Genomic DNA, 72,089 nt, shown 5'->3' with positions numbered 1-72,089 from the left:
AGCTACTTGAGAGCAGGCAGAATGAGTTAGGATTGCAGGGCAATTCAGATCATATAGTACGGTTGTATTCAGTTGAGTTCATTCTTGAGTCATATTCAATTTGTGCAGACTGTGCCAGGCAGGTAAGCAGACGCAGAGAATTAAAAGGAGCCAGAAGATTAGAACAGATTTAAGTTGAGGACAAAAAGAATAATTCACTGGGAAGCTGAGAGAATGAGTTTAAACCAGTGTGGTTTGAGCCAGAATAGCTGAGTTGAACCTGCCAGCCAGAATTCTGAAAGAACAAGAAACAATGAGTTTATTTACCCGTAAGCCCCTGAGATGATAATTATGTCTGGTGAACAAATGTAACATTTACAATTAAAGTAATCCCCATTTTAAATCACATCTTTCTAAAGAATTCCTCACAAAGAAGGTGCCATACCACTTACTTACTTTTAAAGTATAAAGATTGTAGATCACTCATGTTTCCTCACATTATCCCCAACAAAGGTCAGATAATGCTATTCCCTGAGCATTTTCCAGAACAGCCACAATTCTGATTGGAGGCAGCATCACTTTTTATCCCTGGCACTGGAAAGACCACTTTACAGACTGTATGGCTTGGATCTATATTCTGTAGATCCTAACTCTCATCCTCACTCATGAATCTACTGAGCCATCTTTCCGTCCCAATAAAATATATAAAAAGTTATATCCATAAATATTTCTTAATTTACTTGTATAACATTCTATTTGTACTGTCATCTAGTTAGCAAATATCTAAGTTTAAACAGGTGAGACTTAATTATACATAATTGCATTCCTAAAAAATAGGAATTTTAATTTTTACAGACATATGAGTTCACTTCATGATACTATTGAATTCTACATAATAAAAGCAGAATGCAAAATAATATGTGGAGCATATTATTTATTTATTTATTCATTCATTTATTTATGTTAAAAGCATTATTATCTTAAATAAAAATTATTCAAATGCGTAAGAGATTGGAGGAATAACTTTTGTTCAGATCCTTGCTAGGACACATACTTACACATTTTGTTATGAATGCTTTTGGTGTATGATAATGCATCTAGAATGAGAGAAAAAAATGATGAAACTGAAATAGACTTGCAGCCAGACAAAACTGTGCCAGGTGGAATGAGCAGAAGCACCACTGGCCAAGGGGAATCACTGCCTTTTAAAAAATGCCTCCTGATCTGCAAATCCACAGTGAGAACACTGCAATGCAACCAGGAGAAAATTACAGAACTCATCTGGATTTCACTGAGTACCAAGGTGATATAACCAGTAGTTACAAGGCTTCTCGAACAAACCAGCTCATGCCAACTCAAAGGGAGTGTAATGCTTTTACTTTTGCAGTGGTAGAAGATTCTCAGAAAGTAAATGATGTAGGAAGTGTCAGGAATAGCCTGAATATGGAATAATCTTCTCAATATTTAACGCCATGATACAATATTGTTATTTTAAAGATCAAATGGTGTAGAAAATGATTCAGCTGTTTAATGTTTGACAGTTCTATTAAACCTATTCCTTCATTATATAAAATTATTCATGGTAATGTTTTAAAACCATATCCAATTATATCAATGAATTCTGAGCAAAGACTTTTGCTACCTGAATTTATTCGCAGGGTAGATTTAAGTTGCTTTGCCTCTATTTAAAACTGGAATACTCAACCTTGCATGTTTTGGATGTAATGTCCTGTCAACTTTATATCAAAATAACTTGTAGTAAAAATTTTGCATTCTTTCTAAGCACTTTTCCTTCACATATATATCTGGACATCTGATGTAAATAGTAAATGTAATTATGTTTGATGAAATTAATATTAACATATAAATATAGAGTAGTAGGGACTTATAAAATATCCTTAAAACCAACTACTGCAAATTGTATGGTATGCTTTACTAAGTTGAATACAAGCATCACAGAGACAAAATATCCGTATCCCTCTAAAATATTAATTCATTAACAAATTAACAAGTTATTATGTTACTTTAAAACCCTGATACAAAATACTTTAAGTTGTTTAACAATAATGGCCTGTGTACCTCTGTAAATGCTAGATATTTCCTGAGATTCCAGATGGATTTGATTAATACAAAATGATCTTATTTACTGGATCTCTCCTTCCCTCTAGAGCCAATGAAGATCCAGGATTGAAGAGGCCATGTAAAGAACTTGGTGGGTCTCTGTATTCCTTGTTCTTTACTACATAAAGAAGCCTCTGTGTTGTGACCTGAGATGTGCACTACTCTACAGGTATAATGACTAAATCAGTATAAGTCAGTTTAATACTGTGTTCTTTAAGCAAAGTAGTTGGGATAGAATGCCATGTCTAACCAAGGGTTCTTGGCTCTAGTCACAATTCTAGTAACAAGGTATATCTTACCAAAAAGGCTTAAACTCTACGCAGAAGTTCCAGGATAATATGACCTGTATTTCTCAATTTCCTATGTATTGAGCATGAGGCAACTTGTTGCCAAGTTCTAGCTGGTAACCAAAAGAGATGACCAAAGCCTCTAGTTTAAGAGGTCTATGGAACTTTGATGTCCAGAGACTTCAAAAATGGTTCAACATTAGACTTTTTATTTTCAGCCTATGATATCTACCAATGACATCATCAGTCACTAAAGAGAATTTTCCTTTCAATTCTTTCTGTATTCATGCATGTTTATATTTTAGAAAGGATCTGAATTAATGTCTTTTCATATCTTTTCCAGAAAATATTTAGTGTTATTTGTACCTCCTGTATTCTTCTCTCATCCTTGTCCTATCACCTCTTTCCACTGAGTACTTCCTGCCTTTATTCCGCATTTACCCTTTATATCATATTCTTTCAGAATTCCAACACTAAAACATAATATAACTCAAATTTTTACTCTCCCATAAAAAACAAATACAAAAGCCATATCAAGTTTCAAGTTACATCCTTTTGCTTTGGCCTTTTAAACTATGTTTCATTTGTTCTTTAGTTGGACACAGCTTTCCCTGTGAGTCAGCCTTATGAACTATTTATTGATATGTTGATTATTCTATTTACTTTTATATCTTTATCAGAATTTCAACAAATAACCTCCACCCTAAACCAGAAGTCTGTCTCCAGTTTGAATAGATAAACAGATTACAGATGTTGAATGTAATTAAGGGAGTCACTTCTAAAAGGCAAGATCTCAACCAGCCAAGCTTCCATCTTGTGAAAGGAATTAAGGAAAAGCTTAGGTCCAGACATAGTGGAACATGCCTTTAGTCCCATAACTGAGGATACAGAGGCACACAATTCTCTGAGTTTAAGGCCAGCATTGTCTACATAGCAAGTTTATGGACAGCCAATCTTAGTCCGAGAAGGACATAGTGTAAACAGAAAGTTTGTGAAGATGCAATTGATCAAGGGTGTCATTTTCCAGTCCTAGAAATCAGTAGAAATTGAGGACTTCAGCTGCATGGTTCAGGCTTTTAAATAAAGGATGGAATAAAAGGTTTAAGGAATTTTCCTTCAGGACTGAAGAAAACAGCAAAGGCAAGCTGTATCACAGTGTTGTCTCTGAATCGAGACACAAAGAAGCCATGTACAAAGCTGTAAATGTGAAACTGGATTGTTTTGTATGCCGCAAGATATTGGAGATGCTGTATCCATGGAATATTGGCTGAAGAGAGATAATAAAATGGAATGGAACCAGTACAAGAGAATGAAGTGTGTTTTTGTCAACAAAACTGAAAATTCTTGGAGATCCGAAGAACATTTCAAAATCAAATATGAAAACCCTTAATCTATGAGTCTACAATGCTTTATAATTTAAGATATTAGAAACTATTTTCATTTAAATAACTAAGAACTGTTTATGTTTTCAATTCAATTTGAAAATTTTACAAGTGTAACAATGTGAAAAAATAGATTGTAGAGTGTTCAGTTGTGAGAAACATACCAACTGGATGAGCCAAATACTTTGATGAAGCCTTAGGGTCCAGTGTGAATGATGGAAAATGGGTGATCTCCTTGGCATAAAGAACAGTATATCATCATTTACATTTCTCAGCTGGTTTTAGAGTTACGTAGAGTTCATTTGATTTGATGGCTGTCTCGCTGTGGCAAAGGGTTCTGTGGTTCTATGCTAAAAATATTAATAACTGGAACAATCTACTTTCTGAAGTTTAGCTAGAGAAGTCGATCTCTAAATGAAGTTAATTGCATGTGAGTATTTAACAATTAGAATATTATTCTAAAAATAAGTTGAATTAAAAAAGGAATAGGTGACATTTCAAAGTTATCAAATTACCAGTCTTTGTTTTTAAATTCCAACACATGTGATATGTCTATCAGGTTATGCAGTTTCAAAAAAATACAAATACATCATTCTTTGTGTTGATATAGAGGGGAATTTTATCTAATTACTGAAAACACTTTACATACATTTGAAGATAAGTGTTTTATGTATTATGTGTTAATCAATAGCATTTCACAGTATATATTCAACAGATATAATTGTCATTTTGAAGGATTACTGATAAATTATCTCACCATTTTCAACCCTTTCTAAATCCTAGGTGGCTGGTTCAACTCAGCTATTTGGCTCATACTTCTTTCCAAGCTGACTGATTCAAACTGGCTTCCCTCAGCTTATGACTGTGTTGCTCTGCCTGGCCTCAAACTAACTCTAGCAATCTGTTCTAATCATCGGGCTCCTTATTCTCTGGCTCATTCTGTCTTCATCTGTTACTTCTCTCCATAAAATGTCCTGGTAAAAAGGCCTCCACTGCATGACATGAACTCATGATGGAACTGAACTATATTGCACTGCACTCACTGCACTGACCTTGGACTCGATTAAATTGGAAATGCCCCAAATCAACTGACTGAACTCACTGCTCTGCCCTCCAATCAGATCTCACTTTTAAACATCACTGCTTCCTTTGATAAACTAACCATACTTTAATTGTTTAGAAGTAAAGGTATGTGTGGAAGCATATATCTGTATTTCAGTCAAAGTGATTATAAGGGTGTCTGGTCCCTTGGCAGAGAAACTATGTTGCTGAATTCAAATACCATAGCTTAATAAAAATAAACTAAGAAAAACAAGAACAATATGTATTGTTTCCGGAGACTCTTGGCTTCCCTTGATGCTTAAGACTGCATGAGACTACGTGAGCTTTTGACAGTAGACTCAAAGGAATTAAGTATAACCCCACCCAGAGTCTCATCTCCTAGGATGAACTTTCGTAATACAGGATGGAACTATGTAAGCTGCCACAGGAGGAAAGTATTCAGTAATTTAACCCAGCTGTGACACCATGAAACACAGTAATGATCAGCAATGATCAGCATGGCAAGATAGGCCTAAGGTTTCAATAGTGGCACTCATAGCATGGTGACAAACAGCAGCTGTCTAACTGGACTTAAAGACTATTCAACAGGAGGGAAATAATGCCTAGCACTGTAAATCCAGCCAAGTACACATCACTAGTGAGGTTATAAAGAGCAGAAGATAACTTAAAATTATTTCCACTGTCTTAAGCCAGCAGAACTCTTAAATGCATATCTCTGTATCCACAGATGGATAGAGCTTTCATCCCTCATCCAAAGAAGCTTATATTTCCCAAAATGAAAGCCATTACAGAAAGCTACAATGAGTCAAAATACAGAGAGCAACTTTTAATGTTTACCAGTACAAATTAGCTCATGTACAATAGAGCTCCTACGCACTCATATTTTAGTGAATATAACAGAAAGATTGTAAAATCCAGAATCCTGGGAAGTCTGATGCAGTATTGTACCATCCAGATTTAATACAGAAGCCACAGCCATAAAATCTCAACATTACAACTGCTAAATAACACCACCATTTGATAGGTCAAAATTGATTGAGGAAATTGCAATGGGGTAGAACACCTTTTTGAAGGGCCATAGGCAAATAAAAACTGCTGGGAGGGAGAATAGTCTCCTCAAAGATATAAGCAACTGAACTGGCCTGACACAACACATTTTTCCCTAATGAAATAGTCTCTGGTCATGGATATTCAAAATTTTTAGCAGCCTTTGACACTCTAGGAGTTATACATGCAAATTGTTATAATAATGTTGAAATTAAAAAAAAATGGCACTCTGAATTACTATCCCCTTCTCTGTGTAAAATATTTTTGGTTGCTGACATACATAGCAGTTAGCCTTTTTTCAATAAAAATCACAACATCTTTAACAGAAACAGATTTACCATGAATAATCTGAACCAAGCCACTCACTGAAATGCTTCTGTTTCAGCAAATGTAAGAAGTTTGAGAATATGTCTAGCTGACGAGGTGTGCATTTTAACGTGTATAAGTAACCTAATTAAGCATTTAAGGTGTTTACATTTTCCATCCTCTCCGACCTGGTCATTTGGTTCATTTTCAGTGGCTCTGAGGTGACCAAAGTCAATGTAAACATGGAAAAAAATCATTAGGTCAGTTTATTAGGATCAAGGATGGCTCTAGATATGAAAGAAAACAAATGTCTTAGGCTATTGGAAGAGTCTTCAGATGATAGCCATTATTAAGAGAAATACAAAACCTTACAAGAGTATCTTGCAGATAAGACAGTATAAAAATATCAGCTTCGGTTGCTGTGTCCTATACCTGCTGGGAGGTAGTAGTGTGCAAAGTCAAATCATGTTACTGTAGTTGATGTTGTTGAACCTAGTGAGTCATGGAGTTTGCATTTTTCCTGTATGAAATATCATCTCATTTTAACAATACCTTTTATAACTCTAGGTTAGGGTTTCCCCAGGCCTCCATTTACTCCTTCTCTAGGATTTGATGAATCCTTAATTTGTCTTCAAATTTATTGAGTTTTATCCTAGTTTCTGAACCATTTTCCCTGTTTGATTATGATCTCATTTTTTAAATTATATGATCTTTTAAAATCTTTTAAATAGTATTTGACTTTAAAAATAATTTTAATGGTGGTGTTTAATTCATTAACTTTATGTGCAAGAATAATTACTAGTAACAAAAAGGCAACACACAGCTGGGCAGAGTGGCACACGCCTTTAATCCCAGCACTTGGGAGGCAGAGGCAGGCAGATTTCTGAGCCTGGTCTACAAAGTGAGTTTCAGGATAACCAGGGCTACTGAAAAACCAAAAAAAAAAAAAAAAAAAAAAAAAAAAAAGGCGACACGTTTCTATGGTTTTAATTATCAAAAAACACATTTAATAATCACAAAAGCAAATAGAGGTATTTTTATTACTTTTAATTATATTCTAGGTAATTTAAGCATGGGAAGATAACATCCTTTCTATGACTCTCTCAAATTAGCCACTGACCATCAGGCTCTAGAGCTTCTACTGATAGGTAGAATGTTATATTATTCCTTAAAAAAAAATACACGGTTATTTTGTCTTCCCACATTCATTGTTTCATGCTTACTTTTTTAATGTTTGCTCCACTTCTTTTTTCCTTTAGCATTATATTAATAATTTAGAGGGCATAGAGACATTTTTTATGCAATGTGTCCCCCGTGTGTCTAATAAAATTTCTCCTAGTGTTTTTTTGATGATTAAACCCTTAGAAGAGTGTTGCCTTTTGATTGTCAGTAATTATTCTTGCACATAAAGTTAATGAATTAAGTGCAGCTATTAAAAATTTTTGAAGGTTTGATCAATCTGTTCAGGGTGTGTGTGATGCAAATATCATTAGGCCTGGTCTCACTTTACTATGATTAACCCATGAATCCTGGATAAGCCACTACCATTACCATTTCAATACCAAATGCAGTGAATGATTCAGTTGTTACTACTTCAAGATTTTTCTATATTGTTTTCATCTTTCTCTAGGCATATGTAGACTGGGAACATAGTCTTATTATTCCTGTATTACAACAAACCTTACCAGCCTAACAACTTCAGTTCTATAGCTGCTTCCTCTATGAAATATCTAATAATAGGAAGTCCATTAAGAAATGACTTTAGATGGTCCATCCTTTCGTCACAGCTCCAAACTTTGTCTCTGTAACTACTTCCATGAGTGTTTTGTTCCCAATTCTAAGAAGGGGCAAAGTGTCCACACTTTGGTCTTCGTTATTCCTGAGTTTCATGCATTTAGCAAATTGTATCTTATATCTTGGGTATCCTCAGTATCTGGGCTAATATTCACTTATCAGTGAGTACATACTGTGTGAGTTCCTTTGTGATTGGGTTACCTCACTCAGGATGATGCCCGTCCATTTTCCTAGGAATTTCATAAATTCATTCTTTTTAATAGCTGAGTAGTACTGCCATATCCGGGGATCCATCCCATAATCAGCTTCCAAACGCTGACACCATTGCATACACTAGCAACATTTTGCTGAAAGAACCCAGATATAGCTGTCTCTTGTGAGATTATGCCAGGGCCTAGCAAACACAGAAGTGAATGCTCACAGTCAGCTATTGGATGGATCACAGGGCCCCCAATGGAGGAGCTAGAGAAAGTACCCAAGGAGCTAAAGGGATCTGCAACCCTATAGGTGGAACAACATTATGAACTAACCAGTACCCCCAGAGCTCTTGTCTCTAGCTGCATATGTATCAAAAGATGGCCTAGTCGGCCATTACTGGAAAGAGAGGCCCATTGGACTTGCAAACTTTATATGCCCCAGTACAGGAGAACGCCAGAGCCAAAAAGTGGGAGTGGGTGGGTAGGGGAGTTGGGGGAAGGGTATTGGGGACTTTTGGGATAGCATTGGAAATGTGAATGAGGAAAATACCTAATAAAATATTTTTAAAAATGACTGTATACTTTATATATCAATTTTATTTTTTGGCTGGAATGTACACTTCCTTTACCATTCAGTTGAATAGAGTACAACAAGTCTCCTGATTTTGTTTTCATAGTATATCTTTCTTGTTACAGTTATTTTGTTCTTGTCAGGTGTCACAGTATTCCAATATGTAACCTTGGCTCACCTGGAACACATTATGTAGACCAGGCATGCTTTAAACTCTAAAAGATATACCTGCTACTGTCTGTGGAGTGCTGAGATTAAAAGAGGATGGTATCATGCTTAGCACAAATTCACCTTAAGTATGAAGCACATACTTTCAAGATAAGGACTTGTCATACATAATACACATACCATGTTCTTCAGATAGCACACGATAATGAAGTCAACTTTTAAGTAGTTGAAGGAAAGTAACTGAAAGATAAAAGGTATCTTTTGTTAGCAATTTGAAGGGATTTGTTTCCCTCAATGTTAAGAAAATCTTTAAATATAAACATATTGAAATAAAATAAAACAAGTTATAAAAAATTTAAGATCTCTATTACTGCAGATGGCATGACCTTGAGAGCTGTTATAATTTAATTGTGGCTGTCATACAGTTCAAAGGTTTAGTCAGTATCATTTTGGCAAAAGGCATGATGAAACACAGACAGACATGTTGCTCTAGAAATTTTTGAGAGTTCTATGTCTGAATCTGTAAGCAGCAGGAAGAGTTTGAAACACACAGGACATGGTTTGAGTTTCTGATACCCCAAAGTTTCTCCCAGAGAGACATTTCCTCCATCAACGTAACACCTACTCAAACAAGGCCATATCTCATGAGAGGACCACTTGCTATGAGCCTATGTGGCACATTTTCTTTCAATCCAGTACAATGCATGAAATTGAATTTGATTGCTTTTCCTGTGTTTTCAATCTGCTACTGCTCTCTTAAGTGAACTGTTTTCAAAAGAAGCCTGCTGTTCTCCTTGCCCTTTGATGTTCCTGACATTCTTTGGATGTTTTTACAATCTGCCTATCATCTATGGATTTAATTATTGTGCATATTAGTATAGTTCTTTCCTGTCATTTGTTATTGAAGGCTGCTAAGCTTTTTGTAACTGTAGAATTAAATGCTTTATTAAAACAGATTAAAATTTTGGTCATTTCTGTTCATACATTCTCCCCTATGATTCTTGCTTCCATTTAGACTTCTAAATTATGTTTATTAAAACTCTAGCCCATTCTTTGTTCCCAAACTGTTAATGATTTTAAATTTTTACATATTGTTCTGTTTTTTACCCCCCAAATTTTTACTATGCTCTATTCAGGTTCACAAACTTAGTGGCATGTCCAATCTGCCATTAATTCTTGTTATGATCTACAGATATCTAAATGAAAATTTTAAAAATTGTGTGTCTATATACATTTTAAAGTGTATGAAATGGACCTTATTTACTGTTTTTCATGTCGGTGTGAGATATTTTAAAGTGTGCTTTATGTCTTGATATGTCTTCATTGGTGGATTTTTCTACTCATTATGGATATACTTTTTCCAAATCCTTTGTCTTTCTCTTCCTTTTTATTCTGCTAGATCCTCATGTTTTTTTTTTAATATACTTAATTGAGACTAGGAAGATATCTTAACTATTGTTTTCAACATATATAATCACAGAGTTGTATTTAGCCTAACACTGATTACTAAAATCATTTGTGAGGAAAAGAAACTTTCCTTCCATTTGACCCAATGTCTGAAAATTTGTATTGTTTTCTTATACTACAAAGACTATTATGTTCATAGCAAACTTATTCACAATAGAAAGAAACTGGAAACAACCCAGATGTCCCTCAACCAAAGAATGAATACAGAAAAATGTAATTCATTTACATGGTGGAATATTATTCAGCTTTTAAAAATGAGAATATCATGAATTTTGCAGGCAAAATAGCAAACTCAGGTATGTAACCAAAACACAAAAGGACATTGCTGATATGTACTGATTGGTAAGAAGATATTAGCCAAAATCTACCTATTACTGATAATACATCCCACAGACCCTAAGAAGTTAAACAGGAATGAAGACCCAAATGAGTTTTCCAATCTCATTTAGAAGGGGGAAAATAATATAGAGAGGCAGAGAGAGGAGGAGACCTGGGTGGCAGGGAGGAGGGAGAGAGGAAAAGTGGGGCAGGATCCGGTATGGTAGGAGACAAGTGGAGATGTACAGAGAATCATGAAATTGAACAGAGGTGTGTAGCAATGGGGGATGGAAAACTGGGTCAGGGGAGGTAGGGAAGAAGCCCAGAGGCCCAGGAGAATGAATGGAAATATGCCTTTACTGGAGGTGGGGTGGGGGAGTGGGAGGAACCTCTAGATTTCAGAAAAGAAGCAAACAGTCACATGACCCAACGTATTCAAGAACATTCTTCAGTTTCACACTCAGTTTCCTCAAATACTTCTTAATCTGACATTTAATATTTACCATCAGTAACACAAAGTTCAACATTTTGCTGACTATGAGACAGAGCTCTTTAATTTCACAATCTTCTTTTTTATTTTATTAGGTATTTATTTCATTTACATTTCCAATGCTATCCCAAAAGTCTCCCACACGCTCCCCCACCCACTCCTACTTCTTGGCCCTGGCGTTCCCCTGTACTGAGGCATAGAAAGTTTGCATGAAAAATGGGCCTCTCTTTCCACTGATGGCTAATTAGGCCATCTTCTGATACATATGCAGCTAGAGACATGAGCTCCAGGGGGTACTGGTTAGTTCATATTTTTGTTCCACCTATAGGGTTGCAGATCCCTTTAGCTCCTTGGTTACTTTCTCTAGCTCCTCCATTGGGGGCCCTGTAATCCATCCAATAGCTGGCTGTGAGCATCCACTTCTGTGTTTTCTGAGCCCTGGCATAGTCTCACAAAAGATAGCTATATCTGGGCCCTTTCAGCAAAATCTTGCTAATGTATGCAACAGTGTCAGTGTTTGGAAGCTAATTATAGGATGGATCCCCGGATATGGCAGTTTCTAGATGGTCCATCCTTTTGTCTCAGCTCCAAACTTTTTCTCTGTAACTCCTTCTATGGGTGTTTTGTTCCCAATTCTAAGAAGGGGCAAATTGTCCACACTTTGGTCTTCATTCTTCTTGAGTTTCATGTGTTTTGCAAATTGTATCTTATATCTTGGGTATTCTAAGTTTCTGGGCTAATATCCACTTATCAGTGAGTACATATTGTGTGAGTTCTTTTGTGATTGAGTTACCTCACTCAGGATGATGCCCTCCAGGTCCATCCATTTGCCTAGGAATTTCATAAATTCATTCTTTTTAATAACTGAGTAATACTCCATTGTGTAAATGTATCACATTTTCTGTATCCATTCCGCTGTTGAGGGGCATCTGGGTTCTTTCCAGCCTCTGGCTATTATAAATAAGGCTGCTATGAACATAGTGGAGCATGTGTCCTTCTTACCGGTTGGAACATCTTCTGGATATATGCCTAGGAGAGGTATTGCGGGATCCTCTGGTAGTACTATGTCCAATTTTCTGAGGAACCGCTAGACTGATTTCCAGAGTGGTTGTACAAGCTTGCAATCCCACCAAACTCTCTATCTGTGTACCTCATATGCTTAACTTTTTCCTGTCAACAGAACTCTTGTCTTCTCTACATAAATCTGTAATGTTATGTCTAGACATTTGCTCAGCTCAGCAAGCTGAAGAAATGACTGTTTCTGTCTCTCAAATTTCTACACTTGTAGTGATTCTTCATGAAGACAAAGGTTTGAGATCCTTCAATAAAAATGAATTCTGTGTGGTTTACTCCACAGAGGCTGGAAGTCTCAAAGTATAGTTGAGAATCTGGATTTATGAACAGAAGTATAACTGGCAAAAGTCTTTAGGCCAGAAATTATTCAAACTTTAAACACAGTACACAATAGACTATTGCAAAAATCCTCAGTAATATACTTGTCATTCTTTTAAACAGTGTTGGCAATAGTCTGCTTTGTTCTTTGTACTTAACCTAACTTTTGTGTGGAGAATGTTTTACTTATTACCTTAAATCATTATCAGTGATATATATTGCCGGGCCTTTGGTCATATCCCACAATGTAAGCTCTTAGTAACCACTCTAGTGCCCTGATGGCCTGCCTGCTTATAGCCATGGACTCTAACCCTCTGAATTTATAAGCAGGAAATCAAATGCTTGCTTTATACATTGCCTTGGTCATGCCTTATTGTCGCAAGAGAAAAGTTAACTAAGACAGTCTTTTAAAAACCCCTCCAGGTGGCATCCAGTGACACATTTCAACTGTGGCGTGAATGAGTTAGTGTGAGAGACATGAATCAGCTGGAACATGACATTGTCTCTTCATTTGGACTTTATAACAGGATGGCCATATGGTTGAAAAGCATAGTCTTCTGATACAACTAGGAATGTTAATTGGCAATGTCACACTCTACTGAAAGAATATCTGGTTGGCTCTTAAAGCAAAATTGACATTATCTGTTTTGTGCTCCCTGTCTCAACAGTTGAAAAATCTTAATTTTTTAAAAATATATTCTGAATGTTTCTGAGTCTTGAAGTTACTTAACTTTACATTGAACAGATTTTTCTGTTCAATTAAACATCAAATGTTTTATAATACATGCTGTTTTGAGTTTTAGAAATGGCTGTATTATCAGATCATGTACATTTCTTTCTATATAATTGCCAAAATGTATGATATGACTACAAAGGTATAGATAGATTTTTAACTTTTCAGGGAAATCAAACTTTAATTTGATTTAAACATACAACTACAAGAGGTTGTTAAACGACAATTACACAATACTATTCTTTGTCGAAGTTGATGTGTTGGTCTCTGTGGTGTCATATGCTACTTAAAACTGTGCCAATAAGTAAATTATCTCAGTCTGGTAATAGTCCAGGATAATATAAAGACTGTCAAAAGCAAGTCACTGGGGTAGGGTGGATGGGAATCTGTTTTCTTTGTTGTGAAAGTAAAACTGCTATTATGGACATTAAATTCTGTCTCTATTTTAGTCATCTTAATAGAGTCTTTTCAGGAGGTGAGGTGAATTGGCTGAAGCTATAGAAATTAACCACTGTTGGGTAGAAAGTATTATTTGATGGAAATATTGTAGTGATTGTGGACCTTTTCTAAAATGTTTTGTGAGAGTGTTTGTCTATGATATTGGATTGATCTGTAGAAGAAATAGCAGTATGTTAAAGAAGGAATGATATGGTATGAGAAGAACCAGAAAGTCTAGATATTACATATGGCATAAAATTGAAAGCATAATTGTTCAAGAATAACACTTTTTTCCTAGTCTACTGAATATACTGTCAGCAGGGACTAGAAGCTAGCACATGACAGTCAGATTCAAAGATGCAAAGGAAACAATGGTACAAACATCTGGCTTCATTAACTCAGAATATCTGAAGAAGATAAAGATTATTATTTAGTTGACCTTTGAGTTTATTTTCCATTTTTATACCTTAGAATGTTTTCTGGTAGAGCTTAAGCCTAGAAAACTCTATTGGCCTTGGAAGTCAAATACTGGATATTTTTCTTTTTCAGAAGCATGAAAGGTGGTATACTCTGTGTTGATAGCTGAATAATTGTTTATTAGCTAAATAAATAGATGGTATTTGAAATTCATATGGGTCCTATACTCTGGGCATTGTTTAGTAATTCAAAGTAAACCAGTGATAAAGATAGCTACTCTCTGGATGAACTGCTTATTAATTGTGTTAATAGAATTTAATGAAGGGATTTGGTAGTATAATATATAACATGTTTTTTAATGACACTAGTTTTATCTGAGTAATTAACATTAAAGGTATCTATCATAAGATGATGGATTATTTATCTCCGGGCTGGCCATGAATTTATAAATGGTGTTTGTGTTCTTTAAGCAGCTTAAGTTGTAATATGGCAGGTCTCTAAAGACTACAAACTCAGCAAGTAATGCAAATAAATAATAATGCACAGAGATAACCGTCCTCAGTGACCCTGACAGCTTCATTAACACTGTAAAGAATGATGACTCCGAAATGAGTCTGTTTACCATCTCTCCACCATTTGTTCCACTGTGATCATTAACACTAATATAGTGCTAAATATATTTTCATTGATACACATCTCGTTATGTATTTTGCATATTTTCAAACTGGAAAGTTTTGCTATTCAATTGCAGTTTTAGAAAATACATAACTTTTCTCTGTATAAGCATCCCATATAATTAATATTCCTATAAGTATCTTACAAAATAAAAGTCCCATAAATTAATATATGTTTCATTTTTTAAAGGTAGTAGTCATTTTAGTCATTAATAGCCATACTGCCAATACCTAGTGTCATTTTCTATTCATGAATTGTAATGCATTCAGATCAATGATATGTAAGTTCATTTGTTGCTATTGAAGACCAGCCTTAGTCTGTGGTGATTACATAGGATGCATGGGATTATTTCAATCTTCTTATATCTGTTGAGGCCTGTTTGTTTACATTGGTACTATGTCTAGAATATATTTATTTCACATTTGGCCATGTTAACTTATAGCCTCATATAATAAAAAATGCTAATCTATCACCTACAAAACACAAGAGACCCTATAATTTGCTTAAAGAGACACAAGCACGGATTTTGTTCTAGGTTGTGATGCCAATCCTAAAATAGGTAGAATTGCTATAAAATCTTCTAAATATTTCTTTTCTGCCATTAAGTTATCATTATAATAATATACTTTATAGTAGTCATGAACCAACTTTGATGGCGACATTTTATAGAGACATTTTAGAAAAGACTTTTTGAATATTGTAAGAACATAAGTTTTGAAATACTCCAACTTTTCATGATGAATAAAGGAGGTCTTATGGACCTAGTCTTCCTTAGAATCACTATATAGATATCTCTGTATATATTAGCATTCAGAACTTTTATTGCTAATGTTTCTAATCTCAGTCAAATTGATAACACTTATATTCTCATGGGCTAATGATGTTTATGCACTTGTTTAGTTATATGATTTTGTGGCTATATGGAAGAATAGTTGCAAATTTTGCTCCTATGGACAGTAATGGTAATGATATTTTCAATCTTCTTCAACAAAGATAGAGAAGAAACGTCTACTAAAGTATTTAAAGTCTATGAAAACTTGAAGAAATCAAATGTTTGATTTCTATGAAAGTTCTTTCATACAGTAAACTCAAGTAGTAAACAGGTTGGGAAAACTTGAAGATTCACAGACACTACATTTTCATGCAAACTGAATTAAGATATCGATGAAAATAAAAGAATAGGATATGTTTTTTATCATGCAAGATAATCCAACAACTGGCAATGACCAACATAATGTTATAATTCTTAGCAAATGTCATCTTCATCCTATCTCATCCCAACTCAAAATGAAACCCAATTTGCACCCACTTGGAGTGACCATGCCTATACTCTACATAATTCCCATCTATTTTCATTGAGAAATTTCAAAATATAATTCAATTATTGTATCCTTCACATACCTTCCAAGATATAGACCCTGTAAACTTTTTAGTTGCTTATTTAAAAAATCTTAGTTGTTTAAAAAATTATAAAATCCTTTCAATCATTTTAATATTTGAATAAAGTCATAGACTCAGAGAATAAGAACAAGAACTATAATCTCCTAAAATAATTTATATTCTCAAGAATTTATTTAGACACATAAAGAGACATAGGTTGAAAATCGATTCTGGGTTATGGATGGGGGAACGTTTACTTTCCATTACAGGGCTGGGAACCCTATCTAGCTCTGCAACCCCTGCAGGCTCTGTGCATGCTGCCATAGTCTCTATAAATTTATATGTGCATCTATCCTGGGCCCTGCTGTGTTTAGAAGTCCATGTTCCCTTGGAATTCTTCACTACTTCTTACTCTGTCTCATCTTCTACTCCCAAAAGAAAAATCGGTGTTCTCCAAGGAAGTCTTACTGATTATAAAAACAAACAAAACAAAAAATAAAAGCAAAAACTAAAACAAACAAACAAAACCAACCAACCAACCAAACAAACAAACAAACAAAAATTTCTTAAGGACTGGCAGGCCTGATGGCTAATGATAGATCATCAACACAAAATAATCTCAATAGCATATTTGGAGGTATTTATTTTCCTTACATGATATTTGTTTACATATCAAATATCATGTAAGGAAAAATAATTTCTGACTTTGTGTTTTATGAGAGTTCTCTGTATGCCTCTGTGTCTACATGTGTTTTTTTATATCTTTCTCTTTGGCTTTTTATGTTCTATTTGTTTTACCTATTACAGTTCTTCTTTATAAATACTTTTTCTTCAAAAAAATACTCATGTGTTTTCCAATGAGAAAGAGAAAGAAAGGGTGTGGATATTGAGTGGAGATAGAGGCGAGGAGGGTCTGCGAGGACTTGGGAGAGGATTTACCACCATCAGTATATATTAAATGAGAAAATAATTCTACTTTCAATTTTAAAACTAGAATTGAAAGGGAACATATGGACCTGAAGTGTATTTTATGTATATTTCACCTTTATAGAAACATTAAAGAATTTTAAATTTAAAATCTCATATTAATATAACTAAAGAAAGAGCTCATAACAATAGACACATACATGATTCCCCAACATGATTACACTGAACAAATATCCCCCCCCCCACTTTTTCTGTTCTTTAATTGGTATATTGACATATAGCCAAGCCTACTAGGCCTGTTGGGGAAGTTTTTGTTGGCTTTATTTCCCTTAAAATTATAATTCCATTATGATCCAGAGCTAGGCCAATCTAACAGGTTTAATTTTATGAGTACTTACATGCCAATCTGGTAAAACACAAATGATATAACAGACAGCAAGCATAGATGTGCAGTGCACACATGCATAAAGATAGGCTTTCAAAACCAAGATTTCAAATTCTATGGGGTTTTTGGTAATATCTTCTGTAATTCTCACCAGAAAATGAAAATTTGACAAAAGTATTATAGAAAGTATACACGTACACACATATCCATTATTTTACGTTTTCAGGTTTCATAGAAAGCTTTAGATTTAAGAGTATGATAATGCAGTTATTTGTGGCAATTAAACCATGGTTTTCTATTATGTATGACCATTATATAAATAAAATTCAACAATGGCCCCAAACAAATTGCAACTAGGCTCTGGACTTCAGACATTCCAATATGTACTCAATCTTTGAAATCTGAATCAGATGTTAAAGTTTAGAGAAGGTTCAGTGTGAGAACCAGCTTTTTTATGTGAAACATTTGTCCGTGTAGCTAATGTTAAATACACTTTGCTAGATTCACGAGGAGTTTCTACCAAGCCATCAAATGGCAGATGGATTCATTTGGGTGATATACATTCACCACTTGAAACATATAATTAAGATTATATTAGTGAAATGTGTCATTGGAAATCATATAGTTTCATGACTAGAACTGTTATATCATTAGAAGGATCAGTGAATATTTTGTCCTCTATATTAAAGGTTTTTGATATTATAGTTAGTGCAAGGAATCAGAGGGATAGTAGGGGTTCTGAAGGAAAGAAAAATAAATAGCAATGTTTACATTTCTGTCCCAGTCTGTACTTTGAAAAGATTTTGCCAGCATATTCTTCCTAATGCTTGAGGCCATTATTTAAAAAAATGGTTAATTTCCTATCAGTCACTCTGTGTGGCATCAATAACAATGCCAGGGAAAAGGCATTTCTACAAGATTAACACCCCCTGCTTTGAGAATAATCGTCCTCTCTGCCTCACTCAGGCTTGTAACTTCACAAGCTTTCATTCCTCATTTAGGAAGAAGAAAGTATTTCCTGGTGGTGTTCAATGTCATTTATGTGTCATATTTAATGATCACAAAAGCACATAATAATTCTCTTTCATCTCTAAGATTATACCATAGTAAAGTATCTAAAGAGCTTAATGAATTAGAAACAGTTTGAAAAATAATGAAGCTGACTTTGATTAATCACTGCTATTTATGCATTTGGAGATTATTCTTAAATCCAAAGAAATTCTCCTCATCATAAAACACACTCAAATTTCATTACCCCCCCGATGGCAGCCCCTGGAAAACATCCTATGATCCCCATGCTATCCTGTCTGTTGTAACAATAAACAGAGAACTGTAAACATATATGCAGTGACAAAGAAAGAAGAATCACTGAGATTCTCACAGAGTGAAGTAGCTGGAAAATGGAGCACAGAAACAGTGATGCAGAACATAGAAACTGGCTAGAGAGCTTCCTGATGAAAGGGTTAAATTCGGAGATTCAGATGTTTCTTTTTTTTTTCCATTTTTTATTAGGTATTTAGCTCATTTACATTTCCAATGCTATACCAAAAGTCCCCCATACCCACCCACCCCCGCTCCCCTACCCACCCACTCCCCCTTTTGGCCCTGGCGTTCCCCTGTACTGGGGCATATAAAGTTTGCATGTCCAATGGGCCTCTCTTTCCAGTGATGGCCGACTAGGCCATCTTTTGATACATATGCAGCTAGAGTCAAGAGCTCTGGGGTACTGGCTAGTTCATAATGTTGTTCCACCTATAGGGTTGCAGATCCATTTAGCTCCTTGGGTTCTTTCTCTAGCTCCTCCATTGGGAGCCCTGTGATCCATCCATTAGCTGACTGTGAGCATCCACTTCTGTGTTTGCTAGGCCCCGGCATAGTCTCACAAGAGACAGCTACATCTGGGTCCTTTCGATAAAATCTTGCTAGTGTATGCAATGGTGTCAGCGTTTGGATGCTGATTATGGAGTGGATCCTTAACAACTTGGAAGGAACAAAACAGTTCATTGTAAGACATTGTCAGTAGGCTTTGGCCTTTGGGTCCCACCCCAAAACAGCTACTAAATGCAATAAGAAATAAAATCGGACAGCTGACATCAGATTTAAGTAACTAGCAACTAGACCATAGATTTTTCCAGTTAACTTTAGTTAGCACTCATGTTTACTCGAGTTTACCAGCATGCTGATTTTTGTATTTTAGATGAAGATTATTAAAATGGATATCCTTGGTTTGTATGTTGCATCTTCTTACAAATGCATGTGATATTTATGCCTTAAACAATTCTATTGTCTTGGAGATGGAGAAACATTTCAGCTCTTAAAGGCATATGATGCTATTCCAGAGAATTTCAATTTGATTTTCAGTGCCCACAGCAGAAGGGTCCCAGTGCCTTGTAGTATAGCTCGAAAGGAATTAATGACTTTTTGACTTCAGAAGGTACACACACACACACACACACACACACACACACACACACACACACAGAGAGAGAGAGAGAGAGAGAGAGAGAGAGTCAGAGAGAGTCTTAGAGCAACATTTATTCCCCACCAGACAAGCCTCTTCTTATATATAGATGTAATTAACACAGAGGCCCACATTTGGACTGAGAGTCTTCGGAGCCTCATTGAATGTCTCTCTCTATCAAACTCCTCCTTTGAGACCTCAGGAAGCACTGTCGAAGAATAAGAAAGATAGCAAGAACTAGAGCTGATGGACGAATCCAGGGCAACAGCAACTTCCAGACATAACAGGATGCAGACACATTGAACTCACAGAAAATGTAAGAATACGTACAAGATCTGCACAGGTTCAAACCAGATTAAAAATTCTCAGCTCTAGCCAGGTGTGGTGGCAAACGCCTTTAATCCCAACACTTGGGAGGCAGAGGCAGGCAGATTTCTGAGTTAGAGGCCAGCCTGGTCTACAAAGTGAGCTCCAGGACAGCCAGGACTATACAGAGAAACCCTGTCTCGAAAACAACAACAACTACAACAACAACAACAACAAACCAAACAAACAAACAAAAATTCTCAGCTCTGTGGAGAGGAAGGAAACATGAATTCCATGCCAATCAAGAAGTTATTTGTGATTATAGATGCTATGCAACTCAAAATCAATTTCTGTCATGTTCAGGAGTAGTTGTCTAAAACAAGAGATTCCATGTGTGTTTAGTTTGGTTTTTCTTCAGTTTTATTTTATTTGTTTTTTATTTTGTTGTATTAGATATTTTGCTTGTTAGTTTTGATTTACATTATTGTTTCATCTTATTTGAGATAAAGAACATGATCTCGAATGGATAGACAAATGGGGATTGATCAAGGGTGAAGCATATCAAAATATATTAATTTAAAATATCAATAAATAATATGTGGTGTTAAAATAGAATGAACTAGACAGGAAAAATAAGAATTTTTCTTCACAAATATCTAGTTAAATACACAGAAAATATCGATATCCATCATGAAGCAGAAAAGGAGAATGTGAGTTTTTAATGGCAGTATTCTCCCCTGAGTGAGTTCCACATATTTGGATTATGGCTATTTTCCCCATTTTCATGTTTAAAATGGAATGTTTTGTTAGACTTCAAATATCAGAACATATGAAAGCAAAGCAATGATTGCAGAAGTTTTATTTTCTTCTTTACATTTATATACATACATATATACACATACACACATACATATATACACATATATGTATAAATAAATAAATATATACATATACATATATACAAGTATATACAGATGTATGTGTTTCAGAACTTGAAATATTTTGCATTATATCCTATAATATTTTTATATTTAAATATGTGTATATAAATAAATTCAGATATTATAACATTCATTAATTCACTTAGCTTAACAATTTAAATAGTTATTGGTTAAATACATAAATATTTTTGAGGTACTTAACTAGATACATGCTGGTTTCTGAATATATTTGTGATTAACTTATCTATAGATCTATATATCTATACATTTCCATATATAATATTAACTAAATATTTTGTTCACAATGCAGGTTGACAACGATTTTAGATTTTGCATATCAAGAGTCAAAATGAACAAATCAAAATTCTACTCATAAAGTAGAATCTTCATACTTAGTATAGAAGTAGTCATAAAATAATAATAAATGTGCATTGTAATACAGACTTACTATTTAGAAAAAAATTGCAGGGAGGGATAACATATGGCTTAAATAAATTTTAGAATTTTACTATCAAATAGAATGTGAATGTTCACCTCTGAATCATTCATCGATGGAATGATTTAATCACTTGTAACCTATGAGCCATAAAATACTAGATAGCATAGCCTGATGTAGCCCAAAAGCCATAGCTTTCTGAAATTAAAATTACCAGGCAATTTGAATAATTAATAAAGTTAATAGAATAATCATAGTATATTACTCATAAATATATTCTGAAACGAATATATATTTAGCTAAGTAACACAAAATAATATTTATATACTTAAGCAGCATGTAAATTGTTAAGCTAACTAAATGAATTAATGAATATTGCTATGGTATATAAATAACATAATACATTAATTTGATTCAAATACTTTTGGGTTTTTTTTTTTTTTTTGATTTTTAAGACAGGGTCTTTCTATGTAGTTCTGGCTATCTTGGAAATTGCTATATAAACTAGGCTGGTCTGCAACTCACACAGAACTACCTGTTTCTGTTTTATCCCTGTTTGCATTACAGGCGTGCAGTACCAATCCTTGCTTGGTTGTAGTACTTTTTATTAACCACATAAATGTTTCCTGGAAGCAGTTGCCACTATGTTCTAAGGACATGGTGCTGACTGTCACATGGTTTGTGGGAGAGATGGTTTCACAGTGGTAGTAAATATGAAACAGTGCTTGAGATTCTTTTTTTTTTTAATTAGATTTTTTTCATTTACATTTCAAATGCTATCCCAAAAGTCCCCTGCCCTCTTCCTCAACCCACCCACTCCTGCTTCCTGGCTCTGTCATTTTCCTGTACTGGGGCATTTGATCTTCCCAAGAACAACGGCCTTTCCTCCCAATGATGGCCCTGATATAGCTATCTCTTGGGAGGCTATGCCAGTGCCTGGCAAATAGAGAAGTGGATGCTCACAGTCATCTATTGGATGGAACACAGGGCCCCTAAAGAAGGAGCCAGAGAAAGGACCCAAGGAGCTAAAGGGGTCGGCAACCCTATAGGAGGATCTACAATACGAACTAATCAGTACCCCCCAGAGCTGTGTCTCTAGTGCTTGCGATTCTTAACTAGGTTAGCCATAGGAGATTTTCTAATGAATTGAACGTAACATAAGGGAGCAGTGGTCTATGACAAGTTCAATTTTTTTTTTTACTCCTCCTTTCACTATGTAATTTCTTTCCAATAATTATTCCAAATGCATGTGTTTTAACATGTCATATTGTTGGTTGGAATCATACTTTCTACTGTCTGAACTTCAGGATCCATTTCAAAATACACTATATACTGACATGTATAATACATGCCAACAACATTATCACAACATGTAAATTGAAGGGAGAGGAAGAATAAATAATTGTTTTAATGCAAAAATTAAAGCAAAGATGGCAAATATTTGTGATTGAATGTTATTGTGTCATGGCACCAAATTTCAATGGTGTCTATGCATCTGAAAATGATCATGGATAAATATATGTCATTAGCAACCTGAAGGGAGAAATGTTGATATTTGGAATTCATGAAATCAATGGATAAGTTATCCCATGGCAGAATTACTTTTTCTATAAGTAGCAGAAATTCTCTGGTTGGTGTTTCTGACTGAATAAAATTAAGAAAGTAAGCTAAATATGAACATTAATCACATTTTGCTTCTTGATTTCGGACACAATGAAACCAGGGTCTCAAACTTATGCTTTCAATGTTTGTCTGTTCATAATGGTGTACCTCGTTTGCTTATTTTACACATATTTTATCACTAAAAACAAGAAAATAACTAATATACTAAGTACAATTTGACATAAATGCATTAGTGGGGTGACCTATCACATAAAGACAGCATTGCAGCTCTGTGCTTTTGTTAGATTGACTGGTTAAACAGTAAACTCTTTCACTGATTGGGTATACAAACATATTAAATTGTCAGTGAAAAATTATAATCATTAATTATACAACTTAGTATGTGGCACACCTTATCAGAAACTTAGGGAAATATTTCAAAATTTAGAAACATAGAAAGAAAATAAGTGTATTCCAGCATAATTCTCTCTACAGAAGCCCCTCAATTTGCACATGAAAGAGAATCTGGTGATAGAATTTGACTGTCTTTTTTTTACACTTATTGTGTATATTGACAATTCTCAGTACTCATGCTCTTCATACCTATTTTAAAGACATTTAATAGTTCCTCCTTTTTATATATAATTTATGATTAATATATAGAAGCAAAAAGAATATTCTGACTTCTGCTTCTAATGATGTAATATTTAAATTGGACAGCATAAATGGACTCCTAATACTGTCATGCTGATAGGTCATTACATCATTCAGTTATTGAAGAAGAATCTTATTTCTTAATATGGTAATTAACATAGATATATCACAAATGTCCAATGTGCAGAGAGTAAGAGACTTTGAAATGCTTGGCCTTGAATGAGGTGTTTTTATCACACTCCTTCCCCTCTAGTCTCAGATATCTATGTAGAAGATAAAGTGGAAAGAATGCAAGACTGTCAGAGCCAGAAGTGTAGATGACTTCAAAGATGTATTTCAGAAATAACAAGCCAGATGAATATATGAAAATGATGCAGGAAACCTGCATACCTTCAAGCAAGGCAAATCCAACCTGTGGTAAAAAAGGGAGTCCCAACACTACAGGAGGAATTCGGGAGAGATATACCTTATCAAAACACATTGCATGAATTTCTTAAATACTTAATAAATATATCATAAAATATAAATTTTTTAGTGTATATAATTGTTCAAAAGTAGTTTATTACTAACACTGCATGCAATTAAAAAAAAAAGATGTACTCTAATTTTCTGAGGCAAGAGAAGGCTATTGAATGATGTGTCTCTGTAACTCCTTCCATGGGTATTTTGTTCCCTATTCTGAGGAGGAATGAAGTATCCACACTTTGGTCTTCCTTCTTTTTGATTTTCTTGTGTTTTGCAAATTGTATCTCGGGTATTCTAAGTCTCTGGTCTAATATCCACTTATCAGTGAGTGCATATATAGTGACTTCTTTTGTGATTGGGTTACGTCACTAAGGATGATATCCTCCAGATCCATCCATTTGCCTAAGAATTTCATAAATTCATTGCTTTTAATAGCTGAGTAGTACTTAATTGTGTAAATGTACCACATTTTCTGTATCCATTCCTCTGTTACGGGACATCTAGGTTCTTTCCAGTTTCTGGCTATTATAAAGAAGACTGCTATGAAAATAGTGGAGCATGTGTCCTTATTGCCAGTAGGAACATCTTCTGGGTATATGCCCAGGAGAGGTATTGATGACAGGACCCTGATATACCTGTCTCTTGTGAGGCTATGTCAGTGCCTGGCAAATAAAGAAGTGGATGCTCATAGTCATCTACTGGATGGAACACAGGGCCCCCAATGGAGGAACTAGAGAAAGTACCCAAGGAACTGAAGGGGTCTGCAACCCTATAGGTGGAACAGCAATATGAACTAACCAGTACCCCCAGAGCTCATGTCTATAGATGTATATGTAGCAGAAGATGGCATAGTTGGCCATCATTGGAAAGAGAGGCCCCTTGGTCTTGCAAACTTTATATGCCCTGGTACAGGGGAATTCCAGGGCCAAAAAGTGGGAGTGGGTGGGTAGGGGAGCAGGTATAGGGGGCTTTGGGGATAGCATTTGAAATGTAAATAAGGAAAATATCTAATAAAAATTTCGAAAAAAGCATGATGTGTATATTTGTAATAATGGGGATTAATATCAATGAATCATATATCTGTGTGTGTGTGTTTACACATCAATCATTGATTAATTTTGTAAAAGTCAATTTTTAATATCTTATTTCTGAATGGAAATAGAAGTTTCTGCATCATTGAAATACTGGTAAAGATATTCATGAATTCTTAATAAGTTTTAGATACAAGAAAAATGTTTATAGTCCCGAATCCCTTACATCTTTTCTTTTATGTAATAGACAAAATCTTACAAAAGATATACCTATGTTTGAGCACTTTCTTTGTTATACTCAAATTATGACATAAGCTAAGGTGCTCATTAAGGATGGACTAATAGAAAAAGTATTGTGTACGTACATGAAGGAACTTTATCCAGACATAAAGAAAAATGAAATCACATAAATTTCAAAAAGTGAGATGCAATTAGAGAATAACATGTTCAGTGAAATAATCTAGTCATTGACAAATAAGTATGACTTTACTCAGAATATATAGCAAAAGATAAAGGCATGAAGCTAGAAGTAACACCAGGGATTTAGGAAGAAGAGAAAATAAAAAAATAGAGGAATTATTAACTGCTAAGCAGTTAAGAGCATTGGCTATCATTTCGAAGGTTTGGGATTGAATTCCTAGCAACAATATAATACTCAGAAATGAATGTAACTCTGTTCCAAGGGATACAACAGTCTTTTCTGACCTCCAAGGCAAAAGCTATTCATATGGTGCACAAATAACACCCATGAAATACACTTATACATAAAAAATGTATTTAAAAAATCCCAAAATAGTTCTTTAATAAAATAATAATGGGGATTAATATCAATGAATCATATAATGAGTTGCAGTGTAAGTGTATTTGAAGAAGTCATGGAAACCCCTTACTTTGTACAGTTAATATACATTAAAAACAGTTTTCCTTTTTGAGGATTTATCATGTGAGAAATCTGCCAGAAATGGAGTAAGATGTGAACAGAAGTATTGTTTTCATCATGAACATAATAGAGATTTCTTTAAAAATGAATGCAGTTTTTCCCATAGCTGGATGACCATTTATGATTTTCATTATGAAGTATAAAATATTTACACAAAAGCTGAATGTGAGAAATAATATCATTAAATGATTTCTGAATCACATTAGAAAATTCACTAAAAAATCCTCCAATATAAATACTAAAAAAGAATCTTTTCCATTTTTTTGCCATGACATAAGTAGCCTTTATATTTCCCAAATTACTTTTATACTGGAAAAATATGAAAGTTACATCCTTGAAGCTTGCTCTATGAAATGTAATTTGTGCATTTATAGGCTGAGAGCATCAAGTACAGTCAAGTGAAGAAATGTTTAACATTTTCTATATATTGTCATATAAGTGCTTTCAATGAATACATGTGTGATCATTTGGGTCTTAGAAATGATTTGACCACTTAAATCTGTCATCATTACTTCATTCAACTTTACAAGGCAATATCCAATATCAAAGTTAATACAATTACATCTAGCATTGGAAAATTTCTTAAGCTATCATGAATTAAATTTTGACAGTCAGACAATGACATCTGATTTGTAACAGATAAACATGAGAATGGGCTATCACATCTTTCAAATTTTTCTATTAGATAAATCAAGACATTAAAGTATTACAGGACTTAGGTTTTAAGTGAAACACAAGCAAACTTCATTCAAAAAATCTTGAAGATATTTCATTTTTCCCCCAATGAGAACTGGTTAACTCTGGATGCATAACAACTTATCACAAATTTCACAGGTTCAATCAATATCTATTTACTCTGTCACAGTTGGGTAAATCTGAAATCCAGGTGGAACTGACTGGTTTCTCTGTTTTTATGAAGTCCAAGTCTGAAATCAAACTGTGTTCGAGATGAATTTTTATTTGGAAGCCTTTGCGTAAAATGGATATGTTCACTCCTAAGCTCAGGCAGGTTCTTGGTAGGTTTATATTTTCACTGTTTGTATGTCTTCTTTACTTGCTTGCCAGTCCTCATGCAACAGCCCTCTTGTCTCTGACATGATCCAACTCGTCCACTTCTGGTTCTTCCATGAATACAGTGATCAGGTGAAACCAGTCTCCAGACACACGTCTTTTATTTCCTTTGTACTGAACTAATGATCAAAAAGAAAATCACAAATTCAATTGGCCAATTTCTTTATGAGTTTATGTGCTTACTTTACATTTCAATCACAGATTTCCTTCCCTCCTCTCCTCTGAGTTCCTCCTTCCCACCTCATCTCTCCCCACTTCTCCTCCTTTTCTCCTCAGAGAAGTGGAGGCATGGATATAAACTGGTCTTGGCATAGCAAGGACTTGTTGTGTCTTCTCCAATTCAACATAGATAAAGCATCCCAGTTAGAGGAAAGGGGTCCAAAGACAGGCAACAGAGTCAGAGAGGAAGACCAAGCTCCACATTTGTTACCTATGCATACAGAGCCTAAGTCCATCCCATGCTTGCTGTTTAGTTGGTGGTTCAATCTCTGTAAGTCTCTAGGGGAGGGCCAACAATTTTAAAGTGACCTTCCCATTCTTAATACACATACAAGAATCCTGTAAAAGCTATGTTGTTTCACAGATCTTGCTCTCTATATCCAACTTATTCCCATCATATTTGTTATAAAAATAGAAATTTGGAGATATTTTACTTTTAAATTTTCAATGTAAAGCTTGTTGAAAGGAATTTGATGTATATTACTTATCCAAAGAAGAACAGATCAATGTATGGGAAAACAGTATGGATTGACAGACAATATGATGGTAACAACTTAAATGCATCATGTACGAAATATTTCAAAATTAGATCCGGACCAGAGGATAGGTGTCCGCCTGGCTTGGGAGGCGGCCTCAGCCTCAGCAGCAGTGGTCGCCATCTGGGTTCCTGGACTCCACGGGACCTAGGAAATTAGTCTGAACAGGTTAGAGGGTGCGCCAGAGAACCGGACAGCTTCTGGGACGGGCAGAAGCACAGAGCCGCTGAGGCAGCAGCCTGGGCGGGCCGCAGACAACCGGCCACCATCCGGACCAGAGGACAGGTGTCCGCCTGGCTCGGGAGACGGCCTCAGCCTCAGGAGCAGCGGTCACCATCTTGGTTCCAGGACTCCCTGGAACTTAGGATTTTAGTCTGCACAGGTGAGAGTCTGCACCACAGAAGCTGACAGCTTCTGGGAACTGCCAAAGCAACACAGCTTCTGAGAGAGGCCCTGTTTTGGGCCTTCTTCTTCGACCAGGAGGAGGTCCAAAAACAAGATATCTGCGCACCTTCCCTGTAAGAGAGCTTGCCAGCAGAGAGTGCTCTGAGCACTGAAACTCAGAGGAGAGAATCTGTCTCCCAGGTCTGCTGAGAGATGGTAACAGAATCACCAGAAGAACAATCTCTAAACAGAGTCAACTATAACTACTAACTCCAGAGATTACCAGATGGCGAAAGGTAAACGTAGGAATCCTACTAACAGGAACCAAGACCACTCACCATCATCAGAACCCAGCACTCCCACTTCGCCCAGTCCAGGGCACCCCAACACACCCGAAAACCTAGACCTAGATTTAAAAGCATATCTCATGATGATGGTAGAGGACATCAAGAAGGACTTTAATAAATCACTTAAAGAAATACAGGAGAACACTGCTAAAGAGTTACAAGTCCTTAAAGAAAAACAGGAAAACACAATCAAACAGGTAGAAGTCCTTACAGAAAAAGAGGAAAAAACAAACAAACAGGTGATGGAAATCAACAAAACCATACTAGACCTAAAAAGGGAAGTAGAAACAATAAAGAAAACTCAAAGTGAGGCAACACTGGAGATAGAAACCCTAGGAAAGAAATCTGGAACCATAGATTTGAGCATCAGCAACAGAATACAAGAGATGGAAGAGAGAATATCAGGTGCAGAAGATTCCATAGAGAACATCGGCACAACAATCAAAGAAAATGGAAAATGCAAAAAGGTCCTAACTCAAAATATCCAGGAAATCCAGGACACAATGAGAAGACCAAACCTACGGATAATAGGAGTGGATGAGAATGAAGATTTTCAACTCAAAGGACCAGCAAACATCTTCAACAAAATTATTGAAGAAAACTTCCCAAATATAAAGGAAGAGATACCTATGAACATACAAGAAGCCTACAGAACTCCAAATAGACTGTACCAGAAAAGAAATTCCTCCCGACACATAATAATCAGAACAACAAATGCACTAAATAAAGATAGAATACTAAAAGCGGTAAGGGAAAAAGGTCAAGTAACATACAAAGGCAAGCCTATCAGAATTACACCAGACTTTTCACCAGAGACTATGAAAGCCAGAAGAGCCTGGACAGATGTTATACAGACACTAAGAGAACACAAATTCCAGCCCAGGCTACTATACCCAGCCAAACTCTCAATTACCATAGATGGAGAAACCAAAGTATTCCACGACAAAACCAAATTCTCACATTATCTCTCCACGAATCCAGCCCTTCAAAGGTTAATAACAGAAAAAAACCAATACAAGAACGGGTACAATGCCCTAGAAAAAACAAGAAGGTAATCCCTCAACAAACCTAAAAGAAGACAGCCACAAGAACAGAATGCCAACTTTAACAACAAAAATAACAGGAAGCAACAATTACTTTTCCTTAATATCTCTTAACATCAATGGTCTCAACTCCCCAATAAAAAGACATAGACTAACAAACTGGCTACACAAACAAGACCCAACATTTTGCTGTTTACAGGAGACACATCTCAGAGAAAAAGATAGACACTACCTCAGAATAAAAGGCTGGAAAACAATTTTCCAAGCAAATGGTATGAAGAAACAAGCTGGAGTAGCCATCCTAATATCTGATAAGATTGACTTCCAACCCAAAGTCATCAAAAAAGACAAGGAGGGGCACTTTGTTCTCATCAAAGGTAAAATCCTCCAAGAGGAACTCTCAATTCTGAATATCTATGCGCCAAATACAAGGGCAGCCACATTCATTAAAGAAACTTTAGTAAAGCTCAAAGCACACATTGCACCTCACACATTAATAGTGGGAGATTTCAACACACCACTTTCACCAATGGACAGATCATGGAAACAGAAACTAAACAGGGACACACTGAAACTAACAGAAGTGATGAAACAAATGGATCTGACAGATATCTACAGAACATTTTATCCTAAAACAAAAGGATATACCTTCTTCTCAGCACCTCATGGTACCTTCTCCAAAATTGACCACATAATAGGTCACAAAACAGGCCTCAACAGATTCAAAAATATTGAAATTGTCCCATGTATCCTATCAGATCACCATGCACTAAGGCTGATCTTCAATAACAAAAAAAATAACAGAAAGCCAACACTCACGTGGAAACTGAACAACACTCTTCTCAATGATACCTTGGTCAAGGAAGGAATAAAGAAAGAAATTAAAGACTTTTTAGAGTTTAATGAAAATGAAGCCACAACGTACCCAAACCTTTGGGACACAATGAAAGCATTTCTAAGAGGGAAACTCATAGCTTTGAGTGCCTCCATGAAGAAACGGGAGAGAGCACATACTAGCAGCTTGACAACACATCTAAAAGCTCTAGAAAAAAAGGAAGCAAATTCACCCAAGAGGAGTAGACGGCAGGAAATAATCAAACTCAGGGGTGAAATGAACCAAGTGGAAACAAGAAGAACTATTCAAAGAATTAACCAAACGAGGAGTTGGTTCTTTGAGAAAATCAACAAGATAGATAAACCCTTAGCTAGACTCACTAGAGGGCACAGAGACAAAATCCTAATTAACAAAATCAGAACTGAAAAGGGAGACATAACAACAGATCCTGAAGAAATCCAAAACACCATCAGATCCTTCTACAAAAGGCTATACTCAACAAAACTGGAAAACCTGGACGAAATGGACAAATTTCTGGACAGATACCAGGTACCAAAGTTGAATCAGGATCAAGTTGACCTTTTAAACAGTCCCATATCCCCTAAAGAAATAGAAGCAGTTATAAATAGTCTCCCAGCCAAAAAAAGCCCAGGACCAGACGGGTTTAGTGCAGAGTTCTATCAGACCTTCAAAGAAGATCTAATTCCAGTTCTGCACAAACTTTTTCACAAGATAGAAGTAGAAAGTACTCTACCCAACTCATTTTATGAAGCCACTATTACTCTGATACCTAAACCACAGAAAGATCCAACAAAGATAGAGAACTTCAGACCAATTTCTCTTATGAATATCGATGCAAAAATCCTCAATAAAATTCTCGCTAACCGAATCCAAGAACATATTAAAGCAATCATCCATCCTGACCAAGTAGGTTTTATTCCAGGAATGCAGGGATGGTTTAATATACGAAAATCCATCAATGTAATCCACATATAAACAAACTCAAAGACAAAAACCACATGATCATCTCGTTGGATGCAGAAAAAGCATTTGACAAGATCCAACACCCATTCATGATAAAAGTTCTGGAAAGATCAGGAATTCAAGGCCCATACCTAAACATGATAAAAGCAATCTACAGCAAACCAGTAGCCAACATCAAAGTAAATGGAGAGAAGCTGGAAGCAATCCCACTAAAATCAGGGACTAGACAAGGCTGCCCACTTTCTCCCTACCTTTTCAACATAGTACTTGAAGTATTAGCCAGAGCAATTCGACAACAAAAGGAGATCAAGGGGATACAAATTGGAAAGGAGGAAGTCAAAATATCACTTTTTGCAGATGATATGATAGTATATATAAGTGACCCTAAAAATTCCACCAGAGAACTCCTAAACCTGATAAACAGCTTCAGTGAAGTAGCTGGATATAAAATTAACTCAAACAAGTCAATGGCCTTTCTCTACACAAAGAATAAACAGGCTGAGAAAGAAATTAGGGAAACAACACCCTTCTCAATAGTCACAAATAATATAAAATATCTTGGCGTGACTCTAACTAAGGAAGTGAAAGATCTGTATGATAAAAACTTCAAGTCTCTGAAGAAAGAAATTAAAGAAGATCTCAGAAGATGGAAAGATCTCCCATGCTCATGGATTGGCAGGATCAATATTGTAAAAATGGCTATCTTGCCAAAAGCAATCTACAGATTCAATGCAATCCCCATCAAAATTCCAACTCAATTCTTCAACGAATTAGAAGGAGCAATTTGCAAATTCATCTGGAATAACAAAAAACCTAGGATAGCAAAAACTCTTCTCAAGGATAAAAGAACCTCTGGTGGAATCACCATGCCTGACCTAAAGCTTTACTACAGAGCAATTGTGGTAAAAACTGCATGGTACTGGTATAGAGACAGACAAGTAGACCAATGGAATAGAATTGAAGACCCAGAAATGAACCCACACACCTATGGTCACTTGATCTTCGACAAGGGAGCTAAAACCATCCAGTGGAAGAAAGACAGCATTTTCAACAAATGGTGCTGGCACAACTGGTTGTTATCATGTAGAAGAATGCGAATCGATCCATACTTATCTCCTTGTACTAAGGTCAAATCTAAATGGATCAAAGAACTTCACATAAAACCAGAGACACTGAAACTTATAGAGGAGAAAGTGGGGAAAAGCCTTGAAGATATGGGCACAGGGGAAAAATTCCTGAACAGAACAGCAATGGCTTGTGCTGTAAGATCGAGAATTGACAAATGGGACCTAATGAAACTCCAAAGTTTCTGCAAGGCAAAAGACACCGTCAATAAGACAAAGAGACCACCAACAGATTGGGAAAGGATCTTTACCTATCCTAAATCAGATAGGGGACTAATATCCAACATATATAAAGAACTCAAGAAGGTGGACTTCAGAAAATCAAACAACCCCATTAAAAAATGGGGCTCAGAACTGAACAAAGAATTCTCACCTGAGGAATACCGAATGGCAGAGAAGCACCTGAAAAAATGTTCAGCATCCTTAATCATCAGGGAAATGCAAATCAAAACAACCCTGAGATTCCACCTCACACCAGTCAGAATGTCTAAGATCAAAAATTCAGGTGACAGCAGATGCTGGCGAGGATGTGGAGAAAGAGGAACACTCCTCCATTGTTGGTGGGATTGCAGGCTTGTACAACCACTCTGGAAATCCGTCTGGCGGTTCCTCAGAAAATTGGACATAGTACTACCGGAGGATCCAGCAATACCTCTCCTGGGCATATATCCAGAAGATGCCCCAACTGGTAAGAAGGACACATGCTCCACTATGTTCATAGCAGCCTTATTTATAATAGCCAGAAGCTGGAAAGAACCCAGATGCCCTTCAACAGAGGAATGGATACAGAAAATGTGGTACATCTACACAATGGAGTACTACTCAGCTATTAAAAAGAATGAATTTATGAAATTCCTAGCCAAATGGATGGACCTGGAGGGCATCATCCTGAGTGAGGTAACACATTCACAAAGGAACTCACACAATATGTACTCACTGATAAGTGGATATTAGCCCAAAACCTAGGATACCCAAGATATAAGATACAATTTCCTAAACACATGAAACTCAAGAAAAATGAAGACTGAAGTGTGGACACTATGCCCCTCCTTAGAAGTGGGAACAAAACACCCTTGGAAGGAGTTACAGAGACAAAGTTTGGAGCTGAGATGAAAGGATGGACCATGTAGAGACTGCCTTATCCAGGGATCCACCCCATAATCAGCATCCAAACGCTGACACCATTGCATACACTAGCAAGATTTTATCGAAAGGACCCAGATGTAGCTGTCTCTTGTGAGACTATGCCGGGGCCTAGCAAACACAGAAGTGGATGCCCACAGTCAGGTAATGGATGGATTACAGGGCTCCCAATGGAGGAGCTAGAGAAAGTACCCAAGGAGCTAAAGGGATCTGCAACCCTATAGGTGGATCAACATTATGAACTAACCAGTACCCCGGAGCTCTTGACTCTATCTGCATATGTATCAAAAGATGGCCTAGTCGGCCATCACTGGAAAGAGAGGCCCATTGGACACACAAACTTTATATGCCCCAGAACAGGGGAACGCCCGGGCCAAAAAGGGGGAGTGGGCGGGTAGGGGAGTGGGGGTGGGTGGGTATGGGGGACTTTTGGTATAGCATTGGAAATGTAATTGAGCTAAATACCTAATAAAAAATGGAAAGAAAAAAAAAACTGAAAAAAAAATATTTCAAAATTAAAAACTGCTCCTTAGAGGAGCATATGCTTCAGTAACAGTAAGAAATATTGTGAAATTAATTGGAGCAGTCAAGCTTTTAATTGCTTATAAAAACAATTCTAAATTGGTATAAATAAATAAATAAATAAATAAATAAATATTGTGGTATTTACAGGTAGCTTCTTTCCCCTGATGGAACTCACTGGAAAAAAAAATACATTTCTTTCCATAAGTTATATAAGCATCAGCTTTATTTTCTGATTTCAATAATACCTATACTTCTACATTAGCAAATGAGGGAAAAATCCAGTACACCTCTTGAACAAAAATTGAATGGAACTTAAATATTTTATTGGTAAAGTCCAGATTTATAAATCTAAATTACTTTGAAACACTCATTAAGAATGAAAAAAAAAAGACATGATAATTTGACATTTTTACTCAAAAGCATTTCTTCAAATATCATGGTGATTATAACAAATTCTTTGAGAACTTCAATTTATTGTGGCATAGTTACATTTGTGTAAGAACATATATAAATGTACAAGGATAGTAAATAAGCTGCAGAATCATTAATAGGTCAGAATAAAAGCTTTAAACATAAGAAAGAGTCACCTGGGTGCATCATATTTTTCTATGCTTCTTTAGCCAGTATTTTGTATGTTACTCTTAAGCAAACTATTTTGAGTATTGTTATATCATAGAGGTGCATCTGTTTAAGATAATGTAAAATGAGGGTATCTCCTAAGACTATCCAAAATGGCCAGCTACTAGGAGAACACTTCTAGGTAACAGAAGAGCAGTGGTAACCATTCAATCCCTATCCTGCCATCCTAAATCATATTTGACAAATGATCACTGGTCATTGTACAGGCAGTGTAGTGCAAAGTAGCTATAAGGTATTTTTAAACTCATTCTTTCAGATACTCAAGTGAAGGAAGGAACAAATGAGGAGAGAAGCAAGGGGGAGAGAGAGGGAGAGAGAGAGAGAGAGAGAGAGAGAGAGAGAGAGAGAGAGAGAGAGAGAGAGAGAGAGAACACCATGAATCCAAAAATTCAACTTGCTTAATTACACATTCCAATATTCTATTTGGGTACTTTGCAATTGAATTGACACCATTTAGCTTTCAAGGGAGTTAAATGAAAATGAAAGTTGGATTATCCTGTGTCCTGAACAAAGCAGAGAAAGGAGTAGATTCTCGAAAAAATGACGCTTTATCCTCTACCTTTATCTGCATGGCTTCTAGTGTCCTTACCTAAGTGAATGAAACATTTTCATGTGGTAGGGATTATTTACATCCCAGCCCAGAGTTTCTACTAGATAGTTACTTACTTATTGAGTTCCCAGATGAAAGACATACTCACACCCTTTATATTTATTAAAAAACCTTAAACAATACAAGAGCTAGGCAACTGCCTACTCTCCATGCTGTTAGAATCTATTTTCCTATTGACAATCCAAATTATTGCTTACTATTTACTATGATCCATCTGGGCTGCTCTTAACTCCAATTGGGCAGCCCTTGGGGTCATGCTCCCTTGACCATTAACACATGGAAGTTTCTCCTTCTTCCTCTGACCACAAGTCACTGACACATAAACCCTTCCTATGTCTCTTCTGCCAAGATAATGGCTGTTGGCATCTTTATTTACCAATAGAAATAACTTGGGGAGAGGGTCACTCAGAGTATACCTGGGAACTCTATTGTCAATAGGGCAACCAATCTTAGGGGTCCCAAATTAGCATTAGAATACAAGTGGCATCAGGCCAACCAACTACATTTTTGTACCCCAAAGAACAACAGATAACAATATTTACCTCAAGATTATTTCATGGCATTCAAATGGTAATGGTAAGTGATAATGTTGGACATTGGAAAACAGTAGATCCATAGATGCACATGTCTTATACATGAGTTCTAACAGAACCAACAAGAAAGTTTACTGAGGGTTTCCTATTCCCTTCCCAACAGAGAAAAAAACCTGGACCCTTGGGTCTTTCTGAGACTGAACACACATTGTCTGGACATAGGCTCCCTGTACATATGTAGGAAATGTGCAGCTCTGTCTTCATACGGGGTCCCCTACCAATTGGAGGACAGGACTGTTCCCTGTCTGAGGAATCCATTCCCCTAACAGGGCTTCCACCTCTGGCCTCAGTGGAAAAAGGAGGAGCCTATACCTGTAGAGAATTGATAGGTCAGGGTTGGGGGTTAGCCAGAGGGAGAATGCACTCTCTCAGAGGAGAAGCAAAGGGGGTATAGGGAGGACTATATGTGTGTGGGAGTGTAGTGGCAGGGAAATTAATGAAAAATAAATAAATAGAAAAGAAAAGAAAGAAAGTTGACTGGACAATGATGAGAAGACTCTAAGTATCTGGCAATGGGAACTACATTCTAAATGGGAAGTAAACACAACTTTTTCAATTTTTAAAAAAATGAGAATACAGTCCTTGCTGCTGGGGTAGACTCCTAGTTGGTCTGCTCCCATGAAGGCCACATGTCCTGATACATCCTAGAGGTCCCACTGCACTCAGAGCAGTTGGTAAGAACCCTACATCGACCCCACCCCCAGCCCCGAGTTCCAAAGGTGCTGCTGGGAGCCTAGAGCACTAGGGACCCATCACTCACCAAAACGTCCACCCTCTTGAATACTACTCCCCTTCCTTCCATCCCTTCTACCCCTTCTGCCTGGTCCTTCTTGCTGGGGCAGAGCCCTAGTTGGCCTGCTCCCGTGAAGACTCCATATCCCATTCATCCTAGAGGACCCACTGCACTCAGAGCAGTTGGTAAGAAGCACTCCCTCTCCTTCCCCCCCCCCACCCCCAGTCTTGTAGCTGCTGCTGGGAACCTGTTGGACTTGGGACACATCACCCACCAAAATCCTCACACACACACACACACCCTGAATACAACTTCCCTACCTTCCATCCCTTCCACCACTTCTGCCTGGTCCTTGCTGCTGGGGCAGAATCCTAGTTGGTCGATCTTTGTAAAAGACTCCATATCCCCATACATCCTAGGGATCCACTGTACTCAGAGCAGTTTGTCCCAACGCACTCAGAGTAGTTGAGAGTTTGCTGCTTTCAGAGCAGTTGAGGATCAGCTGTACTCAACACAGTTGGACAACAGCTTGAGTGCTTCACTGAAGAAATAGCAGTCCGAAGGCCTCCCAGGAGATCTACTGTAGCCAGGACAACATATCAGTAGCTTCTCTGGCCCTAGGAAGGTACCCCAGTTGGAAGGCCCCACACGTTATCTAATAAAAGCCTACCAGGAAACCTGAAGCAACCCAGAGACAAAAGAGGCAGACTCCATACAGTGTTTCCCAATCAGCAAACACTAAGGATATCCAGATGGTGAAAAGCAATCACAAGACCATAAACAACAGAAGCAAAAATAAGTGAATATGTGGACATCATCAGAATCTAGTTTTCCCACCACCACAAGCCCTAAATACACCAACACACCTGAAAATCAGAAATCTGTCCTAAAATTTTATCTCATGAGGAAAATAGAGTCCTTTAAGCAGGATATTGGTAACTCACTGAAAGAAATACATGAAAACACAAATAAACAATTGAAGGAATTGAGTAAAGTGATCCAAGACCTAAAAGTGGAAGTAGAACCAATAAAGAAAACACAAATAGATGCAAACCTGGAAATGGAAAAACCTAGGAAAGAGGTCAGGAATTACAGATGTAACTATTAAGGACAAAATACACGATACAGAAGAGAGAATTCCAGGTGTAGAAAATGTGGTAGAAGAGATTAGCATAAAAGTCAAAGAAAATTCAAACCATAAAAACTCCTAACACAAAGCATCCAGGAAACTCAGGACACAATGAAAAGAAAAAAAAAATCTAAGAATAATTGAAATAGAGAAGAATGAAGATTCCCAGCTCAGAGGACCTGAAAATGTCTTTAACAAAATCATAGAAGAAAAGTTTCCCAACCTAAAAAAAGAGATGGCCATAAAAGTAAAATACCTGTAAAGAACACCAAATAAATGGTACCAGAAAAGAAAATCTTCTTGTCACATAATAGTCAAAACACTAAATGCACAAAGCAAAGAAAAAGTATTAAAAGCTGCAAGGGAATAAAGTCAAGTCAGAATTACACCAGACATCTCAACAGAGACTAAAAGCCAGAAGAGCCTGGTCAGACATCATTCAGACTCTAAGAGATCATAAATGCCAGCCAAGGCTACTATACCCAGCAAAACTTTCAATCAATATAGATGGAGAAAACAAAATATTCCAGGACAAAACCAAATTCAAGCAGTGTCTGTCTACCAACCCAGCCCTACAGAGGACTCTGAAAGGAAAACTTCAACACAAGGAAGATTCTTGCACAAAAGAAAGGACAAGATATTAAGCATCTCACAACAAAGTCAAAAGCAGAGAGCCACAAGCACATAAAACCACCTGCAAAAACAAACATATAAGGAACCAACAGGTATCTCTCTTTAATATCGCTCATTATTAATGGACTCAACTCAACTAAAAAGGAAATAAGTTATCAGACTGGATACATAAACAAAATCCAGCATTTTGCTGCATACAAGAAACACATCTCAATAACAAAGACAGGCACTATCTCAGAGGAAAAGGATGGAAAAAGGTCTTCCAAGCATATGATCCCCAAAAAGAAGCAAGAGTTGCCATTCTAATATCTAATAAAATAGACTTTCAACCAAAAGTTATCAAGCGTGATGAAGAAGAACACTTCATATGCATCAAGAGGAAAATCCACTAAGAGAAAGAAACAATTCTGGATATCAATGACCCAAATGCAAGATCACCCAAATTCATAAAAGAAACTTTACTAAAACTCAAAACACACATTGAACCCCAAACAATAACAGTGAGAAATTTCAACACCTTACTCTCAACAATGGACAGGTCATTAAACCAGAAACTAAACAGAGACACAATGAAACTAAGAGGTTTAATAGATATCTACAAAACATTTCAACCTAAAAACAAAAGAATACCCCTTCTTCTCAGCATCTCATGGAACATTCTCCAAAACTGACCAAATAATGGGTCACAAAACAACCCTCAACGTATATAATAAGATTGACATAATACCATGCATCCTATAAGATCACCATTGCCTAACACTGGTTTTCAATAACAGCAAAAAATACAGAAAGCCCACATACACAGTGAAACTTTACAACTATTTACTTAATGATAATTGGTCAGGGAAGAACAAAACAAAGAAATAAAAGACTTCTTGGAATTTAATAAAAATATTGACATATCATACCCAAATTTATGGGACACAATGAAAGTAGTACTAAGAGGAAAGTTTATTGAAGTAAGTAACCTGGTAAAGAAACTGGAGAGATCTTACACTGACAACTTAACAGTACACCTTAGAGCTCTAGAACAAGAAGAAGCAAACACACCCAAGAGGAGTCAATGAAATAGTCAAACACAGGGTATAAATCAACCAAATAGAAACAAAGAAAACAATACAAAGAATCAGCAAAACTAAAAGCTGGTTCTTTGAAAGATTAAGAAAAATAGAAAAACCCATAAACAAACTAACTAAAGGAACATGAGGCAGAATCCAAATTAATAAAATCAGAAATGGAAAGGGAGACATAACAACAGAAACAGAGGAAATCCAAAAAATCATCAGCTCATACTACAAAAGCCTATACTCAACAAAATTGGAAAATGTAGAAGAAAAGCATGGTTCAAATCTAGACAGATGCCACATATCAAAGTTAAATCAAGAGCAGGTAAACTATCTAAACAGTTCCAGATGACACAGAAAATAGAAGAAGTCATTAAAAAACCTCCTACCCCCACCCCCCACCCCAAAAAAGCCCAGGATCTGGTGGATTTAGTGCAGAATTCTACCAGACTTTCAAAGAAGACCTGATACCAATTTTCCTCAAATTATTTCATAAAAGAAACAGAAGGAACACTACCTAACTCATTCTTTGAAGCTGCAATTACTCTGATACATAAACAACACAAGGACCCAACAAAAAAGAGAACTTCAGACCAATCTCACTTATGAATATCAATGCAAAAATACTCAAGAAAACTCTTCCAAACCAAATTCAAGAACACATCAAAATCATCATTCATCATGATCAAGGAGACTGCATACCAGGGATGCAAGGTTGGTTCAATATAAACAAACTCAAAGAATAAAAATCACATGATCATCTCCTTAGATGTAGAAAAAGCATTTGACAAAATACAACACCCCTTCATCTTAAAAGTATTGGAGAGATAATGAATTCAAGTTCCATACCTACGCATAATAAATCAATTTACAGCAAAACAACAGCCAATATAAAATTAAACATATTTGAAGCAATCACAATGAAATCTGGACAAGAAAAGGATACCTACTCTCCACATATCTGTTCCATATAGTACTCAAAGTGCTAGCTAGAACAATAAGACAGCAAAAAGCAATCAAGTGGATAGGAATTGGTAAAGAAGAAATAAAGGTTATCACTATTAGCAGATGATATGATAGTGTACATAAGGAATTCCCAAAGTTCTACCAGAGAGCATCTCCAGCTGATAAACAACTTCAGCAAAGTGGCTGGATATAAAATTAACTCAAATAAATCAGTAGCGTTCCTGAATACAAAGGATAAACAGGCTGAGAAAGAAATTAGGAAAACAATTCCCTTATCACAGCCACAAATAGTGTAAAATATCTTGGGATAACTCTAAGCAAACAAGGAAAGACCTGTAGGACAATAACTTCAATTCTCTCAAGAGGAAAATTGAAGATTTCTGAAAACGAAGAGATTTCCCATGCTCATTGAATGGTAGAATTGACATAGTAAAAAAGGCCATCCTACCAAAGACAATGTATAGATTCAATACAACCCCCATCAAAATTCTAACACAATTCTTCAAAGTCATGCAAAGAGCAATTCTCAAATTCATCTAGAAAAGCAAAAGACTCAGAGTAGCGAAAACAATTTTTACCAATAAAAGAATAGCAGGGAGAATCACCATCCCTGAACTGCATGGTATTGGTACAGAGACAGACATGTTGATCAATGGAATAGAACTGAAGTTCCAGAAATAAAACTACATACTTACCATCACTTGATTTTTTGACAAAAGCACCAAAAATATACAATGGCAAAAACAAAGCCTCTTCAATAAATAGTGCTGATCTAACTGGCTGTCTGTATGTAGAAGAATGAAAATAGACCCATATTTGTCACCTTCTATAAAGCACATGTCTAACTGGATCAAGGACCTCAACATAAAACCAGATACACTAAATCTAATAGAAGAGAAATTGGGAAAGAGCCTTGAACTCATTGGCACAGGGGGAAATTTCCAAAACAGAACTCCAACGGCTCATGCTCTAAGATCAAGAAATGATAGATGGGACCTCATGAATCTGGAAATCTTCTGTAAGGCAAAGGACATAGTCAATAAGACAAATCTGCATCCTACAAATTGGTAAAAGTCTTTACTAACCCCACATCTGGTAGAGGGCTAATATCCAAAAGGAGCTAGAGAAAGTACAAAAGGAGCTAAAGGTGTCTGCAACCCTATAGGTGGAACAACAATATGAACTAACCAGTAACCCTCCCCCCACCCCAGCTCATGTTTCTATCTGCATATGTATCAGAAAATAGCCTAGTCAGCTATCATTGGAAAGAGAGGCCCATCGGTCTTGCAAACTTTATATGCCTCAGTACAGGGGAACGTTAGGGCCAAGAAGTGGGAGTGGGGAGGGAGGGGAGTGGGAGGGAGGGTATGGGGGGACTTTTGGGATAGCATTGGAAATTTAAATGAAGAAAATACCTAATAAAAATATTCATTAAAAAAAAAAAGAAAATATCATCCAGAGTCCAGAGTGAGATAACTCAGATGTAAAGAGCCATGCCTGGTATGTACTCACTAAGAAGGGATATATATATATATATATATATATATATATATATACCTAAAATACTGTCCACAGAACTCAAACGACTCGATAAGTTGAAGTGCCCAAGTGAGGACACCTCAGTCCTACTTGGCAGAGAGAAGAATGCAATCATAAGTTTGGATGGAGGGATGGACCTGGGAGGGAAAGTAAATGGACTGGGGGGGGGGGAAGATGAGAGCTGGAATCTGATTTGGTATTGGATGACAGAAAATGACTGAAAACCTGAGGGCCTGCAGAAAGAATGTAAACAGGCAACCTCAGGAAATAGGAGGTTGGGGGGAATCCCCAGAATGCACCAGAGGTCTGGGAGGTGAAAGACTCCCAGGATTCAAAGGGAGGGACCTTAGATGAAATGTACAACAGTAGAGAGAGGGAACTTATAGACCCCACCACCATCAGAAAGACAAGACATCAAGTGAGGGATGTGGTTGCCATCCCACAGTCATTTCTCTGACCCATAATTGTTCCTGTCTGAAAGAATTACAGGGATGGAAATGGAGAGGGTTCTGAGGAAAAGACTGTCCATTGACAGGCCCAAAGTGGGATCCAGCTCAAGGGTAGGTCCCAAGGCCTGACACTATTACTGAGGTTATGGAGCACTCACAAAAAGGCAACTGGCATGACTGCCCTCTGGAAGACCCAACAAGCAGCTGAAAGAGTCAGATACAGATATTTTCACCCAACCAATGGACAGAATCTGCTGACCCATGCTGTTGAATTAGTGAAGGCTGAAAGAAGCTGAGAAGGGTGATCCTGAAGGAAGACCAGCAGTCTCAATTAATCTAGACCTCTGAGATATCTCAAACACTGGACCACCAAACAGACAGCATACACCAGCTGATATGAGGCCCCCAACACACACACAGTAGAGGACTTCTGGATCTGTGTTTATTCAGAGATGATTCACCTAGCCTTCAAGAGACTGGAGGCCCCAGGGAGGTAAGAGGTCAGGTGGGGTGGGGCTTGGAGGCATGCACATGGAGACATTGTGTGGTCAGGAGAAGGTGTTTGATGTGGGGCAGTTGTAAGGTGGATGGGGGATTTGGGGAATGGAATATGGAGTGTAAAAATTTAAAAAAAAATCAAAAAATGAAAATACCCATAGTGATAGAGTTTAAGTGAAAATAACACTAATGTGAAAAATGCATACTTTTTATTTACAGTTCCTCCTATGCTTCCTTTTTAAATTTTTTAAATGACTTTTTGTTTTGTTTTTACTGGTTATTTTATTTGTTTACATTTCAAAATGTTGTCCCCTTTCTAGGTTTACCCTTGGTAAACCTCCAAACCCATCTCAGCTCCTCTTTGCCTCTATGAGGGTGCTTCCCCACCCACCTATCCTCATTCCTGCCTCATCCCATTTCTCTTTGGACTTGTCCCTGAAAGGATGCTTCTGCCCCCACCAGACCTCCCTGCTCCTTGAGGCCTCAAGTGTCTAAAAAGACTATGCTTCTTGTTCCTGTTGTTGAGACAGTGCCTCTTTACATATGCAGCTCAGGTTGGCCAGCTCTAATTATGTGGCTTTTGTTACTCAAATGTTCTGGCAACTACCTCACTGGCACTCCTAAGTTTTAGAAGATGCTTCTCTGTGTACCTCTCTCTCCATCACATAAGTCTAGAAGGACATGAATCACACAAGCCACTTGCTCAGGGAAACTGAATCATGCCTATAAATTGGGGCATATATCTACAAATATGAAACATGACAGAGAATATTAGAGGACAAAGGATTGTATATTGTAGATGTTTGATGGACCTCCTTTGAGAAGCATTCTTCTCCTTTATCAGATCTAGGAAATTGCCTTAATTTCAGGTGTTCCTTTAAGTCAAAATAGTAAGTGGTTTCGCAGTCTATTATATTCCTATATGAACAGAAGTTTGCATGTTTCTCTTAATAACAAGGTGATTTAACAAAATTGCACCATTTCAATTTTTTTTTTCAGAAATAGGCGCTACAGAGTAAGAATTATTTAATGAGTAGTTTCAGCAAGTAATAAAGGTATTTGATGCATCTTAGAGTAATGACCTTGGGATGTGAAAAAGAATGTTTCTCTCATTCCCATAATGAAGCTTCTTACCCGCGTTCTCACGACCGGCCAGGAAAGACGCAACAAACCAGAATCTTCTGCGGCAAAACTTTATTGCTTACATCTTCAGGAGCAAGAGAGCAAGAGAGAGAAAAAGAACAAGAAAGCAAGAGCAAGAGAGAGAAAAAGCAAGAACAAGAGAGAGAAAAAGCAAGAACAAGAGAGAGAAAAAGCAAGAACAAGAGAGAGAGAAAAAGCAAGAACAAGAGAGAAAAAACAAGAACAAGAGAGAGAAAAAGAATGGCAAAACCCCGTCCCTTTTAAGGAGAATTATCCTCCGCCTAGGACGTATTACTCCCTGATTGGCTGCAGCCCATCGGCTCAGTTGTCATCACGAGAAAGGCAGAACACATGGCGGGAAAACTGCTCCTGCACGTGTGCAGATTATGTTTACTACTTAGAACACAGCTGTCAGTGCCATCTTATAATGGCAAATGTAAGGGCGGCTCCTCACAGATCCCCCTTTTCTTTTAATAAGAGCAATAGGCCACCCATATTAATGAGAGTGGAGATAGAGGTCAAATCCCCAGTGTGCAGGTAAAGGAGCCATGTACAGGATTAGCTCTTAGGCTCACAGGCTTTTACCCAGAGCAACCCTGACCTGCTCCCGTGTCGTTTTTCCTGGGGGAAGGGAACTAGGACACTGAACCTTCATGAAAGATGACATGTCTCCCTAGAATAGGCTCATATATGCCGCAGAGCCCTTCTACTGCAGTGCTTAGCCGTGCAACTCTCTCGGGCTGCTGAAGCACACTCACTCTATCCCGTGCAATGAGACTAGCCTCGTGGGGTGCAAGAGCTGAATGGCCAGCGACCTATTGCTTAAGCATAGATAACCATATATCAGGGGAAGCACCATGTTCTAGAGCTGCAAGTGCCTGGGCAATAACCACCTTGTCTCTCCTAGTTTGGGCCTTAAGCTTACAGACCAACCAGAGAAGCAACACTAATCCACAGCAAAGTATATCTCCAAATTATATCAATCCCACCCATTCTTTAAAGAAGGAAAATGCTGAGGAGATCCAATTGGGTAATCCTTTGGTCAGGGACAGGTCCAAGCGCGTGGAGTTGACCTGAATGATGGCAAGTCTCAATTCCCGAAGGGTCTGTTCAAATTCAGCCGTCCAATTCTGTAACATATACTGAGAAAGACTTTTTGACAAATTAGCTGCCCTAGTAAATTTCTCATACTGAATGGAAGTAACGCATAATGAGGGGTCCCCCAAGCTCCCGACAAACCCTAAGCCAGTCTTGTAAACCTTTGTTCTTTCTTGGGGCTATGGCCGCTCTGCATTTCTGCGTGGCTTGCTCATAAATAAGCTATTCTACCAGAGGTGTGGCTTGCTCTGAATCTCCAAAAATACGCTCTGCTGCCTCTGTCATTCTGGCCACAAAATCTGAGAATGACTCCTGAGGTCCCTGGACGATCTTTGTTAGTTGTCCAGTGGCTTCACCTGCTCCGGAGAGCGCCTTCCAGGCCCTAATAGCCTTTTCATCTGATTCAGAACTATTAAGAACTGGCTCCTTGAGCTCACCTAGTGATGAGTATAGGCTCCTTCTCCTAGAGACCTCCGCTAATTGATCTTTTTTCTTTTCTTTTTCCTTCTCCTTCCTTCTAATCTCTCCCCAGGTATTCTTACCTGACCTAAACTTTTCCTCAGGTTCAAGACCCTTGGAAAGGCCTGTATACTTATTTTGTGTACCATATTTCCTCTTTGCTCCTACTCTCTCTCCCCGCTTTACTTCTGATAGATTGCCCTGAATTTCATCCAGAATTTTCAGCCCTGCCTTAACCACTTGATAACATGTGAAAAGGAACAAAAAGGCTCCTAACACTAGAGAAAGTTCAAGGCCAAACATACCTTGTAAAGCTATTTCCCACTTTACTTCTGATAGACTGTCTTGAATTTCATTAGAAAGTTCAAGGCCAGACTTACCTTGTAAAGCTATACTTACGGGTACCCTGTTCCCCAGCTGAAGAGTTCTGAATTCACGCAGTTGAATCCTTCTCAACAGTCTGTTTTACGGGAACACTTCATTACCACCATTCCCCAGCTGAAGAGTTCTGAATTCACGCAGTTGAATCCTTCTCAACAGTCTGTTTTACGGGAACCCTTCATTACCACCGTTCCCCAGCTGAAGAGTTCTGAATTCACGCAGTTGAATCCTTCTCAACAGTCTGTTTTACGGGAACACTTCATTACCATGACCCGCAGTTCTGGTTCTGGAATGAGGGATCTTCCTTGCGCCTGTGATGGTAGTTTCCGTCCCAGGTCTTCTCGTCTCGGGATTTCTCGTCCCAGGTCTTCTCGTCCCAGGTCTTCTCGTCCCGGGTCTTCTCGTCCCGTCCCGGGTTTCGGCACCAACTCTTTCCCGGGTTTCGGCACCAACTCTTACCCGCGTTCTCACGACCGGCCAGGAAAGACGCAACAAACCAGAATCTTCTGCGGCAATCTTTATTGCTTACATCTTCAGGAGCAAGAGAGCAAGAGAGAGAAAAAGAACAAGAAAGCAAGAGCAAGAGAGAGAAAAAGCAAGAACAAGAGAGAGAAAAAGCAAGAACAAGAGAGAGAAAAAGCAAGAACAAGAGAGAGAGAAAAAGCAAGAACAAGAGAGAAAAAACAAGAACAAGAGAGAGAAAAAGAATGGCAAAACCCCGTCCCTTTTAAGGAGAATTATCCTCCGCCTAGGACGTATTACTCCCTGATTGGCTGCAGCCCATCGGCTCAGTTGTCATCACGAGAAAGGCAGAACACATGGCGGGAAAACTGCCCCTGCACGTGTGCAGATTATGTTTACTACTTAGAACACAGCTGTCAGCGCCATCTTATAATGGCAAATGTAAGGGCGGCTCCTCACAGAAGCTAACGTGTCTTCAAGGGCAAAACTGGAAGACGTATTTGAATTTCAGGTTCAAGTAGCTGAGGTGAATCCTGTGTATTTTAGAGCCCATTATTTACCTTCTGTGAGTTTTGTAAGGCTTTGTCAATTTATTTCTAGTTGAATGTGACAACAGTGGGGCCTTAAACATCTACAGAGAATAAGTAACATTATAGACACGTGATATATTAGACGAGGTTATGTACCTGTCACTCTAAGTAAAGTCAAGTTTCCTATTGTTATTTAAAAACAAAATGAATGGCCCATGAAACTGTAAGAATTGATCTGTCAGAAATAATTTTGAATTCTTTAATTTTTATCAAAGTCAATTCATTCATTTTAGTCATATTTATAACATTAACATATAAGATATTGGCAATACTGACTTTGAAAATGTGAAAACAGTAGGTAAATATCTTTTAAAATTTATATGTAAAATCAGAAGAGAAGGAGATGGGGGATAGGAAAGAATTGTGGGTGGCAGTGACTGAGAAGGGAGCAGTGAGCTGGCTGTAAAGTAAGTAAATATATATTTTATTCATAATGTGAATGCTAACAAATAATTCTACAATTTATTTAAGAAATTTTGTATTAAATTTTGCCATATTTCTCCTTATTCACCATTATAAACAATAATAGATATTTTTGTCAACATAAATTTCTAGAAATAATTCTGCCTGATAATTTGTTTTACACAATTTATTCTTTGGTGTGTGCTGATAAACAGATCATTAGAAATGTTTTACTTATTTGCATTTATTATTTTGTTGTTTTTCTAGACAGGGTTTCTCTGTGTAGCCTTGGCTATCCTGGAACTCACTCTGTAGACCAGGCTGGCCTCAAATTCAGAAATCTGCCTGCCTCTGCCTCCCAAGTGTTGAGACTGAAGGTGTGCTCCACCATTGCCCAGCTAATTTGCATTTTATATGGGAATTTCTCAAAACATTTCTAAAAATTAGATTATATTATTAAAACATGATTATAACTGACAAAAACCATGTCAAATACACATTTCCTATTTTTTGTGAAATTCTTGGCTGGAATTGAGATATATTTAATTTAGAAATGTAGAACAATCTTTGAAGAGAAAATATGTAAACATCAAGCACTCAGATTACAAATAATTAAACCAACTTATTTCATGTAAATGGTAATTATTTAACTTGGGTCTTCTATTTTCATACCTCTAATTTTTAAAATTCCAGTCTTAAAAATAGAGTGAACATATATTACAAATGAAATTAATGTGACTGTCAATAGGAATGTAACACTCAGTATAGTTTTCTTTGTAAAATTGAGCATTCCAGGCTCATTTTTCATATGGGGCATAACAACAGTGCCAATTTCTTGGACTTACGTTCTCAAATTAAAGACACACTGATTGGTAAAACAAGAGTATGAGTCAAAAATAGTAAGCATCCTTAATTGCTACAGATGTTGAAAACAGACGTAGATTTTTTTTGCTGTGATAATTTTTTTCTCAAATCATTTTATACATATAAATGCGTGTAGCAAACTTCCTATATTTATCAAATGCTCAGTTAATTATTTAATAGGCCTTTGATTTCCAGATGGCAAACCCATTTAAGAATGCTTTCTCTTTCCATTGCAAAATGTAGTCTTTTTTTTAAAATTCTATAATATTTTTTTTAGAAGAATTATTTGTAGATATATTTTTTGTGTATTTTTAAAAATATATGATCTGGGAATTATAAAACATTTTCTTTTCAAAGAGCATTTTGCAGTTGGTGCTAATATTTACTGTAATCTGATGTCATTTTCCTAAGCTCTACTCATTATTTCTTTGTTTTATAGCTGTCCTATGCCAGTTTTTATCAGCTGTATCCACCTCCTCGTTAAGGCCTCATGCTATTAGGGCAACTCTTGGCAGCTTCTTAAACAGGTTGGCAGCTTAGTATTAGATAAAAAAAATGTATCTTTATTGGACATACATTGAAAGGCCATATGTGTAATAAGATTCTCTCTTCATTTTTAAAGAAATCAAATCCCCACACCATTGCTGATACCAAGAAGCGCTTGCCTGCTATGATTGTTCCCTGAGAAGGAACCAATACAGAGGCAGATACTCACAGCCAACCATCAGACTGAGCCCTGGGACCCCAAGAGAAGAGCTAGGGGAAGGAATAAAGGAGCTGTAGGGTATTAAAACACCATAGGAAGAACAATATCAACTAACTGAAACACCCAGAGCTCCCAGAGACTAAACGACCAACCAAAGAGTGTACCTGGAGGGGGTCCATGGCTCCAGCTACAGAGGTAGCAGAGGATGGTCTTATCTGACATCAGAGGGGAGGCTGGTTTTATGCCCCAGCATAGGGGGAGGGGAGGCTAGAGTAATGAGGCTTGAGTTGGTACGTGGAGGAGTAGCCTATTATAGGCAAAGGGGGGATGAAGATGTGATGGAGGGATAATTGGGAAGGGGATATAATTTGAAATGTAAATGAATAAGGTAATTAATGAAAGAAAAAGAAAAAATAAATAGTGTTGTTTTTAAAACGTCATCCTAAGTTTATTGACAATTTTCAGAGTACAAAATATATTTTCCTTCCATCTCCAAGCATAATGTGAAGCAGAGACAAGGGCAGCTAGAAACTGGGATGAGCCAGGACCTTCTTATTTTTCTTTATTTTATTTTTATTTTATTTTGTTTTATTTTATTTTATTTTATTTTATTTTATTTTATTTTATTTTATTATTTTATTGATAATTTCTCTCCTTTCCTTACTCCAGTCTCATACAGCCATTCTCCTTTTCCAACTCATGGCCTCTTTTCCTTTAATTGCTATTGTATGTATATAATTTTTGTGTGCTTAAATATACTATGCTTAGTCTATGCAGTTCTACTCCTGTTTATGTTTTCAGGGCTCATCATTTAGTATTTGGTAACAGTTGCTGTATTCTTCCCCAAAGAAAAAGAAAACGATAAAGGAAAAGGGGGTGACAGAGCAGAAAAATTGTACATAGCAGAAGATTAGAGTTTGTTGCAAGAGTCAGTCCCTATGAATATAAGCTACAACCTCAATGTTTCACCAATCTGAGCAACAAGGATGACCCCAACAGACATTCTGAAATAGATGGCATAGACACACTGAGCCTACAACACTACATTAACAAGTACAGAATACTGAGAAATGCTGAGGGCAAACAACAGTGACAAAGTTTGGGCGTGTCTACACTTGTAATAGTCCTTCTCTGCTTAGCTTATGACCCATCATACCACATCCCTCATTACGTGTTTTTCTTTCTTCCTCAATTGTTAAACATCTTTTGATTCAAGGGCAGAACTCAATGTATTTTTTTAAATCATAAGATAACTAGTTTTTTAGTGTTTTATTTTCATTCTCTTTCTATAATTTCTTGGAGTGATTTGTTATTGATCTTATAATTTCTTGTCATCGAATCACTTCAGTTCTTTGAAATTTCCCATTTCTTCACAAACTTCTACGTTCTGTTCTGTATTTCAGGAACACCACTGGTAATCATGATGATATTTTATCACTAAAATGTTCAGTTTGTTTGTTTGTTTGTTTGTTTTGGTTTTTCAAGACAGGGTTTCTCTGTATAGCCCTGACTGTCCTGGAATTCACTTTGTAGACTAGGCTGGCCTCAAACTCAGAAATCTGCTTGCCTCTACCTCCCGAGTGCCGGGATTAAAGGCCTCCGCTTTACATATTTTTATATTTCATGTAAATTTCTAGATTTAAATTATGTTTACAAATAGGTTGAGTAAGTACCATTAAGAAAAAAATAAAAGAAATGTATAAAATATTCTGTACCTGAAAGCAAGATGCAAATGTGTTATTTAAGATTCACTCAACAGCATGTTTTCATCGTTCTTTAAGCTAGTTATTATTTTGGAGAGAAAATAAATTTCAAAAGGCATTAGGATTTTATTTCAGAGTTTATTCACTTTTTTAAAAAAATTAAAATTAATTTATTTTTTATACTCCAGGGAGTTTAGAGGTCAGGTGGGGTGGGGTTGGGGTGGTTACATCCACATGGAGACAGAGGGCTGGGGAGGAGGTATGAGATGTGGAACAGTCAGAAGATGGATTGTGATTGTTTTCTTCTCTCTCCCAAATGGGAATCAGGTGTCCTCACTTGGGCACTTCAGCTTGTTGACCTTTTTGAGTTCTGTGGACTGTATCTTAGGTATTCTGTACTTTTTTTTTTCTGCTAATATCTACTTCTTAGTGAGTATGTATCATGCATGTACCTTTACATCTAAGTTACCTTACTCCAGATGATATTTTCTAGTTCCATCCATTTGCCTGCAAAACTCAGGATGTCCTCATTTTTTAATAGCTGAGTAGTATTTCATTGTGTAAAGAAACTACTATTTTCTGTATCCATTCTTCTGTCTTGGGGCATCTGGGTTGTTCAGTTTTTTTTATCTATTATTTCTTGAAACTTAGAAAATAACTTTCAAATTTCTGCCTTAGTTGTTTAAACCCGGGCAAATTTTCAACACATCTTTTAATTTGTCCTTTGAAAGTATGAATCATCATAAAATAAAATAAAAACAAACTATTAGAATCTAAGGCTTCATACTGGAATAATGACTTGAATAATAAGCATGGAAATTTTATAATAGCAATGCACTGTATATTTCAAAAAATAATTGGAAGAATTGAGTTGAGAAATATTATGAGTGCAATAGTAGTCAGACCACATTTGGATAGTTGACATCATATTTTAAATTACTGTAGCTCCAGCTCTTTTCCTTGCTGATTCATTTAGTATATTGATAGCGCTGGATCATGAAGCTGAGTCCATTTTTTTTCTCTCTCAATAGATATTCTGCATCAATCAATTCACATTTTTAAGGACTGAAATATAAACAACTAAGTCCAAACCACTGTGTTTGAATTGTTGTTTTTATAAATTATATCCTTGGACATATGCAAATTACATTTACAATATTTTTTTTGATTCATTGCCATAAGAAATGTGTTTGAACACATTTTATCATCACCAGCATCACAAACCCACATTCTTCTTCTTACGGCTGAATGTATGTTACATTTTATTTAATCATAACATCCTTATGTGTGACCTTGTCATCTATTACTACCTTTAGCTTCAGCTTGCTAATAAAAGCATAAAGGCTGTCATTCATATTTTTCCATGTGGAAAATACAAGCCACCATAAACAGCAGTAAATTCATGCATTTTATATGTGTCATCACACTACTGAGGCAGCTAAGACTGATGACTGGTGATTTTACTCCCAGTATTCAGAATATTAAACCCAGCAAGAACTACATAAAGAATTTCAGATCAGTCAGGGAATCATAGAGAGACTGTGTCTCAAAAAATACTAGTAGAAATTAACTTGATGAGTTTAGACTTATGAGGAGTTTCAAGAAGACTTTCTGGGAAGATCTTTAGGGGAAAACGGAAGGAGAGGGTGATATAATTCTATTTCAATGAAAGACTTAATTTATTTTTTAAAGGATTGATGATTCTCTAAATGTAAATGTAATTTAAATTATGTTTTAAATGCCAGTGAGTATTACACTTAAAATAAATCCTAAATGAATAGGTTCTTGCGCCATGAAAGAAGAAGTTGTGAATTTTTATGAATTTTTTGGAAAAGTGTAGCAAAAAGTAAAATTTGGGGGGATGATTATAGGTATACCTGGGACATGAAAAAACAGAGGATTGTTTATTAAAATCAGATAAATTTTACATCTCAGATACTATTTTACAAATCTGGTTGTTTTGATTCCCTCCATCCACTTTTGCCTCCCTTTTTTCTAATTAAAAGTATGTATTATGAAATATTATTATTTTTGGCAATTTCATATATGATTAGGTTTATTCTTCCTAAGCTCTCTTTTCTTCTTTCTATGTCTGTCAGATTCATCCCTTAATTGCCAACTACTCCTATTCAGACTCTTGACTTTTGTTTGGTTGTGTGACTCATTAGGCTTAACTGGGTTATTTGCATACCTGTTTGATTGGGATAATTCATTGGAACCAGGAGAAGTCACCAGTTGGTTCACAAGTGAAGGTTCTTGCTCCTTATTCTTCTGAATTTATATATAGGAAATAATTAAGTAATGGGCCCATGAGTTCTTCCTTCATCTTTGTCTGGCTCAATGCATCACTTCTTGTACAGACCCAATACAGTTATCCATAGATGTTTCAGATCCTTATTGCACTGATTGCACTTTCTGTCTATTGACAACCACATGACATTCATTTATCTCTCCTTTCCCCAACTTTTTTTCTTACTAAATATTATGTTGTTTCTCCCCCTTTCTACATACTCCCTGAGTTTTAGTGAAGATGGCATAATGTCTTCTTTAGGCCTGATTACTCAACTGTTACTTACTCTCATCCATCTGTACAGTCATAAGATTTGCCTTGATGATCCACTAGAAAAATCCTTACTAAAGTAAAGTGAAGAGAGGTAGTTGTTTATTAGTATGGATATAGAATTTTGTAGGTAGTTTGAACCTGTCCATTTAGAAGAAAAAAATGCAAAATTGATTCATGTCAAGGTCCTATGCTCTCCACGGCTTTGTGCTTTTGATCAGGTTTAGAGTAAAATTCCCTCATGTGGAGTAACAATTTAATCCAATTGATGTACCTCCTGGCATGGTTAGATATAACAAGTACAGAGGCAGTACAGTTCCAGTTTGATTTTTTGTATCATACCACAAATGTATATGATCTTCATCAGTATGATCTTGTTATCTATGTCTGGTCAGCAACCAAGAATAACAAATAGCTTGTATTGATTCCTCGGCCTATGGGGACTCCATGAACCTAACTCATAGATGTTTGCCCACCTAGTATTAACTTTCTAATTCTAACCATTCAAATTATAGGTTTTTGTTTTAGCAATCATAAATCTATAATGAGCCTAATGAAAGGACAATGTATTAGGGATAGTGGATAACAGATCATAGATAATATTAAAGAAGAGAAGAACAAAACAGGGTAAATAGATTTAATCAAGAAAAGACAACGGGAGAGGAAAGATAGGGATAAGGAGATTGCCAAACATAATGAAAAAGTCCATGAAAATCTACACATACATCTGGTGATTTTTTTAAACTAAGTTTCATGGACTTAAGATATATATGTATATGTAATGGAAATTACCTTAACTTCTTATTCTCCTGTATCCATTCTTTAGATACTCTGATTATAGGCATGTCCCTGTATTCCAGTTTTATGATGTGATGGAGATCAAACTTAGGGTTTCAAGAGTGCTAGGAAAGCATTTTATAGACTTAGCTACCTCTCAAGCCCCTGAATTCTTTTTTTTTTAAATTAGATATTTTCTTTATTTGTATTTTAAATGTTACTCCTTTTCCTAGTTTCCCCTCCGAAAATTCCCCTATTTGTTCCTCCTCCTTCTGTTAACCAACCCACCTACTCTCTTTTCCTGACCCTGGCAGTCCCCTATAATGGGGCATATAACCTTCACAGGACAAAGAGCCTCTCCTCCAATTGATGTCTGACGAGGTCATCCTCTGCTACATATGCAGCTAGAGCCATGAGTCCCACCAGTGCCACCATGTGTTTTCTTTAGTTGGTGGCTTAGTCCAAGCTCTGGGGGTAATGGTTAGTTCATAATGTTGTTCCTCCTATGGGGCTGCAAACCTGTTCAGCTCCTTGGGTCATTTCTCTACCTAATTCATAGGGGATCCTGTGCTCTGTCCAACGGATGGCTGTGGGCATCCACTTCTATATTTATCAGGCACTGGCAGATTCTTTTAGGAGACAGCTATATCTGGCTCCTGTCAGCAAGCTCTTATTGGCAACCACAATAGTGTCTGGGGTTGCTGGTTATATATGGGATGGATTCCCAGGTGGGGCAGTTTCTGGATAGTCATTCCTTTAGAGCCTGTTCCACACTTTGTCTCTGTAACTCCATGTTTTTTTTTTTTTTTCTTTTTGGCTGTTTGTTTGTTTGTTTTGTTGTGTTTTTGTATTTATTTCATTTACATTTACAATGCTATCCCAAAAGTCCCCCACACGCTCCCCCACCCACTCCCCAACCCACCCAATCCCAGTTCTTGGCCCTGGTGTTCCCCTGTACTGACACATATAAAGTTCGCACGACCAATGGGCCTCTCTTTCCACTGACGGCTGACTAGGCCATCTTGTGATACATATGCAGCTAGAGTCAAGAGCTCCTGGGGGTACTGATTTGTTCCCCCTTCTAAGAAGGATTGAAGTATCACACATTGGTCTTTCTTCTTCTTGAGTTTCATGTGTTTTGCAAATTTTATCTTGGGTATTCTGAGCTTCTAGGCTAATATCCACTTATCAGTGCACATCATGTGTGTTCTTTTGTGATTGGGTTACCTCACTCAGGATGATATCCTCCAGATCCATCCATTTGTCTAAGAATTTCATGAATTCATTGTTTTTAATACTTGTATAGTTAGTACTCCATTGTGTAAATGTACCACATTTCCTGTATCCATTCCTCTGTTGAGAGTCATCTGGGTTTTTTCCAGCTTCTGGCTATTATAAATAGGGCTGCTATAAACATGGTGAAGCATGTGTCCTTCTTACCAGTTAGAACATCTTCTGGGTATATGCCCAGGAGAGGTATTGCTAGATCTACCAATAGTACTATGTCCAGTTTTCTGAGGAATCGCAAAACTGATTTCCAGAGTGGTTGTACCAGTTTGCAATCCCACTAGCAATGGATGAGTATTCCTCTTTTTCCACATCCTCGCCAGCATCTGCTGTCACATGAAATTTTTATCTTAGCCATTCTGACTGGTGTGAGGTGGAATTTTAGCCCTTGAATACTTGAGGCATGCTACCCACTATCCCTTCAAAGAAAAGCTCACACAGTCCACACTTTTTTCCTTTAGATATATTCTTCATTTACATTTAAAATGCTATTCCCTTTCCTTGTTTCCTCTCCAAAAATCCCCTATAGCCTCCTTCCTCCCGCTGCTCCCCAACCTACCCACTCCCACTTCCTGGCCCTGGCATTCCCCTATCTGGGGGCATATAATCTTCACAAGACCAAGTCCACACTTTTAAGTACAAAAATATTAGAAACTAGATTGTCCAGTGCATTTTTAAAATTATGCTATGTATATGTATCTAATATCTATAAATATTTGAGACTAAACACAAGGTTAATATACTTGTGGATAACTTTTTTTTGTAATATCATGGGATTTTTTTTATTTCTTTTAAAATAGCTTTAATGTCTCATCCAAAAAGGTTTAATCCAACTAGACAATCAGGTTAAAATACTTGAAGCATTATACTATATTAATTAAAAATTGCAGACTACCCAGCATGATTTCTTTAACTGTTAGTGGAGTGTCTGCTTCCTAATATACTCCATTGTTTTACCATGTTTATATCTAAGCATCCTATTGTGGGGTCCTGGATTCTCATCATTATTTCACTCCATGCATGGATACATATTACTTGTGCTAATTCTGAGGCTATGTGTTCAATACTCTTTCTTCCTCAAACTACTTGTCTTTAAAATTGTTGGATGCCTTGGCACACAGTCAGTAATATAAAATGAAGTTAATTTTTGAGTGTTTTATGGACGCCCACAGCTACCTTCACAGTTTGTAGTACCTATGGATATAAATAATGTGGGTCATATTGTTCAGGTGAAAGAAAGCATTGTGTCTGAATATGATGATGGAAATACTTTTTCTTTTTTTCTTTAGCATCCCTGTAGAATTTACCTATGGATTCTGTTGATAATATTTCTAAGTACATTGAATTTTATATTTAAAACATTAAAATGAAACATATATTTATAATGATAGTTTTAAGTATAAAGAGAAACATTTAGTTCATGAATAGAATTCCACAAATTACCTGATTTTTATATTTTATATATTTCTGTTTAATTTATTTTCATAATTTGTATTTACTCATATTTGAAAGTGTATTTGAGCATTTCCCAAAAAAAGTGGAAAAACTGAAAAGAAATATTTTCGAGGTTATTCTCACATCTTGATAAGCAAATACACTTGTCAGGGTTTGGGCTTTTGCTTTGTATTGTAATACTAAATACTAGCCCATAGACTGTTTACCAGGAATGAGGGAATTCGCATGTATACAAGTGATGCTATGTAACACAACCCCAGTTTACCCCTGATGGGTGAATAAAGATGTCTACAGCATAGAGTTGAGTAGAAAAGAGACAGGCAAACTTTAGGTCCCTGGACTTGGGATCTGAGAAGAGAAAACTCAGGAGAGAAGGGAAGATGGAGAAAGTAGACGGTGCCATGGAATAAGGGATTATAGGTTGATCAATTGGAATAAAGCAGTCCACATGGTTCATGGCAAGTCATATCTGGGGGTATACGTAGGGGGCTAGAAAATATAGCCTAGAGATTATGTGCCTGCCCAGTTCTAGTGCATTAAAGGCTTATTATAAATATAAAGGTTGTGTGTCTTTGTCTGGGAACTAAATGGTCAAAGGAGGGTTATAAACCCATAGTTGAGTTTAAACATAACACCATACACACACGTGCACACACACATTATTGCATATATATTATATATTCATTAATATAATATATGATATAGGATATAAGATACATGATATATGATAATATCATATGTGTGTGTGTGTGTGTGTATATATATATATATATATATATATATATATATATATATATATATACACACACTCATTAATTTTGCCTTACTGATGCTGAGTTTGAAAAGACAGACAAACATATGGTGGAAACACTTAAAATCTTTCTTTTTATCTGCTCTAATTTTGGGAATGAGTACCTGCTTGAACTGTCAATCCTAACAAAGTACTTTCTAGAGTTCCTTGTTTTTCTTTTTTAAATACCTATTTGATTATTTATTTATCCAAAGTCACCTCTTGTTTGAAAGAGAAACAGTTGCATAGAGATGCCAGATTCAACTTGTTCAAGAGTGGATAGGCTCAGAGGTCAGAAAGTTTGAGGCTTGCTGAACTTCCACACACGTGTCTACATGAATTCTATGCTCAAAGATCTGTGAGATCTGGGCACACAGAATGGGATTCTCTGTTATAGTGTGCTATCTCACGATACATGGGTTTAAAGTTAAAATAGGAATATATAGTCACAGAACTTGGGAAAATTATACTAATTTTGGCATACCTGCTATATTGAGACAACTTGAAGAATGTTCTCTCATATTTACATCCCACATTCCAATCCTTAGAATTAGGGTGAATAACTTTGAGTGCTCTAAAACCCAGCAATCTTGAATAAAAGCATTAGAAAGATTGGAAAGAAGCCTTAAATAAAGGTAACAAAGCATATTTAATACAAAAGTAAGGCATTTTGAAAACCATGTTGGAAAGACATTAGTAGTAGTGAGATCAGGAACATGGGATAGAGATACAGCTGGAGATTATATCAAATTCAAGAAGTAGGAAGACTTTCACACTTGTTTGCTACCTTGTCATTAAAAAAAAGTGTTCTGAATGGAGATACCTTTCATGAGTGGATGGAAATCAAAGATTTTAAAATGAATCCTGTGAAAGTTCTCTACCAATATTTGAAAAGTCAAGACAGTCATTGACACCCACAAAATATTATAGGATTGTGAGTATTCTCGGATTTTCCTCCAGAAAGTGATCATAAGACACTATTTCTGAAGACAGTACACATTTAGGTTCCATGTTATTGAGATTATTGTGATTAAAACAGGATCTGAGCTAGAAATGTTCTCCTTCTTTGCTAGCTTTCTTAATGTGGAAAGGGTGCCATGCAAGCTGGGAGTAAGACAAATGATCTATGAATCCTTGCCTACAATGTAAACCACAAGCTAATAGTAATGGCCTGATTGTTTCCCACAGGTGCAGTAGTAAAATGACTATTTTAAGGTAAGAGACTTGTCTCTTATTGGATTTGATGCTTTTTTTTTTCACAAAAGTAAACTCAAGCTTGATGTTGTAACCTAGGTGGCTATTACTGCTGTTCTGCTAGGCAGCCATGTTGTCAATTGCTTTCTAACTACTTTTCTTTGTCAACATAGACTATGTCTATGCTCAGCCTTCAACAACGAAGGCTTTTTCTCCCAATCCTCTTCCTCTTTTTCTTTCTCTTCTTCTTCTTTTCTTTGTAGTGGCTTGGAGTTACTATAAAAACTCAAACTTTGAAGTATGAACAGAACGTAGCTATGGAGTGTTTGATTCTAAATTGGGCACTAATATCTTGTTTTCCCAAAGTTAGGAAGGCTTTAAAACAATAATTTTGATACATGTCATGGTCATTTCAATAAGAAACACATTGTACCTGTAGTTAACTCTACAAGATCTGAACAACACTGGGCCCATTATCATTTCATCATGAATGAGGGAGGAGACTCTGAGGTTTCAGCCCTCCCTGAGGATCTATGGCCAGTTTAATTAAACTAAAGTGAGAAACAGGAAAATAAATAGATTCGTGTACAAAGTAATAGATATTTGTTGCAAAAAAACATATAAAATATTAAAGAACTCAAGATGGTGAGTGTCTGTTATAGCATTCTTTACAACTTTTTATTTTGACAATGTTCTACCACATGAAAATATTTATACAAGACAACTTTTCAGCACTGAAAGGTAAATGTCTACCTGTAATGACTAAAAATTAAACTCAGTACAGGACCCTGTAGAAGTTAGGGTTGTAGTGTGTTTAGGTCCTTCCTATGCAATACCTTTCTCTAAAGCTTCTCACAGGAAATTCTTCCCCACTCTCCCTATGTCCAAATGCCAGAGATGAGTCCCAGCTCATTATCTCCAGTTCTAGTCTGTTCCTCATATTCTACTTGTATTTTCATGAGCTCTTAGAAGGTCTAATTTAATGTGGGATCTAAGATCATTCTTTTTACCCTAGGTTGGCCATTGAGTTCTCTCTTGCTTTTACGGACAGCAATTAAACAAGACACTCAAGTTATGGGCTGAAGACTGACAACCTAGAGAAACTGGGCATTTTTTATAACTAGTTTATGCTTTGATTGCATAAAGAGGTCATTGGAGCTTCTAGGCACAGGAACAAATAGCCTTAAAATGTCTTTCCTACTGTTTTCCTGTTGAGCCATTCTCTTATCATATGTAGAAAAATTAATAAAATAATGCTGTAATTTCAGGAAGCCCTGTTGCAACATGGCAATTTAATTTCTACTGACATTATGTGATAAACTGTTTGGGTTTTTATTAATATCTCACTATTTAGTAATCTAATCCATTCATCGATGAATGTACCTCTGTGTGAATTCAGCCATTAAAGTTAAATGACATGTTTTCAAATAACTAGAATTTCTTGAAATGTAGGATCAGGAAATTTTCACAGCATAGTAGAGGCATACGTAGAATTTACTTAAATTCTCCACTTACAATTTTATTTTCATACCTAAATTGAAAAGAAAATCTGTTTTTTTCCCTCTAGACAAGCTAGTAGTGAAAGTATGAAGTCACTGTGCCCATCAGATAGCCTGAGATACTATGTTTTAGATGTTATGTCATTTTCTTATGTTTACTTTACGATGACTTTATGGATGATAAACTTTCTTTAGCAAATCAAGAGGTCTTTCCTTTTCAATCTCCTTGGGAAATAAAAAAAAAAAGCCTCCAGGTTGCACAAGGACTCACAATCTTTGGTTTCTACTGGAATGTCTTTGTAATAAACTGAACCCTCAGGTACATGTTTTATGTGAAGTCTTAGCTCTTCTAGATAATCACATTCTAGAGAAATTTTATATGCCAGCTTCTCAGCACGTCTCTGGCTGCCATTTGTACATTTTTTTTTTTTGTAATTTTAAAATTTAGTAAATTCATTTTAATGTATTGATAATTTTAAGCAATCAAATTATTTAAATTATTATTTGTGTGTGTGTATGTGTGTGTGTTTGTTTGTGTGTGTTTATGTGTGTAGGTATGTAAAAGTGAGTGCAGTCACTCACCTGGGCAAAAAGAAGACACTGGATCCACCATGTTCTGACTTACCTATGACTGCAGTCCATCCAACATGGGTCCTAGGAAAGGAAGGGATGTGCTCTGCAAGAGTAAGATGCATACCTAGAAACCTCAAAAGCAAAAGCAGTCCACATAATTCAAGCTGAACCATCTCTCCAGCTTGTTGGTAAACTTTTAACTCTTTTCTTTTGTTGTCATCCACCACACCCAGCATATCTCTGGCCCAAACCTACACACTGTTATTCTTACATGATTATATGCCACAGGTATCCATATCCTAAATTAAGTATAATTGTAGGAAGTGTTAAATCTTTCCAACTCTTAATAATACATAACAAATGATTATGAGGTATTCCATGTTTGAAAAATTGATTTGATTTGCTGGGCAAAATATTTGTTGCTTTATTGTTTTAATATATACATGTATGAAGTGTCTACCCACATTTTCTATATTTATTTGATAATTTTATTATAATTTATTGACATTTTTGCATTTTTATTATAAGTATGATTTTGTGTTTTTACATTATATATTGGCTATTTCCTCGAAAGTCTTTTCTTCTCAATTTTTGGAATAATTTATGTTTGATCATTAGTTGATGAATTCTTAGCAATAAGTGGTGATAGCCTTGAAAATGTTAAATATTAGACTTTAAATTGCTTATTATGTTTAACATGCAGTACATATGAGTAATTATTTTTACCTTGAATGATCAATCATGAGAAAGAATAAAAAAACTATAATAATTTTCACATGGAGCCCAAAAGGGATTTAAAAAATGTATTAGACAATATAAATAAATGTTATAAGAAAGTATTTGTCATGTCATGAATTAAAATTAAGATATTTTTGACATACATTTTATAGCCTTGTTTCATTTAACTTATTAAAATGTGAGGTCTTCTAAATATTACCACTTTAACAAAATATTACATTAATTATTTTTAATAATCTCTTTTCAAATAATAATTAAGAATATGGTAAGCTAAATAAGGTGTGATCAGTTTAAACAGTCACAGCATAATCTGCTGAGCTTGGTAAATAGAACCATAATTGAAAACGAGTTGTGATGCTTTGTTATGATTTAAATAATCATTTTAATTAGTTATGATTTAAATAATAATTTTAATTAGTTTCCAAGTAGATTATTGTTTTGATTATTTGTAAAAGTTAGGTAACTAAATACTTCTTATCATTTATGACCATTAAGAAATTGCAGAGGATGGGTTTATTTATTAGCTGATTAAATTATTACAAGATTTGAAATATTTGAATAATAATGTAGCTCCTGAAAGACAATGTGAAAATTCTAATTTCTTTGAGTATAGAATTATCATCCTTTAAACACAATGAATTTTAAGATTAATAATTTGTTTGGCCTAAACAAACGACTCCTATCCATTTTATTCACCAACTCTTTAGTCTTGATATATTGTATAAATATTGTTTTTCAACCATATATGACCTTACATATGACTAGAAAAGAATCAGAATTGAAATTTTGTATCATTGTTTTCTAATAAGTAATTTGAAACCACTGGGCATTAAATAAGACTGTATGCATTTATTTTCTAAATGTTAATTGCATTGCTTAATGGTAAGTTTCTGATTCTTGAATACAAAATCAGGATCTTGTTAGGTATCTATATCCTCAATATCATAGTTCACCACTAAAATCTTTTAATTCGAATTACTTTTCTTTGAACAAAATCATATATTTTATTGTAAAAGTATTTGATTGTATAATTATCTATTTCACAAATGAGCTAGGTATTTTAGCACTAGAAAAAGATGAAACATTGTGATCAGGGAAATAGGAGCATGTTGACTTTTTCACATGCATTAAACTCAACATAAAATATTTTTAGGATGTCTAAAGTTTTCACAGGAGAAAATTTCGAACATTTCAGGATTTAAATTGGCTTTGTGAAATGTAAGACAATAAAAACATCTAAGCTTGATATTTGCATACATGTTTGTGTGTGTGTGTGACTGTGTATGAATATATGTATGTGTGTATGTTTATGTGTGTATGTATATATAATGTGTGTATATATACATGTATATATATATGTATATACATATATACATATATATATATATATATATATATGTATATATTTGTGTGTGTGTGTGTGTGTGTGTGTGTGTGTGTGTGTGTATGTGTGTATATATCTATCTTTTGTGGGCTCTTCTCCTGAGAGCTGAGCTTAACCTACATCTGACTCATCCTTTTAAATCTTTCTCTGATTCTTTGTCTGCCTTTTAATTATATATCACTCTCAAACATACCAGCCTTTTCTACAAACTCAACTTACCTTCATTGTTTGAGACTAAGCAAAGATACTAAGAGCATGTCGTATCCCAGCCAGATTTTACGAATATCCAGAGCAGTCTGCTTTCCAAAGGATCACGTACATCTAGAAGGACTTTGGCTGTGGTCCCCTGACAATGAGCCATGTGACAGAATTAAAATCCTGCCACACTTTGCATGACTTGCACAAAACAATCCCAGCAGCAATTCAACAGTAAGATTACATGATACAACTTTTGATATTTTTAATTTTTTTCATATTTTATTTATTTATTTATTTACACTTCAGAATGTAATCTCCTCCCAGTCCACCCTTCAACTATTCAACATTCCATACCTCCGCCCCCACTCCCTGTCTCCACGAGGATGTCCCCACCACTCAGCGCCCCATACCTCCTGACCTCTAAATTCTCTGGGCCCTCCAATCTCTTGAAGGTTAGATGCATCTTCTCTGACTGAACCCAGACCCAAAGCTCCTCTGCTGTATATGTGTTGGGAGGCATTATATCAGCTGATGTATGTGTCCTGGTTTGTAGTCCAGTGTCTGAGAGATCTTAAGGGTACAGGTTAATTGAGACTGCTAGTCCTTCTATGGGGTTGCCCTTCTCCTCAGCTTCTTCCAGCTTTTCTCTAATTCAACCACAGGATTCACCAGCTTCTGTCCATTGATTGGGTGAAAATTATCTGCATCTGACTCTTTTAGCTGCTTGTTGGGTCTTTTGGAGGGCACACATGATAGGTCCATTTTGTGAGCATTCCATAGCCTCAGTAATAGTGTCAGGCCTTGGGGCCTCCCCTTGAGTTGGATCCAACTTTGGGCTTTTCGCCAGACTTTCTTTTCTTAAGACTCCTCTCCACTTCCATCCCTGCATTCATTTCAGACAGGAACAATTATGGGTCAGTTTTGACTGTGGGATGGCAATTCCATCCCTCACTTGATGCCCTGTCTTTCTGCTGGAGGTAAGCTCTACAAATTCCCTCTCCCCACTGTAGGGCATTTCATCTAAGGTCCCTCTCTTTGAGTCCTGCAAGTGTCTCACATATCTGGTCTCTGGTACATTCTAGAGGGTCCCCCCAAACACCTATCACCCAAAGTTGCCTGTTTCCATTCTTTCACCTGCCCCTCAAGGCTTCAGTCCATTTTCCCCAGCCAACACCAGATCATTTTCCCCTCTTACCACTTCCCCTGTCCACTTTCCATCCCATTTCTCTCCCTCCTTCCCCTCTTGTGATTGATTTTCAGTTTAAAAGAAGTCTATATTGCTTTGAAGTAGATGTAAGATGGACAACGGGGGTTAGAAATAAAAACATGTAATGGAGAAACGCCATAATTTGACAACCTTCAATTTTTAATGAATAGATAAGTCTGTTTGTAAGTTATGCCTTCAAGATTAGTAGGTTTCTATTTATTTTAGGGAAAAATGTAATAAAAATATTTTCATATCAGCAAATGAAATACAGAATTGTCAAAGATCAAATAAAACTCATTTTGAATTGTTTCAAATAGTGTTTAGACAAGGTCAAGAAGTGCACTTAATTATGGGGAAGTGTAACCAAGTATAACAGTATGTGATATTCAGGGACAGATCAGGATAGAAGCATGTGTAGATAAGCCTATTTGAGTGGAAGACATATTTACTCTCTACATTGAATCCAGAAGTTCTTACTCAGCACTTGGTGAGCAATATACTCAGTGAGGTAATTGTTTTGATGATAGCTCCTAGAATTTAATTGTATGATTACTGAGTCTGTCATCACCCTGAACCTAACTTGATACTATCATAATATTATGCCTTAGTACATCCAGAAATAAAATATAGACATAGTCTAACCATAGGCACTTTTCTTATTAAGAAGAGTGATTATTTGCTACTATAATTCGATATGAAGTAAGGGCCTGCTCAAGCCTTTATCATAGAATTTCTCACTGTAATTTTCTTTGAGATGGGGTGTAAACTGGTCAGTAGAACTGTTTCACTTAACCCAACTCTTCACATTTCTGAACAGTAACTGAATATGATGCTCAGATCTAGAAAAATTTTTCCTACATATTTCCAGATTTCACTTAATATATTTTCCAAGGGCAGACAAATTGCAATACACACATATCTTTTCTGCTTTGTTCATATTTTAGGTGTGATGTTCTCCCTTTGCATGGGTGAAGAAACAGAGTAACCACAAACATTAAATGGAAAACAGGTCATTTAAAAATGAAAACAAGTATACCTTAGTACAAATATTTAGGGAAAGAATTGGGATATTAGAATAGATTAATAGCCTATCTGCAACTTGTATAATGAGGTGCCTGGGAAGTTAACCTCAAACAAGTTCATTTAGTTCAAACTTATTTCCTTGGATTTAATGAGGACACCTGGTAGATTTATATGACTGGAGCATAATAAAAGAAATTATCATCTTTAAATGGTAAAGCAAACAAGGTAGAGGCAGATATCAGATACACCTCTCCTGAAGTCAAAACTACAAGATGCAACTAAGGACCTCACATGAGGTTCATTCTCTGTCAAACAACTACCTGCCATTACATTCATCAATGCACTCCATCACTTGAAACAAGAAACACTCAAACATGGCAAATGGCCAAGGTTTCTGTAGTCATACACGGAGGCAAAATTTCCTGCCACTGTTTCTACAGTGTGGAGTAGCATTGTGTGTATCATTACCTTAGAAATGTAACATGTAATACTAATTACAGTTAATTTGGTATTGCTCCATGTATTCCATGAAGACTTTTATAGCAGAAGTATCTTGTTCTAAAATATACATATGAATGAAATTGCAAGACTTCTGCAATTGGTTTGTTTAAAGAGCTGATCTGCTTGAAGAAGCAGCAATTAAGAAGCTTTACTTGAAGTGTATATTAAAAAAATCAAATATGATAACCTAAATATTCATTATAGATCTCTTTTGGTATTTATTCTGTAAAAAGTACACATACTTTCATAATCTCGTCTTGAAAGATCTAATAGCATTAATATGCAGAACATATGTATTGCTTATATCATGTTGAGATAATAAAATTAGCCTTATTGATAATCTATTTATGAATAAAGGAAAAATTAACCAAAGCATTCTTTAGTCACTTATTTTTCAGCTTCATTATGTTTAAGATTTATATTGCTAATTTGTGATTTCTTTATTAGTGTCGCAAATTTTCTATTTGTAAGTTTATGTTTATAGCAGATTATATTAGGAGTCAAACTTTATTTTTAATTTGACCCCATCCATATTCAAACTACCACAGAGATATAGTTTTGCTGTAATAACTCAAAGCTAAGAGTTGCTTGTATACTCAGTTTTAATTTGGGATCAAAGTTTAAATTAAATGATATAAGAAAATTATTTTATGAGAAGCATTTTGATTAATAAAGAAGATATAACATCTATCATGATATAATGATAACGTGTCATGACAAGATTTTTTTCATTCATATTCTTCCTCCCTGGTATCTCATTTATTATTTCTAGAAAGGTTTGTTGTTCAGGACTAATAACTATTTTTTGTTACTTCAAAACTAATAAATAATTTAATCCTAAAATATCTAAATAATGATTATCAAGGAGAAACATGTGATTAAAATATTCAATAGATATAATGTTAGATAGAATTTTACAAATATTAAAACAACTGTGTAATTGCCTACCTCTAGGATTTTATTATAAAATACACATGGTTACTTTATTGTTTAATTCATTGCTACTGAAACTATTGTTATTGCATGTGAATGTATATGTGTTTACTTACATTTCATAGATAGAGGATAGACAAGTGGAACTTCATTTTGTTCTTCCTAATTATCAAATTTAAGTATTTTATATAAAATAAATACAAGAAAAGTTAATATTAGATAGAGATATAATTACTTTTATGTACAACTCTGAACGTAAAGTACTTCTTTGACCACAATCAGTGACTCAATAAGCAAGTTCATCAACACTTATGATCACAATATCAACTCTTGATTTTGATCCATGGTAGGTCATACATTCTTGGTTTTATATCAAACACATTTCCTAAGTTAGAGCTTTTTAACAAGCTTACTGATATTCTTACCATGTGTTCCAAATAATGTATACAGTATTTTTGGCAACTCTATTTCATCTTAACCCAATCTTGAAGCCACCTGTAACTCCATTTCCAGGGAATCCAATGTCCCTTTTTGCCTTCATAGGCTCTGCTCACAGATGGCCCACATGCACATTTTCAGGCAAAACATTTATATACATAGAAAATAAATGTAAATATAAACATTGCAATATGGCGCTAAATGGGTAAAAAACCTAGACATTAGAAAGGAACCGGTAAAGAATTGATAAGGTTAGAGGGGACAGAGGAAAAAATACATCTTACATAGTTCTTTATTTTCACATTTGAAACCATCTGTGGAAAACCCTGATATGACATTCAAACTTTAAAAATTTTTTACTTCAAAACTAATAAATATGTCAGACTTAGATTGAGCTCACTAATGTTAATTTGTTGATGGCTATAGTTAAATCATAGAATAAGAAAAATTTTGTCAGAATTAAGAGTGCAATGTTGCAATTCTATTTCTTTTTGAAGTAATTTCTTCTGAACTATGTCAGTTTAAGCCTTGCAATGACCTTTGAAATACTGCTAATAGAAAAAAATTATAATATATACTAACAGATCGTAATTTATTTAAAAATTATTTTTTAACATACTTTATTTTTAATTTACCATTCTAGTTTACTTTATGTTTCTTTGGTTAAACAGTAATAGAAAACAATATGGAAGGAAATGTCTTATAGGGCTCATTTGGTTTACAGCCTATAGTTTGTTATCAGGGAACGACAAATGAGGACTGGAAGGCAGGAACTTGATTCAGCAATAAATGATAAGATGGTGTTTACTAGTTTGTTTACACTGTAAACCTCCACGTATCTTTCTCGTACAACCAAGAAATACCTCCTTAGGGATAATACTGCCCACAGTGGACAGATCCCTCCAAGTTTGTCATCAGTCAAGACAGTACCTGACTCACAAACATCCTCAGAACAATAAGATAAAATATATTCCTCAGCTGAAGTTCACCCAGCCAGCTGCATCAAGTTACTAAGAGACATTAGCCATCATGAGTCCATTTATGCTAATTTGACACACAAACTCATTCCTCTTAAATCAAAAGTTTTCTTAGTCCTCAAGATTTCATTTAGACACCACAATATAAGTCCATCAACAACTGGAGCAAGGATGGCCCCTAATGCTGTAGCTGGACTGTGGAATCCGTTCTAAAACAGGGCTGCCTTATCTGGCTTCAGAGGGCGAGTATGCATCTAATCCACCGGAGACTTGATGTGCCAGGGTAAGAGAATACCCAGGGAAGCCCCACCCCCTCAGAGGAGAAGGGGAGGTGGGACAGGTGTGTGTATTCTGTTTGGAGTCCCTGGAGGGGGACAGAGTTTGGGATGTTAATTAATTCATTAACTGATTAAAATATAAGTGTAACAAAGTACAACCTTGAAAGCCCTACAGTCTTCAAATATTTTCAATAATTTAAAAAAGGGTTTGTAAGTAATCAAAAGTCTAAACTGTGAGCTCCTATCAAGAAAAAATTGAGGTGAATAATTTTATATTCCCAGAGATAAGACCCCAAGCACAGTAATGATCAGATTAAAGTAATTCAGCAGGAAAACACAAATTTGCTGTTCAGTGGCTAGCATCCATCCAGAGCAGGAACTCCACCCAGAAGCATGAAGTTGAAACAAAGGAAGGAACACCCTTTACTGTGGCATTCCCTGCACACACTCAGCCAGAGTGTTTATACAAACCAGGAACACAGGCTCAGTGATGGTACCATCTACAGTAGGCTGAGCACTTGCATATCAATCAATCAAGAAACCATCCCATAGACAAGCCTGCAGGTGAAAGCATAAAAGCAAATATTAATAATATTTGAAGAAAATGTTTTCACTTAGTTCTTCAAAACGTGACAAGAAATGGAAGATAAGGATCAATAATCAGGACCTGATCTCCACGTGTGTATGGGGCTCACATGGAAACATGCCCATGCCCACATGCACATATAGCTGGACTCACATATATACTACACACACAGGCATACGCACACACAACTACCACACACAAGCACATTATAAGATTCGGCATTTATCACCTGATTATTCACATTAAAGTCTATAACATCCTTGTGTAAATTTCATCTTTATGAAATAAGAGAACAAAACTACTCATTTTAAACAAAATTATTTTAGTCTTTGCAACAAAATGACCTTAGCACTGATGTTTCCAAACAGCGCAATTGTGTGTGTGTGTGTGTGTATGTGTGTATTCACAAAACACAAATTGCCCTTGAAGAATAAAATACATGTCCTGCTGATAACTTAATGCACTTGTGGTGCTTTGTAGCAGGTAAGTAATCACTTACATAAACTGACCTTAGTGCCTACCATAAAAATGTGTAATTATTGCATTCTTAAAGTGACTGTAATTAATTTGATCTCCATAGTCAAAAGCTATTAATATTTTAGGTTACAGATTGTCTGTACCATTTGTTGCACAAGATGGTGGTTTAATGTGCAGTCTGTGCAATAATTCAGTGTTAGTTTTGCGACTGGACCTTTACAGTGTCAGCTTGTAACATACTGCTGCTGTAGGATCCCACATTTGATCTCTGGGTGAAAATGAGCAATTCAACATGCAGATATTCTGAAAATACATTACATTTAAAATATTAGGATGCATCTGTTTTATCTACTAAGCATGAATTATGAGCATTAAAATGGCCCTAAGTATTTGATACTTTGGCTTTACTTTTCATCATGAAAGCTTGTTCATCAAATCAAATAATGTTATGGCTTTAGAGAATATTTTCAAGAGAATCAACCAAGGTAATATATATTATTCATTCATTTGTATATATTTTTACTCACCAGGTACAAATGTTCCCCATTATAAACACACACACATACACAGATGCACATGGACATGTGCACATGCATATATACACATACTTGTGTGTGTTTGTGTATGCGTGTGAGAGAGACAGAGAGGGAGGGAGGAAGGGAGGCAGGGAGGGAGGGAGGGAGGGAGGGAGGGATGGGGAGAGCAGGGAGGGAGAAAGGGAGGTTTGGTCCTTTCACCTAGTGGCAACAGAAAGTCCGGGGTTACAGTGGGTCAATAACTAAATAACAAGCTCTATAGAGTGTTATTTTTATATCAAGAGTTATCTTAGCCATCACTGCACCTTGTTCTCGAGTCACTGCTAAGCATGCTTAAAGGATTTGAAGCTTGAAAAACTTTTATTAAACTGTAGGCCACAGTAAATATGTTATTAAAAAGTAAAGAAGAGGCTTCTTTCAATAAAACTGCCCTTGGCATTGGAAGATCCTCTAGAAACTAACCAGATCCCTCCAGAGTCTTTCTTATTACTCTCCGACTGAGCTTTGCTTCCTAGCTTCTTAAAAAATATGATATTCTCAAACTGTTAATCACAGCACCAAGTGTCTTGTTTGTTCTCACACTTACATACTCTTTAATCAAATGCATACCAGGGTCATTTTGCTATTATTGTGCAGTGATGTAATAAATCTATAAACCACTTGTAAATTTTTATGTAGGACATCAGTATTCTGGACAACTATGGAAGGCATGATGTTTTTGCCCCAGGTTGCTGAGGTTTCACCTTTCCTACCATACCTCAACCATTAGAATATATATCAACACAATGGCTAGCATATGTGTGCTGATGAGTTTTAACTGTCACTTTGACACAACATAGAGTCATGTGGGAAGTAGCGTTCATTAAGAATTTTTGTTACGTTGGCTTGTGGGCATACCTATGGTGGATTAACTTGATTCCTAATGTAGTGACAAGAACCATTCTGAATGTGGGTGTCACATTTTCATGGAGGAATATATAAAACTATGTGGAGGAGTGAGACATGATAGTAAGCAGAGCAGTCCACCAGTGAGAACTCAGCATGGGGCGATTATGTCTCTTGGTACCTGTGAGGTGCTTGAGTTTCCACTCTTACTTTGCTGAAATGCTGGGTTGTAACCTGGAATTATGATCAAGGAAACACTTTCTCATTTAGTTGCCTTTTGATCAGAGCGTTTTGTTATAATAAAATAATGAAAAGACAACGACTGTATATAAACCCATTGTATAGTTAAGCATATATACACTATGCAGTAAGCATAGTCCTCTGAAAAGAAATTTAAAAAAAAAAGGAAATAGAAATGCTAGTTTGCATGATGGAGAGATGGTTCAGCAGATAGGAATTACTTCTGCTAATACAGAGCAATGACCTTATTTCATGCAGGCAACACAGATATTTTTTTTCTGCATATTCTCTGTGTTTACACAGTTGGTG

This window comes from Mus musculus, chromosome 17, assembly GCF_000001635.26.
Source record: "Mus musculus strain C57BL/6J chromosome 17, GRCm38.p6 C57BL/6J".
NCBI classification, from domain to species: domain Eukaryota; kingdom Metazoa; phylum Chordata; class Mammalia; order Rodentia; family Muridae; genus Mus; species Mus musculus.
The sequence above is the reverse complement of the archived record's forward strand: the minus strand, read 5'-3'. Positions refer to the sequence as shown.